The sequence below is a fragment of the Pongo abelii genome, chromosome 22 (assembly GCF_028885655.2).
Source record: "Pongo abelii isolate AG06213 chromosome 22, NHGRI_mPonAbe1-v2.0_pri, whole genome shotgun sequence".
NCBI classification, from domain to species: domain Eukaryota; kingdom Metazoa; phylum Chordata; class Mammalia; order Primates; family Hominidae; genus Pongo; species Pongo abelii.
In genome coordinates, this window is record NC_072007.2 from 38273979 (window position 1) to 38346067 (window position 72089).

The following is a 72089-nucleotide window of genomic DNA, read 5'->3' on the forward strand; positions in this document are numbered from 1 at the left end:
AGAATGTTTTTGGCATCGCGAATCAGACATTCTAGATTAGTTGGTAAAGATAAAATGACTTTTGGTCCTAAAAGCTTACTTACTTTATTCTACTTGTATACATTGTGCATAAAATTTTTAAGAAGTAAAATATGCAATGAAAATTATCCTACAGAATAAAAATGCTGGCAGTGAAATGTATTAACAAATATTTGAAGCATATTTTGTAAAATGTGTATTCCTTTGCTGAAAATATAAATTGACATTATGATGTTAAAATACTATTGATCTTGTGTTGGGTTAAGATTTTTAGGAGTAGTATTTCAAATATTTTTCTGCAAAGCCAACATTAAGTTATTTCTAAAAGTTTGATCTATTTAAAAGTGGTAAGATCTTGATTATTGGCTCTCTAAATCCTGCAGTTCAGGACATTTTGAACAAGCTGTAGAATTCTAAAAGAAAGAATATGTATTGAGAAGAATATAAAATAGCCAAAAGCCGATGGCTTATCTTTATGCCAGTCATAGTATAAAGTATTCAAAAACATTTGTTTAATTTATGTTCCAGCTAATGTTTGACAGTTATTACATAGAAACACATAATAATATGATTTATTTTATATGTGAAAAGATAATGTTACAACTTTATGAACAGCAGGTAAATTGAGGAAAGATGCTACTAGTAGTAAATATGCTCACAGTCAGACTGAAACCTGAGTCTCCTTTGAAAATTGATTATGGGCTGGGTTCAGTGGCTCACACCTGTAATCCCAGCACTTTGGGAGGATGAGGTGGGCAAATCACTTGAGCCCAGGAGTTTGAGACCAGCCTGGGCAACACAGGGAGACCCCCTTCTATAAAAAATAAAGAGAGAAGAAAAGAAAAAAGAAAATTAATTATGGAAAGATATCAAATTGGAAATTACCATTGATTAAATGAATTGTTACTGTTGTTGTCATTGTTTTCTCAATTAATTGCATTAATATGAGAGACTCCTGAGGGTACATCCTATGGTTTGGTGAAAAGAGCAAATATTAATAATTTGGGATCATAAGAACCAGTTGTATTTCTCAATAATAGTATAATTTCCAGCACACAGCATTGTTAAAACTAAAGTTATATCTGCAAAATACTAGCTATATTTCTATGCAATGTAGGTATGTTGGAAATAAAACTGCAAAAACTTTATAACTGCACTTGAAGAGCTTTCTGATCTTCTTATCAAGAAAGTCTTCTTAAAATGCTAATTAAAAGGAGCATTTAATCAAAGAATCCAATGTGCTGGGTGTATAAGGCATTCTTTTTCAGGGTTTTAAGACATTTTCACAAATGGCATCTACACACAAAACTGATAATGATGAAACATCTTTACTCTGCCATTCTTTAAGAAATTATGGTGTGAGTTCATACTTATTAAAAAATCATCTATGATGATTATGTTTATTTCTGCTTATGTAATCTTATGAAAATTGTATTAATAAGAGGGGATGTTTAACAAATCTATTTTAGAAGTGTTACATCAATTTCGCTGCCTTTTCCCAGAGAATTAAGAATGAATGTGACATATAACATCTAACCCCTAATTTGGAAATTAAATTTTCATATTTATTTAAGTTGATTTTAGTCCAAGTTTTGAAATGTGATTAGACTAAATTCATAATTTAAAATATTTTTGAAGGAATCCCTTAACTGATCTTGTAACCAGGATTTTTGCGTGACAAATGATAATAGTTATATTAGGTATCTCTACAAAAAATATTGAGGATTTTTCAGTGTCATACAAGCCACGCAGTACTGATCCATGCTTTTATGAACCCCCTCAAATAACCTTGCTGCAATGGGTCATATACTGGGCTTCACTTTGAAGACCACCCAAAATCTCCATCTGCTCCACATAGAATTGCCATCCTGCTAGTATGTATTCCATGGTCTACAGCTGATATTAAACACATTCGTTCACAAAGCAATTCAATATGATAATTTTCATTTAAGTCAAAAGTAAAATATTATTGTAGCAGTTACATTCATGATTATGCTTAAGTTTATCCCAATTTCCAGCAAATACTCCTGACAGCCAGCTTTGGTCTCATTGCCATAATATCAATCTCTCTATTATCATTTCTAGAGACAGATGGACATGCTATGGCCATGACCATAATTCTCCCCTTTAGAATGCACTGGCTGGCTTTCTGTGCAGCAAATTAGACACTCTATTAAGTCATAGAGATGATAAATGATAAAAAGATAGATAGATAGATAGGTAGATAGATAGATAGATAGATAGACAGACAGACAGACAGACAGACAGATAGACAGATAGATAGATAGATAGATAGATAGATAGATAGATAGATAGATGGTAGATGGGGGTGGGGGAGTGAAGGGAGCCAGGCTTTTGGTTATGAACCTAATCTAACATTAGATTACACAGTAATCTAATGTTACTGTGTGACATTAACGTAACTCTCTACTGAAGAGTTTCTGTACTTTTGACTAAATCCCTCAACTAGAGATATAATATTTCAAAATTTCCAGCTTTCTCACACACTAGTTGAATAAGAGACCAGGTCTAAGAGTAGAGATGAGCTGTAGCCCTATGAGGAAAATGATCAAAATTTGGAAAATTGAATGTACTTAGAATAGTTGATTACAGATAGCTATAGTCTTCCAAAATCTTCTTCAGTAAATAGACTTTTAGAATACAAATGTATTTTAAAACTTTCAATATATGTTTAGAATGATACAATAGAAATAAAAATCCTCATTCTTAACTTTAGAAATTAAATTCAGATTAGAGGGGTATAAATTAATTTTTGAAATTTTTGAGTCAGGAAAACTTTAGCAAAAAACTAGTATCATTTTATCACAGTACAGTTGAGGAACTTCAGCCTTAAAGATACTAAAATTTATGGCTAATGAATCAGGTCTAAAACCCAGATCTAATTACTTACCAGCTTATAACCAGAACCAAAATGTGTGTATTTGTTTATTATTTCTCCCCAATTCACACATTTTTAATATTCAATTTGTGGTTTATTTGTAACTTATAGATAATTTGTTTTAAGATTAATAGTCTAGATATGAATATGCCTCTTTTAATAAGTATTTTAAACCTCAAAATATTATGGCTATGTTTAAATGCATCGCAGTATTTAGGAGATTCTCTGAAGGGTTTCTAAAACAACTTTTATAAAAGTAGTGATATTTGTGTTTATATCCACCTCCAAAACTACACATTTGCTTATATTTCAGAATATTTTGAAAAGAAGAAATTTATAATAAAAGTAGCTGCTGTTCACAGAACATCACTGTGTATCTGACAGTGAGTTGAACTCTTGAGGAATGTGTGTTGTATTATTCTCACAACTTACTATGTTAAGCACTGTTCCTTGCATTTTACATAGGAGGAATCTGCATAGATTAGAGGAAAAAGTTAAAAGGAGTATGAATGAAAAAACTACGTGTACAAGATGTCCAAGATGAACAAAACTATACAATAAAGTTCATTTCAATATACAACATGTATTATATTCAACAGGCTCAAATTTTTTGTATTATATTCAACATGTATTATATTCAACATGTATTATATTCAACATGTATTATATTCAACAAGGCTCAAATTTTTTGATAAAAGGAAACAGAGACCTCTTTTTCTAGCAGGAAGATATTTTTCTTGGGAAGTTTTGTTTATGCTGGCTTGAATAACACTATGGTGAATGTCATAAGATTAATTCATTTTTAACATCTTTGTAAAAGCCAAGGATGCAGTGTGTCCATGGGGAATTTAAATCATACATTTTAATACACATATTAAAGTTATGGATTCTCAAGTAATGATAAATTAACAGAACACTTTAAGTATTTTTTAATTATAAGGCATTTTTTGTTTGTTGGTTTGTTTCTGTTTTTTGAGATGGGGCCTCGCTCTGTCATCCAGGCTGGAGTGCAGTGGCGCGATCTTGGCTCACTGCAAGCCCCGCCTCCCTGGTTCAAGAAATTCTCCTGCCTCAGCCTCCCAAGTAGCTGGGACTACAGGCACCCGCCACCATGCCCGGCTAATTTTTTTGTATTTTTAGTAGAGACGGGGTTTCACCGTCTTAGCCAGGATGGTCTCAATCTCCTGACCTCGTGATCTGCCCGCCTCGGCCTCCCAAAGTGCTGGGATTACAGGCATGAGCCACCGCGCCTGGCCAATTATAAGGCTTTTTAATTAAGAAAATTAATTTTTTTAATGTGACATTTTATTTAATTCTTTGCTAAATTAACTGTATATGGGCCTACAAGGAAAATATTCTGTTTCCATTCAAAGTAAAATTATTTGTAAAATATTAAGCCTACTAATAATATCATCACCATTATTATTTTAAACAAAATAGGAGACTTGTGCAAAGACTACTGTCATCTAAAAGCCATGACCCAATTACCGTATGATTTTCTTTAAAAAAGAAATAAGAATGCTTTTACACTGTTGGTGAGAGTGTAAATTAATTCAACCATTGTGGAAGACAGTGTGGTGATTCCTGAAGGATCTAGAACTAGAAATACCATTTGACCCAGCAATCCCATTACTGGGTATATACCCAAAGGACTATAAATCATTCTTCTATAAAGACACATGCACATGTATGTTTATCGCAGCACTATTTACAATAGCAAAGACTTGGAACCAACCCTAATGCCCATCAATGATAGACTGGATAAAGAAAATGTGGCACAAATACACCATAGAATACTATGCAGCCATAAAAAAGAATGAGTTCATGTCCTTTGCCGGGACATGGATGAAGCTAGAAACCACCACACTCAGCAAACTAACACAGGAACAGAAAACCAAACACTGAATGTTCTCACTTATAAGTGGGGGTTGAACAATGAGAACATGTGGACACAAGGAGGCGAACAACACACACCAGTGCCTGTCAGGGGGTGAGGGGCAAGGGGAGGGATAGCATTAGGATAAATACCTTATGCATGTGGGGTTTAAAACCTAGATGACTGGTTGATAGATGCAGCAAACCCCCATGGCACATGTATACCTACATAACAAACCTGCACATTCTGCACATGTATCCTGGAACTCAGAGTAAAAAAAAAAATTTTTTTAAAAAGGACTTTGCTCCGCTTAGAAATGGGAATAATTATGACAGAACAATATTAATGGAAAACACATGGTAGATATGAATGAACACTGTGAAATGTTAGGAAGCAGGGAATGAAAAATTGCCTTCTTGACAATAGTAAAATTTCAACATGATCCCTGAGAACCATCAGATTTTTAAATAGCATTTTCTCCCCGCTGCCCTGCATAGGGTTTGAGTTTCTAGCAGGCTCCCGGGCGACGCGAGTGCTGATGCATGAGGTCACACTTTCAATAGCAAGAGTACAGGCACCACTTAAAATAACAATTTACATAGATCTGTTTATTACTTAAAAGTTAATAAGAGTGTTCTATAGGAATACTAGGAAAGAAAGAAAGAAAATTCTAAAGGAAAAAATAATAATTCCTATAGTCTTCAAAGTCTGAAATAATCATTCCCATATGGAGGCATTTCCTTCCAATTATTTTTGTTTGTATATAGTTACCTAATAGTTACCTATTTTGACATCTAACTTTGTTACTTAAGAAACCATGGGCATTTTCCCCATGTAAATATTTTTTTCATAAAATACCTTAAGGCCAACAGAATATTTGGCCATTTAGTTATACCATAACTTATTAGCCCAGTTTCTCTCCTGTGAAATATTTCGATTATTTCCAGTGTCTTATTAGCATAAATAATATGTGGGTAAATAATTTTAAAATTTCTGATTATTTTCTTATAAAAGGTTTTCTAAGAGTTGTATTACTTTGTGAAAGGATATGAATGGTTTAACACTCTTGAATTATATTGCATATGCTGAGTCTATCTCAGCATTATTGCTTTAAAAATATGCTTGTCAGTTGAATAAATGTAAACTAGTATTTTCACTTAGTTTATTACTAACATGCTTTTATCCATTTCAATGGCTTCTGTCCTGAGAACCAATTTATGTCTAACAAATTGTTTCTTATTTTAACTCAATAATCATGTTAGAGTTCCTTTTATATTAAACATAAATTCCTTGCAAATATTTTCCATTTTTGTCTTTTAATTTTTTTATTTAATTTTATTTTTGTGTGTGTGACAGAGTTTCGTTCTTGTTGCTCAGGCTGGAGTGCAAAGGTCCAATCTCGGCTCACAGCAACCTCCACCTCCTGGGTTCAAGCAATTCTCCTGCTTGAGTAGCAGGAGTTACAGGCATGCGCCACCACACCCAGCTACTTTTGTATTTTCAGTAGAGACTGGGTTTCTCCATGTTGGTCAGGCTGGTCTCAAACTCCTGATCTCAGGTGATCCACCCGCTTTGGCCTCCCAAAGTGCTGGGATTACAGGCGTGAACCACTGCTCCGGGCCTTATTTATGTTTTTACCATGAAGAAAGTTTTGATTTTCACAGTGTTTTATATGTAGAAAGTCATTGCAAATTCAAAGCTGACTTTGTTTTTTTGTTATTTTATCTTAGATTATTGTGGTTTAAATTTTTTAAGTATGTAATCTAACTGTCATTGATCTTATTAATGTGTAGTTTGGACCCCATTTGATTTTGTTTCCAAGGTAAATTTTCAAACACATTTTGTTTAATAAGAAATATCTGCCTCATGAGTTTTGATGATTCTTAAACCATATATTAAAAATTTAGGAAAGCAGAAGTTGTCTCTGGACATTCTAATGTCTTTCACAATACATCTATAAATCATTACAATGACAGGACACATTTAATTATGTCTAAAATATCTGGGGGTACACTTCTTTAATTCCAACTTTTCTTCATCTACTTTATAACTTTAAAATAAAAAAGGATTATTCTTTCAGATGAATAACCACATTGTGTTAAAAGTTAAGAGTCTCCTCAAGACTATGATTGGCTTTAAGGTCATATTTAAATGTCATGTTAGTTTCCTATTGCTATGTAATTAATTACTACAATGTTAGCAGCTCATAGGTCCCAAGTCTAGCACAGTGTGGTTGGGCTCGCTGTTCAGGCTGAAGTCAACGTGACAGCAGGCTGTGTTCCTATCTGGTGTGAGGATTCTTTTCCAAGTTCATTTCTGTTCTTGGCAGAATCAGTTCCTTGCAGCTGTCACACTAAAATCCTGTCTTTTTTTTTTTTTGCTGGCTGCCTACCATAGGTGTAAATTAATCTAGGAGAAAATAGGACACTTTAATAACATTTAGACCTTCATTAAATAGCTTAAGCAAAATTCAAAATATTCCAAATTTTATATATATATACACACACACACACACACACACACACATATATATTCATAATTCTTATAATCATGTTTGTACAGGTCTTTTATGTGTGCTGTACAGATTTGCTTATATTTTGCATTTATTTGTGTACAGATATTTTAGTCTAACTCATCAGTTATACAGAAAACTTCAGCATTTTCTCTCTTTCTTCTTAGTCTCCTAACGCCTATCTGAAACCTTTTGGTAATTCATTTGTTTTTAGTTAGCTATCTTTAGTTTTCTAATATTAGTTAAAATGTCCTGAAGTAGTTACTTGTTTCCAATACTTAAACATAATTAAATTTCATAATAATGTAAAATATTATTATTAATATATTTAATTTAATTAACTATAATAATAGTTATATTTTATAACCATCACATAATTATATTTACCAATGGCTACTGATTTCAAATAGTTTTTCTTAGCCATATTTCAAAAACTAACTTTCTAGTCCTACTTAAACCATTTTTTTCTTATGTTCTGCTTTGCTTTTTAACAGAAATGAGTATTTTTTTTTTTTTGCTTTCAACATCCATTGAAATGATCTTACAGGTTTTCCTTTAGAATTACTGGTGTTATAGTAGCAATTAATTTTCTAAAATTTAAAGCAAAAATAATAAAATGAACACAGTTTAAGTGTATAGTTGGATGCATTATGACAAATGCATAGATTTTTATACCCACTACACATTAAGGCTTTGTATACAATCCCCACTCTGTCATCCCAGCATCAGCAAACCAGAGATCTACTCTTAAATATCCTATGAATGGAATCACACTATATGTACTGTCTTGTGAATGTTGTCTCTCTGTCCACATAATGCTAATGAGATTCATCCATGCAGTTGCATGCACGGGCAGTTCATTCTTTTTCAGTACGAAGCATTATTCCACAATCTGCTTATTAACTCTCCTGCTGATAAACATTAGGTTTATTTACTGTCTTTTACTACGTTGTGTAAAGCTTCTATGCAGCATCTTGTTCAAGTCCTTGTGTGGAATTACATGGCTGTAGAGCAGGCCTATGTTTAACCTTTCAAGAAATGGATTAATCTTTCAAAAGTAATTGTACCACTTTATACTCCCACAAGCAATGTATGAACGTTCCAGTTGCTCCACTTCCCAGCCAACACTTGGGATTGATAGTTGTTTTAATTTTAGGCATTCAAATGGGCATAGAATGGTAGTTCAGGTTGCTCTGTAAGTACATTAGGGAAGCATCCAATTTACACTTGATGAGGTCAATTAAGAATTTCTAAAGAAAAGAATACGTAAGAAGAATACTCAAACTGAAAGAAAACAATCTATTAATGTGTGATTCTTAGCCATAGTGAATAGCTCTTCAAACATTTTTATTAAACTTGTTTTGGCACTATTTTGATTAGAAGTTTACAGACTGGGTCTTTTGATTGTGTCAGTGTGTGCTTTTTAATGTGTCTATGTATGTTTACGTGGGTATTTAGACTTATGATAACTTCAAAAATGTATTTGATAACTTTCCATTTTTTTTGCGGAAATATTCTTTCATTAATATTACATGCTTATGGAACTTTACCTAACTTTACCTTTACCATTAAAAGTGAATATTAATATTATTATTTGTATAATAAAATATTATAAAATAATATGTATATTATAAATATTAATATAATAAATATTCATAAGTCAAATGGCATATTATTATTTAAATAATACATTATTTTAAATAATATATTTAAATAAACAACATATTTCAATATAATATTTAATATTATTTTAAAATGATAATTGAGGCTCATAAAATTAGGCAGAATGATAATTCTAGCAGTGGAAGGGCTTCAGTTTTTACTGACTTATGAGATAAAATCTTATATCCTTGTATATAAACTGTAGACGGAACACATCAAGAATTAAGTTCAAGTAAACTGTCAGTCACCAGTATAAAAAAAATGCTACTATGTATTGTGTTGTAGAATCTATAGCATACTTTATAATAGCTGCAAACCTGTATTATTTCAGGTTCTCATATTACAGCCCAAAGTGTCCTAAGGGAAATTTTTGTGACCCCATTACTTTCCACTCCCAAAGGATATTTGCTAAAATGATGATGATGATGATGATGATGATGATGATGACGATGATTTGAACTTAATAGCTTTAGATTGACTTAATCTAAAAGTATTTCATAGCATTATTTTACTGATTTGGCCAGGACAAACTTTCATTTTGCCTCCCAGTAGTCTTCAGCAATTCAGAATATAGGATAGACTGTTATCCAGATATGTTGTAGTCAAGGCTGATTTAAATCTTTATAACATCTGATTGTATGAAATTAAATAAAAGCTTCCCCCAGACCCTAAAAGATCATTTTAGTAAACAGTGTAACTTTGGTGTCAGCATATGTAGTTATGCAATAAAGAGAACAAATTATAATTCCATAATCTCTCTCCAGAGTCAGGTGAATAACCACATCTGTGGTATAGGGAATGGAAAGATTACTTTCAATCTATTCTAAAGAAACTCTGCTCTAAAATATATTAAGCAAAAGTAAAATAAATTAAGAGTTGATTATCATTCATTCAATAAAGCTGGTGTATAATCAGCAATCTACCTGAAATTTCCCCTAGGCATATTCTATGTGTTGCTGTTAGCATTATAAAAGTGTTACAATAAAGGATGCTGAAAAGAAATTTTCTTCCTTCTTTTAGGCATCTACCCCTGGAGAAAGAGCCCAATGAGAAGTAATCTCTGAAGCCCAGATTTCCTAAGGATGAAGCTTCAGGAGAGGCCTTATCAATCCTGATAACAAACTTTTCTCGTCAATTTAGTTTCATTTAACGGAAGTTTTAAATGTGGAAAGTTCAGAAGGCTATTTAAATTGGTTCCAGCTATCTAAGATACACACACAACCACACACGCACACACACGGTAGAGATAAATATGTTTGAAAATCCCGCTCAATGTTACTAGAAAATTTGATCAGAATCTGGTGAAATAAATAGTAAACTTACTAAAAATGCCAAATATCCCAGAAGTTGCTTAACATTTGATCAAAAACTCTGTCCAGTCAATTTTTGCTTCTTTCAAAAATACTCTGCTGAAAAGCCAAAGGAGAAATGGGGCTGGTACCTTCAATATAGAGAATTCCAAATAAGATTAGGTCCCAGAAGGCTTAGTGTGGCTTTCTAGGACTCTCACTATTAGGCAGTAACCTACCATTCACCTCTGTTTCCCAGATTCACCTTGTTATACCTTATGACTTAAAATATAAATTCCAACAATGTACTGTACTCAAAAAAATTATTTCTCAATTTGTTTGCTCATACTATTGATTTTTTTCTAGAATCTAAATAATTGTGAATTAACTATGATAGCAGTATGCACAAACAGTAAGTGAAATCAGACCTAATAATTCTGAGAGGAAGGAGGTGTCAGGATTTTCACAGAAGAAGAGCACTAAGGCCAGGCGCGGTGGCTCACGCCTGTAATCCCAGCATTTTGGGAGGCCGAGGCAGGCGGATCATGAGGTCAGGAGTTCTAGACCAGCCAGACCAACATGGAGAAACCCCATCTCTACTAAAAATACAAAAATTACACGCCTGTAATCCCAGCTACTCAGGAGGCTGAGGCAGGAGAATCACTTAAACCCGGGAGGTGGAGGTTGCGGTAAGCTGAGATCGCGCCACTGCACTCCAGCTTGGGCGACAGAGCAAGACTCCATCAAAAAAAAAAAAAAAAAAAAAAAAAAAAAAAAAAAAAAAGCAAAGCACTAAATCTCGTATGTGAAAGAAGGGTAGATTTTTCCTGCCAGGAGCAATAAAAATTAGAGCTAAAAATAATTTCATGAAGCAAAATATTCAAAGAAGATGAAGAATGAATAAAGACAATTGAACTGGTAATTCATAAGCCAAGCTTCAGTAAGTGGTAGGATAGAAGCTGATTTTTAAGTGTAAAATGAGCAAATTATGCTGAATAAAGAAAATTATTTAAAAATTGTCAAGAAATAACTAGAGCCAGGGAAGACAATTTTCATTTTAAGGCTTAATAATGTGTGCAGACTGAAGGAAAAGATGCAGTGGAGGATGAGAGACCTTAGCAGGGGATTAAAATAGTGGAGCATTTTTGTGGCAATGCCATTCAATAAGGAGACCGCATTGGAAAGAAGAGAGACATTTATTCCTCCTAGGTAGGAAGCAAAAAGTAGAAATTTGTAAAGAAAAAAAATATTGGGAGATAAAGAAGTATCACAGGTGTAATCTTTAACATCCTAAACCAAAATTATTGTTTATGTGTTTCTCCTTCCAGAAATGAAATTTGTAATAGATGATCTTTGGCTTAATATCCTTCTATCTCCAGCATCTGACGTATGGCAGGTCTCTCAATATGTAATTAAGATATGGATCTATGGAGGTACAATAATTCTTGTTATATGAATCACTATTCCTGAAGTTGGAGTATATTGGCTCATCTGGGAATAGGGAAATTGGCAGTTAGTTGAGAGACCATTGGAACACCTGCTGAAAGAAACGCGATAATGATTCAAGGGTAGGAAAAAAAAAAAAAAAAAACCAAGTGAGGGATGACCAGAATAACATTAACTTGAAGTGGATGCAGTCAGCATATTTTTGAAAATGTTTTAAATCAACAACTTCTATTTGGAGAGCAGATGTAATTACACCAGACAGCAGAGATAATAAATAAATATCAGTGCAGTCACAGTGGTGTGGCCGGAATATCAGTGCCTTGGTTGCTATGGGCAGCAAAAGACATAGATGCCTCTGGCATCCTAGCTGGCAATGAAGAAAAATGAACGCAGAATTAGGCTTCGAGGTAGAGAATAACAGAATAATAGAGGTTAGGATTTAGACAGAAAAAAACAGCCTTGCTGGAGTTATGGAAGTGGGAGAGATGAAACAAGTTAAAAAGAACTACTCTTCTTGTAATTCCTCATTTTCAAGGAGAGGAAATGTCAGCATTCAAAATTGCAGAGAATGAGAAAACAAATGTGATGATTTTGATCAGGGTTATATTTATGCTGGTGAGTAACAGATAAAATGAAGAGTCCTTGGCATCATAGGAGTTGAGGGACTCTGAACCAGAATGCTAAAAGGACCATCTACTTAAATGATGGCGTTCATAATAAGACTGGAGTGGAGAAAAATTAAGCAGCAAGTACTCAGAAAATGAGAATGTTAGGAGGTTACAGGGTGATGGCTTTAAGGATGGAGAGAATATACATTACGATAAACATAAAAAAGTGGGTGGTGGAAGAAAAGTTGCCTGAGATTGGCAGCTGTGAGTAATTAATCTTTAACACCTCTTCCTTCTTAAGTAGAAAAAGGGCCTCCGTCAAAATGGTAGTAAGAATTTCATCTATCAGAGACAACACACTTTCAGCTGCAGATGAGACATGGAAAACATTCTCACACAAAATGTGGTCAAGAAAAGGAGTAATAGTACTTATTTTTTCTAATTGAATACATAATAATATTAATATACATTATCTGTAAATATTCATATTGATCATGGGAGAGGTAATCAAAATATATAATATTGACAGCTGAATTGCAATTAATATTTTTTCTAAAAAAATCAGATTATAGGTAATGAGCCAATATTGGCTAGGTGAAAATTGTCTAGTTTTTACAACTAGAAATGCTTCCTCTCAAACACTTATCAAAATCACAGGTGTATTTTAGGCTGCTATATTTGCCAAATGAAAACAGGATACTGACATTCATACACACAAACATGCAAGCATATGTTGAAATTTTCATTCCAGATGTCTACAAAAGAGAACAGATAATACGAAGTTCATTACCTATTTCAAGTTACCTCTGAGATTCCTTATGCTGAAGACAAATATTCTATTAAAAAGCGTCCTTAAATAGGCCATAAGAAACTTAATCCTTTCATAAAGAGTGAAAGAGTATGGTTATTTTTGATCACTATTATTATCAAAATAAATTATTTTTACTTCTAAATTAGTACTGATTACATCTCAAGGTTTTTGTTTCTCTGATATAAGGATTTAAAATTATTTCAGAAAGCATGATTAGTTTTAGTGTCTGTAGATCTTTGCTGTCAGTGAATTAAAGTATTTTTGAAAAAGGAATATGTATTCCTGAAAAGTGATCTATACTTTATAGAAAATTACCTATTTGTGTAAATATAGGAAAACAGCTCTAACATTAAAATATGTGCATCAATTGGGTTCAGAGTGTTGCATGAGGTTTAAACATTAAAGTATTTATAACATTTGAAGAAACAAAATTAACAAGAAAAAGTAAAACCAAAATATTAAAAATTAAGGTAATATTCCTCATCAGAAAATAAGAAAAAAATACCAACAATTGTGGTAATACCAAAGTGATTTTAAAAATACATTTTTTTTTTGTTCATTGGTTGTCTTGTTCAATTCAGTCAAACATAAGCCAACAAGATAAGACTCCACATAGAGCTTTTTAAGTTACCAAGTGTTGTGTGTGCCGCTCTAACTGTCCATGGTTTCTGTTTTTTCTACTAAAATTCTAGCATACTAAATTCTGTATGGTATTTTTTCTAGCATTATCTCTGGAAAATTAGACCAGTGACTAATACAATTACTCTTTTAGTTTTCATAGATTTGACTATATGTCTGAGCCTGGAGTTGTTTGCGTTTATTCTATGTCGGAGTCACTCAGTTTCCTGAGTCTATAGATTAGTCTTTCACCAAATTCGGGAAGTTTTCAGTCATTATTTCCTCAAGTAATTGTTAAGCCCCACATCCTTTTTCCTCTCATTCTAGGACTGCAGTGACACAAACGTTAGCTTTGTCATTATTGCTCCAGAAGTCTTCGAGGCTCAGTTTTTTTTTCTTATCTGTTTTCTCTCGTTGTTTAGATTGGGTAATCTCTACAAATCTACCTTAAATCGTACTGATCCTTTCCTCTGTCATTTCCATTTTGTGATTTTGTCCATATGCTGAGATTGCTATTTGGAATATTTTTACAGTATCTTCTTTAACATTCTTGCTCAATAATTCTAACATTTGTAACATCTTAGTGTTATAGTCTATTGATTGTCGTTTCTTATTTGATTTGAGATTCTCCTAGTTCTTAGTATGTCAAGTGACTTTGGACTATAATTTGGACACTACATGTATTATGACACAAGACTGAAGTTATTACTTCGATCTTTTATTTAAGTGGGTATTCCACCTGTTTAGTTTCAAAATACATGTTCTAGCTCACTTTTGTGAGCTATTGTTCAAATTTCAATTTGGTTTCTAAATGCCCTGGAGTCCAGTATCCCCCAGTGACAGTTGTATGTGACTCAGGTGACAGGACTCTGCCCCACAATCTTCTCATCATGGACTGGGGAGAGAGAGGAAAATTACTTCACTGCCACAGAGGATGGTGGAATTCAGAGTTCTAGGCACATGTCCATAGGGAAATGGCACTTACACATTAATACTGGTCGGAAATGAATGGCAGAGTGACACCCACAGGCTTCAGTAGATAGCGGTGCCTGCTGATACTGGGATGGGGTGGAGAACAGGCTTCCGCCCATATCTCTGCAGGGATGGTGAGACTGCCTCAATACCATGCAACAGGGAGATGGAAGTCTGAGTTGTGCACATAAGCTCCACTGGGGAGAGGTACATCCCAGTTACTGCAGAAGAAGGGAGAAAGTCAAAGGGGTCATAGTCTCTATGGGGAAGGAAGGCCATCTCATTCCTGCAGAAGGTGGGTAGACGTGAGTTCCACCCACAACCTCCATGGTGGGGGGATGCTACCTCCTTACTCCAGGAAGAGGGTGGAAGACAGGGTTCTATCCCCAGTCCCACAGTTATAGCACTCATTGAGGTGGAGATAGAACACATTTTTTTAAATAGTGTTCCTCTTGAAGAAAGATAAGTACGGTTAAAATATTTCTGCTATGCTGGGTTACCCTTTTTCCTGGTACTTTCACTAGAGACAGATGATACAGAAGAGAAAGGGTGGTGGGGTGGGGGGAGAGATACAGACCACAAAGAAAAATAGAAAGGTGAATAATTCCTGATAATATTAGATGAGGTTATTTATTCAGATCTACTTTACACATTTACTACAACGTATAATTGACAAAAGGTAAAGATCATTTGCAATGAGAAACTTTCTGCCGCTTGTATAATACAGTGTCTGTACTTTCACCATTAGCTTCTCTATTTAACATTATGTGGTTCTAAATAATCTTTCAAAACACATACTAACCTGTTTCTCTGTAATATCATCTCACAGACAGATTTAAGGATAAGTTAAGTGTTTTAAAAATCTATTTATATTAAATTATATGAGAATGGAGGCAGGAAGACAGAGCTTGGAACATTATCTACAATTAGTGTCCTATATTGTCATGGTCAGAATGTTTATTTCCTCCCCCAAATGTATATGTTGAAACATAATTCCTAAATGTGATGGGGTTTAGGGAGGTGATTTGGTTATAAAGGTAGCAACTGTCATGAATGGAATTAGTGCCTTTATATGAGGCTGAAGATACCAGAGTTCTTCCCTTCTACTCTGTCAGGAGATAGCAACAAGCTGGCTGTCTGCAACCCAGAAGAAGGCCTTCACCAAAACCCAACCATGCTGGCATTCTAATCTAGAACTTCCAGCCTCCAGAGCTGTGACAAATAAATTTCTATCAAATATAGGTCATCTAGTCTATGGCATTTTGTCATAACAGTCCAAACTGACTAAAACAACCACGAAGGCAGAAAATGATAGTTTTCTACTAAATGGTCATAAAGAATTGAATAAGTGATTAAAAAAAAAAACATGAAAGACAGCTGTCTGTAAATTTCCGTACCCCCTTCCTCCATCGTAATAAAAATTTTTAGCTCTACATACAGATACAGGAAATAAAAAATACTTTCCAAATTTGCACCTGGGCATAGCCAAGCGACCAACACTTGCATTAGGATGTGGGTAATGGGTATGCATCTGCATTCCAGGAGATGCCCTTTGATAAGGTGTGCCATCCTTTTTTCCTCTTCCTCTTCTCACTTGTTCATATTGAACACTGAAGGGGCAGTACAGCATCTTGGGAAGTAGCAGAGTTACCATATAGACAAGTAGAGAAAACTTTTGACTTTGCAGAGTGGGGCTGTATTGACTGCTTGACATTTTATAAAAGAGAGAAAAAATGAACTTCTATCATGTTAATCCTACTCATATTTGGGATCGTCTCGTGCTTACACTCATAGCCTAACTAATACAGAAAGGAAGAGAGCAAGATGAAGTATAACATTTCTTACAGCTTCAGCCCAGTCTATCCATATGAGCAGTTGATAAGTCTACTGAATCATTTCACACCAAGTCACAGAAAAAAAAAGTGTTTTTCAATTGTAGTGTGGCAGTGGGGAGAGGTGGTAAGGGGGACATGTCACTTACACTTCATTTGTTTTACAAGTATTTAAGAAATATGTCCCCATATTTGATTTAATAGTGTACTTGAAGGAGAGTTAAATAATCAATATTTGAAATACATCATTTCTTCTTGAGCATCTTATGTAACTCTAATAGTTTGCAAAATTGCTAAATGTGAGTGAACTAATACAAAGGATTATCTTTTCTTAAACTAGATAAGTGATGATCCTAAGATGATCAATATATGTCAGCATGGTTATTTCAAGCAAATTGTTTATATTGATAAAAAGCTCAGACCTAAACCCAGCTTGAAGTCTTAAGTATTATTGAGATAATAAATGAAGAAATTCATCATTTAATGCATTTCATAACAAATAAAGGAAACTATTTTGCTTAATGGGTCTACTAAGTAAAATCCCACAGAAAGCTACATAGGACCTTGACATGTGATATCTGTTTATGGTAAAAAGAATATAATAAATTAAAATCTGATGTGACTATATTCATTTTTTATACATTTATGAAATAAACTATAGTAAAAAACTAAATTTAAAAACCATATTTCTAAAGTTAGATTTTTTAGTATTAAGTGTTGTCATGATATAATAAAGCTTCAATCAGTTTGATTTTTAAGTAGGTATGAAAATTTAATATTATAAATTTGTATCGGAATGAATTATTTATCCCCAGGGGGATCACACTCACATTGAAAAAAGAAGTTTTACTGTAATGTGGAATTACTTATTATTTTCTTCCAAATATGTTATAAGCGTATTTGGCATGTTTCAAAGTTATATTTAATAAAGAAAATGCACGTTTCTATATATGCTGCTATGAATACAAAGTGCCTCAAAACTTACTGGCTTAAGACATCTCTATTTCCTAATGTTCCAATGTGTCAGGAACATAAGAAGGAATCAGCTGGACAGCTGTGCCCTGTAGTGTTAGCACCATTCACTCTCTCTCTTTGCTGCACTGGAAGGTACAAAAAGTTCGCTCACATGTCCGGAGCCCATGTACTCCTTCATGTGTTCTCTTCCTTGCCATCTGGGAAAATTGGGCTTCCTCACAAAACGGTGGTCACCTGGATCTCTTACACGACATCTGGCTTCCAAAAGGGTGTGTACCAACATAGGTGACACAAGAAGCTGCAAGCATCTTTAGGCCCAACCTTGAGAGGTACACAACGTCACTTCTGACCATTATATTGGTCAAAGTCAGTCTTCCGGCCTGTCCACATTCAAGGGGAATAGAAAGCCCTTATTTCAATGAAAAGTGGCAATTAATTTGTGGCCGTCTTTAATCCACTATGCTATTTAGACCATATTTCTGATATGAAGTTAAACATATAAAGAAGCTACTACATACATTCATAAATTAGAAAATGGAGAAAAAAAGAACTTTCATTATAAAGTTCTCTTGCCAATTTCTAGGCTCCTTTAAAAATATTGTCTATGAATAATATGAAAGTTTCAGAAAGCTGCTATTAGAATTTGAAGAGAATGCTGTAAGTCTATGGTTTAAATAGTATCTTCCTACCAAAATGTCTTAAAAAGTGACAAGAGTAAGGAAGTTTATTGAACTAAGAGAAAAAGAAAAGCCTTAAAATAGATTGGCCAGTTTTTTCATTCATGCGATTATTTTTTCATTTATTCATTCATCCAACAAATATTTCTTGATATCCCACTTGTGAGCCCAGGGATTTTGTCAGGCAAGGAGGCTGTAACAACGAAGAGAAAAATATTGTTTTCTTTTCTTCACTGTGCTTACAACTTAATGGTACAAATTACTCTAATGCTTGAGATTATTCAGCTGAAGTTTTGATAATGTAAAACAACAAAATTCTTTGTATAATCTGTAAATGAATTGTACGTGAAAATCATTATATAAAACAATAAAATACAAATTCCTGGATGCATTTAGTTATTCAATCAAATAAGCATGTTAAGGTTTTGTTATATCCCTAGTGCATCCTAAATCTTTAGGCCAATGCGTAAACCATGTTTTCACAAAAACAGATGCCTCCCAGCACACAGGACAGCTACAGCTGCTCTGTAGCTCCACGTGGGACCGTCTTCTCTTTGCTTACCGGCCCATCCCCAGTTCCAAGAAAACATGAGCTTCTTAAAACAAAGTTGAAAATCTAGTGGCTTTCGAGTCAGCTGGCAGTGTTTCTGCATTTTTAAAGCAGGCTTGGATATCGGGGGCAGCTTAGTGTTCACTCTGTAACTGACCTCTCTCAGCCAAGTTCAGCGTGGTGTGAGTTATCAAACCTGACAGCCTTTTGGCAAGCCTTTGAAGGCTCTCAGGCCAGACTCCCTTCCAAGCTCAGCTGGGATCAATTAGGATAAATAATAGTTCTTGCAATTGTTAGTTTCTACCATGCTTTTTAAAAGTATTTAGTGTGCAATAATGCAATTTATGGCTTACCGGTACCATGCTATCCATTCAAAACAAAATAAGATCAAATCGAAAGGTTAAAATGTCCTGAGAGTTGCAGAACAATACGGTGAGGAAAAAGTACCACAGAGGCCAATATTTTGACCATTCTTTTCCTCCACATTTATCTAAAACATAAGTAAACATAAATACAAAACTATAATATTTCTTCAAAATCTGGATTCTCACCCCAACAGCAATATTTTGACAGTCTGGTTAAAACATAAACCATAAATACACACACACACACACACACGCACGTACACAATCAAGGACTTTTAACTGCCCTCAGCAACCAAAGAGATCTGCTAGTAAACAATGCAGATTTTTACTTCTAGGATAAAAATGAATTTAAGCTCAAGCTACTGGTGAATAGCAAATGGAAGGTACTCTATAGAAGCTAACAGAACAATAGCAAATGATAATTTTCTATAGCAAGAGTAATGTCATATTCAATAATGCTAATGTTCTGGCTTCATGTGAACCAAGTTTTGCTTTTACTGGGTGTTTCTCTTCATGTGGCCCAGGGCAAGCAAGGTATTGCAACTATTTCATCTGAACTTTAAAACTTAACTGTTTGCGGCCGGGAGCGGTGGCTCACGCCTGTAATCTCAACACTTTGGGAGGCCGAGGCGGGTGGAAGACGAGGTCAGGAGATTGAGACCATCCTAGCTAACACGGTGAAACCCCGTCTCTACTAAAAATAAAAAAAAAAATAGCCGGGGATGGTGGCGGGAGCCTCTAGTCCCAGCTACTCGGGAGGCCGAGGCAGGAGAATGACGTGAATCTGGGAGGCGGAGCTTGCATCTCGCCACTGCACTCCAGCCTGGGCGACAGACTCCATCTCAAAAAAAAAACAAAAACAAAAAAAAACGTAACTGTTTGCAAGAGGTTTCTTTTTTGACCTCAGTTCTTCAGTTCCCACTGGAGTCATGAAACTATCATGTCACTTCTTTAATGTAGGTTTGACTTGGGTCTGTCATAAAATGTAACTTTTTGTTTTAAACAATTGTAAGTTAAAATGTTACTCTACATTTGCCTCGCAAGTGTTTTCTGCTTCACTTGGAATCTTCTATTTTGGCCTCACATGCTTAAATTTTTTACAAGCAAGATTTATTGTTAATAGGAATGGCTAGGTTTTTGTTTCCTTTTTCATTCGGAGATAAAAAGTTATTTGAAGTCCTATTATAGAAAACTTTTACATAAGTCACAAGAATTAAGATTTTTTTTCCAGGTAGATTTTCCCATTAAATGAATATCTCTGTTAATTTAGAATGATAGTCAAAAATGGTATGAATACTGTGAATAAAATAATTTAATAATGTTTACATCCAAACAGCCCCTTGAATGCAATTGATCATTGGCTCCTAAAGTCAGCTAGAGTACTCTTTCAGTAATGTCCCTGGTAACTGCTAAGGATACAGTAATGCTTAGATATGCATCTTTGCTCTTCCAAAGCTAACTACTATGCCTAGATGACTTATGTGCTCTCTCCAGCTCAACCTCTAAATTTACACAGTTGCTGGAATTGCGACTGAATTCCAAAACACAGTCCATTTTGTAGAGCGTATTTTAAAATGAGCACAATATATCATTTGGTTAAGTAATGCATAGAGTATTTCATTGTTCTTCAATATAAAGACTCTGACTATGGGGTGTGTGTGTTTGTGTGCGCACACATGTGCTTGTGCATGTATACACTATTAAATGACTGAAGAACATGGTGTAACATATGTTCAAATTATCTTACATATCTTTTTTTATTGCTGACTTGTAATTGAAAGCTAATGAAAAATATACTATCAAATTTAGGGTAGCAAAAATATATAATTCTGCTTAATTTAACAAATTTTTATAGCCTTAATATATGTTTTCACAGTTTGAAATATGGGAGACACAAAAGATAGAAGGCTTAGTTTCTAGTCGTAAGGGAATTTAGAATTTTCATGAAAATTTTCTATAGAAAAATAATAAAGAAGTAGCATTAAAAGATGGCTAATAATCCAAAGTGAGTGCTCACAAATAGCAGTTACCATAACAGGAAGAAGGAAGGGCTGATTACGGACTGACATATTTACAGAAGATCTCAATCACAAATGGATAATTGCCTCTCAATAATATAGACATGACTTTAGTGACAACATATTGTAGCATATTTTACTCCTGCAAATGATATTCATCAATTGTGTTATCTTGTTTATCTATACAATTTTTCTTATACTTATTTCAATAGAAATCAGTTATGCCCTGAGGAAAAGAATCTTTGATGACTCACTATGTCTATTTTGCACAGATTTTCTAAAGGCAAACACCAATAGAAACCACTCTATTGTTCAAGGCTAGGTCCAGAGTTTTGGGTTAGAAGTGTTTGTTTGTATTTTTGTCAGTTTGTTTTGCTTTTTACATAAATAACATTATTTTTAAATTAGGCATATTTTTCTTTCTTATTCTTTTTTTCTGTTAATGTTAACTTCAGTATTTTTAATTCATTCTTCAGTTTTTCTTCTATTTTTTATTTGGGGCTTAGTGTATAACTTTCAAATTTACATTTTTATATAAATGCAATTAATTTAATATTCTTTAAAAATCTTTCTTCTAGTATTTTAGCATTATCATTTTACTATTTAATGCTAATATATAAAACAAAATTAATAAAATTGTAAATCTATGATGTTACATCTTCTGTAATTTACTTTAAAATAGTTCAAAGTAAGCAGTGGCATGTGTATAGGTAGAAAAGTTAATTGCAATCTACAACCTAGAGCTTTTAGATCACACTTCAAGGATGTTATCTGAAATCCACATTCTATAATTAGCTAACAAAAGCACATAAAATATTACTAACTTAATGTACACCAGCAGGTAGTCTGATAGTTTGTCTCCAAAGATGGCCCCAAAGGAGCCAGACTTCCAGATCCTGTGTAGTTTTTGCCCACGAAGAATGGTGAGATAATTCCGGACCTACACTTTAAGAAAGGCTGTTGATTTTTAATTTTGAGATCTTGGGAATGTTGAGCAGCCATGAAAGATGTCCAGTTACACCTGCTGGAGACACTGTGTGAGATACCCTAAGACCATGTATATTAGGGTTTTATAGAAGAACAGAACTAATAGATGTATACATGGATATATATATATATATATATATACACACACATGGATATATATATATACACACATGGATATATATATATATATACACACACACACAGGGGAGTTTATTGAGGAGTATTGACTCACATGATCACAAGGTGAGGTCTCACAATAGGCCATCTGCAAGCTGAGGAGCAAGGAAGCCAGTCCAAATCCCAAAGCTGAAGAACTTGCAGCCTGATGTTCCAGGGCAGGAAGCATCCAGCGCAGGAGAGAGATGTAGGCCAGAAGACTAAACCAGTCTAGTCTTTTCACATTCTTCTGCCTGCTTTTATTCTGGCCGTTACTGGCAGCTGATTAGATTGTGTCCACCCAGATTGAGGGTGGGTCTGTCTTTCCCAGTCCACTGACTCAAATGTTAATCTCCTTTGGCAACACCCTCCCACACACACCCGGGAACAATACTTTGCATCCTTCAATCCAATCAAGTTGACACTCAATATTAACCATCACACCATGTAACAAAGAGAAAGACACAGTTGTCTCCATGTTCCAGTTGAGCTTGTAATGACAGCCAATCCAGGCACTTTCTCAATGCAACTACATGAGAAATCCCAAGAGAAACAAGCAAAAAAAATGAAGCGCATTGAGAAGAACGGAAGACTTAGCAATAAAGAGACAAGTTAAAATAGGGGAAAAACAAACAAACGAAAACAAAGGAAACAAGCCATCGTTGGAGGCTGAATGCATTACTTTCTTAGCCTGATAAAACGTATCTGCAAAAAAAAAAACCTTATGATTAACATACTTAATGGTGAAAAAGCTCATTCTGCTTAAGATCAGAAACACGGCAATAATGTCCATTTTTAGCATTTTTATTCAGCACTGCACTAAAAGACTTGGCCAGTGGAAGAAGGTAAGAAAAAAATTAATCAAAACAATACATATTTGTTTGCAAATGGCATAATAATTTATATACACAATTTTAAATAATCTGCAAAATATATCTTACAACTCATAAGTAAATTTAATAAGATTACAGGTATGTGGTAAATATACAACAGTCATATATTTTAATATAATAATAATGAACAATTACAAAATGAGATATAAAGACACATCTCTTAAAACAGTACTGTACTGGGTTAAATTCTCCCCCAAATTCATGTCTTGTGAATGTGATCTTATTCAGAAATAGGGTTTTTTGCAGATGTAATCAAGTTAAAATATGGTCATGCTAGAGTAGGGCTCGACCTGATAAAAAGAAAGAAATCTGGATGGAGAGACACCAGCACAGGGAGGGAAAAATACCACGTGAATACGGAGGCTGAGATTGGAGGGATGAGTTGACAAGCCAAGGAAGACAAAGATTGCCAGGAAACAATAGAAGGCAGTAGAAATGTTATGTTGTTTAATTTTTAATTTTCTATTTTTATGGGTACGTAGTAGGCGTATGCATTTATCAGTACCTGAGATATTTTGATACAGACATACAATGTGTAATAATCACATCAGGGTAAATGGGGTACCCGTCACCTCAGGTACTTATCATTTTCCTTGTGTTACAAATATTTCAATTATACTGTTTTGGTTATTTTTAAATGTACAATAAATTATTGTTGGCCGTAGTTACCATGTTGTTGTGTCAACAGGTATTAACCCTATCAAACTGTATTTTTGTACCCATTAACCATCCATATTCCCCACTCCCACTATCCTTCCAAGCCTCTGGTAACCATCAATCTATTCTCCATCTCCATGAGTTCAATTGTTTTAATTTTTAGCTCTCGCAAAAAAGTGAGAATATATGAAGTTTGTCTTTCTGTGTATGGCTTATTTCACTTAACATAATGACCTCCAGTTCCATCCATGTTGTTGCAAATGACAGGATTTCATTCTTTCTATTGCTGAATAGTACTCCATTGTGTATTTGTACTGCATTTTATTTATCCATTCAACTCTTGATAACACTTAGGCTGCTTTCAAATTTTGGAAGCCAAAACAATTTTTGAGGAAATCAACCAGAGAACTGTCAAATTTATACGGAAATTCAAAGGACCTTCAATAGCCAAAATAATTTTTAAAAAGAAAAGATTTTGAGGGCTTACAGGATATGATTTTAAGATTATAAAGCTGTGTTATAAGACAATACAGCAAAGCATTAGAAAAAAGATGCAACAGGATATAACTGCATTAGTCCATTCCCTCACTACTGTAAAGAACTACCTGAAACTGGGTAATTTATAAAGAAAGGAGATTTCATTTGTTCACAGTTCCACAAGCTGTCTGGGAAGCATGTTTGGGGAGACCTCAGGAAACTTTCAATCATGACGGAAGGTGAAGGGCAAGCAGTCACGTCTTACATGGCCAGAGCAGGAGGAAGAGAGAGTGGGGAGGTGTTACACACTTTTGAACAACCAGATCTCATAACTCACTCACTGTCATAAAAACAACACCAAAGGGAAAATCTGTCCCCATGAACCAATCACTCCCCACCAGGCCCCACCTCCAACATTGGGGATTTCAATTTGACATGATTTGGGTGGGGACACAGACTCAAACTGTATCAACACCCAAATACATATAGTCAATTGCTTTTTTGAAAAAGTTCAAGGACATTTAATGGGGAAAAAATTATCTTCAATAAACTAGTGCTAGGACGACTGAATATCAGCCTAAAAGTTGTGTATCTATTCTTACCTCACCCCATCTACAAAATTAACTCAAAATGGATTATAGATTTAACACATGAGCTGAAATATAAACTTAACAAAAGAAAATGTAGGCATATATCTTTATCATCTTGTATAGCACTAGCCATGCGAGAAAAAAGAATAAATTGACCTTATATGGTACTTATATATTCAAATTTTACAAAAGAAAAATCTTAGCCGGGTGCGGTGGCTCATGCCTGTAATCCCAGCACTTTGGGAGGCCAAGGCGGGCAGATCACGAGGTCAGGAGATGGAGACCATGGTGAAACCCCATCTCTACTAAAAAAATACAAAATTTAGCCAGGCGTGGCGGCGGGCGCCTGTAGTTCCAGCTACTCGGGAGGCTGAGGCAAGAGAATGGCGTCAACCCAGGAGGCGGAGCTTGCAGTGAGCAGAGATCGCGCCACTGCACTCCAGCCTGGGAGACAGAGAGAGACTCCGTCTAAAAACAAAAATAATAAAAAATAAAAATAAAAAACATGTTAATAATGAGAAAGTAAACTGTGATTTAGAAACTGGACAAAAAATTTGGACAACAATTTCATAAAAGAAGGTATGAAATAAGTAAATAAATATAAACATACACAATATAATTGGCTGTCAGGTATACAGAAATTATAACTAAAGTGAAATATTACTACACAAACAGAAAATCCCATCAAAACAACTTTTGATGATTTGACATATAACTTTTTTTACTTTAAAATGGTGCAAAAGCAATACACATTCAGTAGAAAGCAGTAGAAAACCCTCTTGGGATGTTGGACAGTGGCAGGGAGCTAAAGCTTCCAGTCAGCCACAAGATCACCAGAGTAAACAAGAGATACTCTACAGTTTGCTGTGTTGCCAGATGATTTTGCTCAAGTGTAGAATAATGTAAGTGTTGTGAGCCTGTTTAAGGTAGGCTAGGCTAAGCTATGATGTTTGATAGTTAAAGTGTATTAAAAATGCATTTTCAACTTGTGATATTTTCAACTTAACAATGGGTTTATTGGGGCATAACCCCATCGTGAGTCAGGGAGCATCTAGTACTAAAATGGCTAAAAATAAGACCAACAATATCAGGTGTTAGAACGTAGAGCGACAGGAAAACACCACCAAATAACTATCTGAAACTGGGTAATTTATAAAGAAAAGTTACTTATAACTCATAAACTGCTGATACATATAAAATATATAAAATGAAACAACTAATTTGCAAAAGACATTGTGGTATAATCACACAACCCTAGTTGGAAATAAAAGATATGAATTACTGATACCCCAAATGACACAGATAAATCTCAAAAGCACCACGCTGAACAAAAGGAGTCAGACACAAGAGCACCCATTTATTTGAATCCATTTACATGACATCTAGGACAGGCAGAACACCAGTCGACAATGACTGAATTCATATCCATTGGTGCCTGTGTTGAGGACTGGGGAAGATTGTCTACAGAAGAGCATAAAGGAACACTTTGAGAAGATAAAAATGATCTAATTTTCAATTGTGGTAGTTACATTGATATGTACAGTTAGCAAAATTTATCAAACTGTACTCTTAATGTGGTCATTTAATTATATGTAAATAATACCTCAATAAAAGTCAATTTCTTTCAAAAATACCACAAAAAGATACCACCAACAGGGAATAGAATGACTAAAATTGGTTAAAGATTTACCATAAGTCCTTTCTGTTGGAGATTATGTGCAGTAACAAGAAACTTTTGTATATTTTGAATGAAGGTATAAATAGCACAGCTACTTTGGAAAACAATTGTTCTATTTAAAACAGTTTACATAATGTTAAAAATAAAAATATCACATGACTCAGTAATATCATTCTGATAAGAGAAATAAAAATGTATCTATCATAAGATCTGTACAAAAATGTTCATAACATTTCAAATATCCCCAAACTGAACACCCTAAATGTCCATTAACAGCTGAAGAGATAAAGAAATTATACTATATTCATATAATGGAATATTACTAAACTATAAGAAAAACTCCTGATATATGCAACTGATGCATAGATGAATCTTAAAACATTATGCTTAGGAAAAGGAGCCAAACACACAAGCATACAAATTAAATGATTCATATATATATAAAACTCTAAAACATAAAAACTAAACTTTAACAATAAAAATCATATCAAATCCATACAAAAACCTACATATGAATGTTTATACCAGTTTTGTTATATTTTATTTTGTTTTTGAGACAGGATCTCACTCTGTCACCCAGACCAAAGTGTGGTGGTGCGATCTCAGCTCACTGCAGCCTTAACCACCCGAGCTCATGCGATCCTCCCACCTCAGCCTCCCAAGTAGCTAGGACTACAGGTGTGCGCCACCACGCCCAGCTAATTTTCATATTTTTTTGTAGCCACGGGGTTTTGTCAGGCTGCTCTCAAACTCCTGAGCTCAAGTGATCTGCCCACCTCAGCCTCCCAACATGCTGGGATTACAGGTTGAGTCACCACACCCTGACACAGTTTTATTTTTAATTGTCAAAACTAGGAAACAACCAAGATTTCCTTCAGTGGAGGAACGGAAAAATAAACAATGGTATATCCAGACAATGAACTATTATTCAACTTAGGGGAAAGAAGAAGCTATCAAGCAAAAAATAAAAAATAAATGGAGGAAGCTTAATGCATATTACTAAGTGAAAAAATCCTATCTGAAAATACTATTAATACATGCTGTATCACTCCAAATATACAACACTCTGAAAAAAAAAAAGCAAAACTATGGTGCAGTAAAAAGATCTGTGCCAGGGATAAGGAGAGAAAAGAGATGAATAAAAAGAGATGAATAAGCAGAACACAGACTTTTGTGGCAGTTAAACTACTCTAAACGATACTTCAATGGTAGATACATCTCCCTATATATTTGTCAAAAGCCATATAATATATAAACCAAGAGTGAACCCTAATGTAAACCCTGAATTTGGATGATAATGATTTGTCAAGTTAGATGCATCAATTGTAATAAATGTACCACAGTGGTGGGTTATATTGATAATGGAAGAAGCTATGCTTATTTGGGGACAGGGGATATGAGAGAACTCCCTGTACTTACTGCTTAATATTGTTGTGAAACTAAAACTGTTAAAAAAAAAAAAAAAAAAAAAAGTCTATTTAAAAGGGGAAAAATCATCTTAAGGTTGCCTGACAGAAAGCATTAGTCTTTTTTACGGAGTCATGAATGACACTTTTGGGATTATGGGAATGTTCTAAATGATCAGGGTGGTGGTTACATGAGTGCATATATTTTTTAAAATTTAAGCAACCATACACTCAAAATGGATGAATTTTAATTACACTTCAATAAACTTGATTAGAAATAATTTCAAAGGCGTATTTTAGCAGAGGGGGGCATTAGGTAGACTTGGTAATTGTTGACTTAGAAAAAAAAGATATATTTGGAAACAGCAAGAATAGGAAGTTCACAAGCTGTTCGTGGTATTGGCAGCACTCTTATCCCCAATTAATGACCCTCCCTTACGCATGCACTTTGGGCTATATCTTTCTTTAAATTTTCATCTTTTGTGGGTACATAGTAGGTGTACATATTTATGAGAGACATGAAATATTTTGATATAGGCATACAATGCGTAATAATCCCATCAAGTTAAATGGGAGTATCTGACACCTCAAGGACCTATCCTTTCTTTGTGTTACAAACAGTCCCGTTATACTCTGTTAGTTATTTTAAAATGTATGACAAATTATTGTTGACTGTAGTTTGAATGAGATCTTTGGGCCATATCTTTGTAGTGCTCGTCCACTTCATTTGACCCATGTTAAGATAGTCAGTGTAATGTAAAGCTGAGGTTTGCATTACATTTCTGCTCTGGCATTCTTATTTGGCTGCACTTACTCACTCCAATGACTCTGCACTCAACAAAAAGAAGTTCATTAGGCTGGAATTCTGTATAGAAGGGAGACAGGCCTGAGAGAGCTACCTTTTCCTAGCCATCCTAGATAAGTCATTTGCAGATCATCCCCTAGCCATTTAACACATTCACATGTGAGGAAAATATTTCCCCAGCAGAGTCCAGCCTAAATGTTGATCCACAGTGAATTCAGTTTTAGGATGGTTTTTATGGTCTATGGAGCACTTCATATCAAAAATAATTTTTAACTAAAATGATTTTTATATAATTTATACTTTCTCCTAGTAAACATATTTTGACATTATAATTTAAAAGAGATGGACTCAAGTGTTTAATGGCCCAAGATTTTCCTATATAGGTTAGAAATTTAGGGTTAGAAAAGATTGTTTTAAGCCACAAAGTTAAATTTTTGAATAAATTAATACCAACTGTGACTCATATTGTTGGTGTATTTTGCTTTACACCAATAAGTTGGTAGTAGATGTATGTGGAGTTAAGTCATGGATGATTCTTAGGTTTAAATTATTTTCTTGTTTCTGTGGGATCCCATGACTTTCCAGACATCGCTCACCTCTATTATCTTTATTTATATATATTTTTGGCTTATTTCAAAGTAAAATGGTTATTTTATTTCTTACCCTAGTTGTTTCCCTCCCCCTCTTGATTTCTATTCCCTGGCCACGCTTTCACCTGATGAAACATGGTCCAGGGCTAGGCAAAATTCTGTGAAAAATAGTATTTGGTGTAATGATATTTCCCTTGAATTTTAAACTTCTAAGTAGAGAGCCTTGTTGTTAATATCTTCTACCAGTGGAATCCATTAGACTAAGAAGTAATTATATCTTATAAAATAAAAATACTATCAAGTTTAAACCAATTTTTTTTTATTTTTTGATAAGAGTAAAAAGGGGGGCAGGCATTATTTTTAACCTGCTTTTATAATTATGAAATACTCAAAGCATAATAGTTGATGTGCCAAATAAAGGCTTTGGCAGATGATTATTAAAAGCACATGGATCCAAAGGCTTGCAGGAGTGGAAAAATGACAAGTCAATATCAGGTACATCATCTTCTTATGTACTTTACTCATTTCTATTACACAGAATCATTAAGGATAGTATTCTTAAATGTCATGCTGCAAATTAAATTTTATCATAAACCTGATTTTAATCATTTAGTATTAGAAGGAAAAGCAAAAACTATTATTTTCTGACCACAATACTGAATACAAGTATTACCATTATTATTAATATATGTAGTGGTGATAGAGAAATTTTAAAATTAGTTTTTTGTAGTAAGCTACACTTTTGATTTCTCAAGTATTTTCTACTGCTTCATGATTGAAATATTTGCTCTTCTTTAAAACACTCACTTAAAAAAAGTTACCACTTCTAGAAATGTTTAACTTCAAGTTCGTCAGTTTTAATACTTGCCTATACCAATCAAACTTAGATCTCCTATCTGGCCTACTATTCCTCCAAAAACAGGGTATAATAAGAAGTGGTTGTTTCTTCTGACTGAAATTGAACATAGTATACAATACAATATCCATTGTTCACCAATGTAACCAAAGCAGAAGTAACCACAAGCTACCTGGGCCCTTCTTGTTGACCTGTCAGAATATATGTTACTACCATCCCACAAACCACCATATAAACTAACTTCAGCATAGTAATAAAGTCAACCAATTCTGGTCATCTGAAAGGCTTTGACCCTAATGCTGATCATGCCAGGGGAAGGGATGTTAAGGTAACAAGAGCAGAGATTTGTTTCTGTCATATCAAATGCCTATTAGAGAAAAAGGTAGGTTCTTCTGTAATCTTGAAGCTTAGAAGCTCCACAGCTTGAGGGCTGCACTCTTCTCCCAGAGCCTTTCATCCTGCCCTGCCAGACCTCCTACAGCACTGGAATGAGTGTGGAGCTTGTGAGTTTTACCCAGTGAATGCTGCACTAACAACCTGGGGTTGAAGAAAGGTGCTACTTAATCATTCATTGCTCTGATTTGTATGACTTATTGTTTATTACAGATGTTTCATTTTTTATTGATTTCATAGTGAAAGCTTACCTTAAAATTTATACTCCTCCCATCCATTTTTCCTCACTTTTCTTTTTTTTCTATTCTATATAACCACAATTGAAAATTGTGAAAAATATATAGAATATTCTATATATTTAACCACAAATTGAAAATTTAACAATTTTCAAATTGTGAGTATTTTAAACAAAGAGTTATGTATGAATGAGAGAAAATGTGAGAAAGAGCCATGAAACTACAGATACTATAAATTTCCATTAAAAATAAAATATTTTATTAGTTTTATTCTGGTGTTGTATTGTAGTTTTACTGTAATAAAACCATATTAATTTATCAGCAACATCCAATAGCATTAGAATAGCTTAAGACTGCAAAGATAGAAAATATAGAGCACAAATATTCCACGGTGTTTAATAAATTATTCCAACCATCCATGTTTAAGCCAATGTTATTTTAATAAGAAATTTTCAGATCAGCTATTTACAAAGCATAAACTATTCCCATCACTTTTATTCCATGAATTGACCTTCACAGTACAGAGCCATTTCCACATTTTTATTTCTCTTGGAAAATATATAGTGATTATCAAGGTAGTTACTGCAAGAGTAAAGATGAGAAAGTTACCTGAATATTACAAAAATAAAGTATCAATACATAGTATATGTAAGTTATTCTTATAACAAGCACACATAACTTTGACAAATGAATCTTAAAACTGTCAACGGAAATAAATTTACATCAGGTGTCATTTTTCAATAAATTGTTTCAGGAACGTGAACTATTGTATTAAAAAGTATATTAATTCATCCTTTTCTGTCATTGCTTTTCCATGTTTTTATTGCTCTACCTTTCTTTGAGAGGCTAATATAAAGAAATTGGAAGCTATTTTCCAAGGGGCAGCATAAATATCTTGGCTTATTTGCTGTTGGCACAGGGCTGGTCACATGTTCATGTTTTTCTTGGACTATTCAGCTGCCCCTCCAGCTTTTTGCAACATTGCATTCCATGAATGCTTTCCATACATTGTTCACGGCTCTTTCCATGAACAATAAGTCATACAAATCAGAGCAATGAATGGTTAAGTAGCACCTTTCTTCAACCCCAGGTTGTTAGCGCAGCATTCACTGGGTAAAACTCACAAGCTCCACACTCATTCCAGTGCTGTAGGAGGTCTGGCAGGGAAGGATGAAAGGCTCTGGGAGAAGAGTGCAGCCCTCAAGCTGTGGAGCTTCTAAGCTTCAAGATTACAGAAGAATTTAATCAAAACATTGCTTCAATTAAAATAATTTCACGGTTTAAACTATGATGTTGGAGAATTAACTTGTAACAATTTTAACATAAAATGATTTATTATAATCTCAGGACTGGGTATTGGTCGAGGTTTCTATGTCATCTCCAATTGATTGTAGAGATCAATCATAAAGAATGTAGGGGACAAGTAATAGTTTCCCTTCCTCGACTATGACCCTTCCTGTCACTAGAAAAGATGGTCAAGGGGAGAGATTTAACAGAATAAACAGCATAGAATAATGCTAGAGTATTTTGATTTGAATTTTTCATAGTAAAAATAAACGAATGTAGAAATATTTCTAGATTTGCACAAAAGAACAAACAAAATTTATATAAACACCTACAACAATAACATTATTTGCTTATATCTAGCCAGAAATTCATAATCGGTCTTAAGAATATTTCTTCCAAACACTGATATTCTAACTCTGGAAATCTTGATTTTGTTTAAAATTTCAAGGAACAGTTTGGATATTTTCGTACTTACACACATACTTGTGTGTGTGAAATAAAATAGTTTAAATTTTTATCTCACACATGCACATACACAAATGGATCATGTCAAGCTTTGTCTTAGGGAGAAGGAAAGGGAGCAGTGAAGAGAATATGAATAAAACTTGCTAGTTCTCTTTTGATTGGAGGAGTTGTTTTAATCAACGACTTCCTAGAATTCCACTTACCAATTTAATAAAGTCAATGCTTAATAAAGATAATTAAATATTGCATTAAAATATTAAAATAGTTTGGGTGCTAATATTTCCTACTTTTCAAATTTGGCTAGAGTATATTTTGCATTTCATTATAAAATAATGATTGATAAGCAACAAACATCACAAGTGTGCTATATGGAAACTGCCTACATCAAAGAAATAGAAGATTTATATGATGACTTTATGACTTAAAACAAATTCCTAGTTATAATTTGAAAGAGAAAAAATACGTTTATTTGAATTAATAATTAATTACTATTATGATTAATCCATCTGTAATTGAAGTCAAGGAGAATGGAAACTTGAATTACTAAAAGCCAAAATATTAGAATTGCCATAACAAAATATATTTTAACAATATGCCATACTGATTTTAATTATATCAATACATATTTTTCTATCAGAAGTCCTAAGAAATGTCTTCGCATCACTGAATTGCATTGTATTTCTAAGTACTAGAAGTTGTTTGCAAAATTTGTCCTATTCAGATTTTAAATTCCCCCTGTAGTCTTTCTTTCCCTAATGACTTAGGCATATATAAAATGTGCCATACATATACTGAAATGCCTTCATAATTCCAAATAGGCATTATGAATCTCAACTATTAAAGAGTGTTTAATGTACACATAAGTTCTCAAGGACTACTGAAATACGTGAAGTTATTTGATCCTCTAATAAGTATATGAAATCTCCATGTTTTGTAGTGTATCTGTTTTCTGCTTTATCGGTCATTTCTTAACTGTCCATTGGTCTGTGTTTTATAACCTGCCCTTTTTTGAAAAAGAAACAAAAAAGCCATGTTGGCTCAATGAATTCTAATTTTATAGACTATATTAAGACAGTAGAGACTGAGGGAGCCTTCTTTCTTTATAGACTAATGCAATGTAATCAAAGAATCTGGAAGATCACTAACTTGCTCTATGATCCAGACAAAGTTATTTAATCTACATGGCTTTGTTTTTTTATTGTAAAATAAATAGTTCTAACCAATAATGTCTCTAAAGTACCCTCTTTAAGGTAACATTTTATGATCAAACTTTATTTTTCATTTTTTTATTTGTATAGATTTAAGGGATACACGTGCATTTTTGTAACATGGATATATTGCATAGTCATGAAGTCTGGAAGTGAGATAAATGTTAATCAGAATTAAGACATATTTTTGTTCCTTTGAGGGAGTCAAAAAATGAATTAATTTACATATTTTAAAACAATGAGTGCAGAAACAAAACAATAATTTGTATAGTTTACTAATTAATGTAAGCTAAAAAAGGTAATATAAAAAAGCATTCCCACCTTAAGAGTTCATCTGATGATAGTCACTATTTCAAATAATTTTGCTATGTTTTTTAGTTTCTTCTTTTAAAAGAAAATTATTTTTATGAGTACATAGTAAGTGTATATATTAATGGGGGACATGAGATATTTTGCTACAGGCATGCAATGTATATTAATCACATCAAGGTAAATAGGGTTTCCATAACCTCAAGCATTCATCATTTCTTTGTGTTACAAACATTCCAACTGTAGTCCCTTAGTTATTCCAAAATGTACAACAAACTATTGCTAACTTTAGTCATCCTGTTGTGCTTTCAAATATTAGATCTTATTCATTGTATCTAACTGTATTTCTAACCATTAACTATCTCCATTTTCCACCCCAACTTCCCACTATTCTTCTCAGCCTCTGGTAACCATGATTTTGCTATTTAGATACACTATGCATCTTTGCCAGCTCACTCATGCTGGAGCTCTATTTATACTCCCAAACATAGTTTATCCAATAATAGCAAAATGTCATTTAGTTGTTGAACTACCCAATCCCCACATAAATTTTTGTCAAAGTTGCATTTTTAAAAGTGATTGACCATTGATTTTTTTTTTCAAATATTTTCTTCACTTGGATCACAAACAACAACCAGCCAGTGGAAAGTTTTGCAAAATTCTTGGCTTTCTGTACCAACCTAAGAGCAGATGGATATTTCCCCGCTACAGATGAAACAAATGTTTCTCTTTGGATAGGTTTTCCCATTAAACAAACTTTTGCCATTGAAATCTATGTTTAGATTTGGTCCATTGGGATACCACAAAGTTAAATAGATGCTTGCTGAAATATGTTTTATTTTTGCTGACTCAGAAACATGTTAATTGTTCTGTGAATTTAGTAACAATCAACAAGTATTATTTTAAAATAATTACTTTGTCAAAAGGTGATACTTCTGATGTTTGATGATTTTTGGCATATGAGGTAGGCTTCAATCTTACTAAAATTACTTAAGCTATCTGCACTTCTTTTCCCTGAATATGAATGAGTCTTTTCAACATTTTTGGTGATAAACAGGATCACACTCTGCTCAAATCTGTTCAAAGAGAAGTCCAAGACTAGCAAAACACGTAACTGTTACTTAATTTAAAAGGCAAAGAAAAACAAAACAAAACAAAATCTTTCAAAAGTTCACACCTATATTTATTTTGGGCAACTTGCCCTTTCTTGACCTCAGTTTCCTGTGTGTAAAATGATGAGTTTGCATTAAATGATTTCCAAAGTCTCTCCAGCCCTTAATTTCTAGGACCCTGTGACCCCATTTACAAGCCTCACTAAGCTAATCTACCACAGATGTATTCTTATTCACTTTCAGTGCCAATAAACATTAGCATTGGGAAAGAGCTAATAACAAGCTAAATGTTTCTGATGGTGCAAACAGAGATTGATACAAATGAAAGCACAGTTTGGTTCTCACTAGATAGAACTGAATTTGTTTAGTCACTCTTTTTGTTACCCATTACATATGAAGTTGGAATTCCCACCTAAGTTCATTGTATTATCCCTATTCTCTTTTCCATCTCCACTTTAGATTGTGTATCATATTCTGTAGATTCAAATGAGTTGAGAAAAGCACTGGTTTAAGGAAAGAATCATTTGTTCTTGTCCACACCTCATATCTTGTCTTTTCCCGTACCCAAATGCTCTGATGCCCCATGTATGGTTATAAGGCATATGCTTCTTAGAAGTCAATGTGGTTACAAGTTAAGAATAAAACGACCCATGGCTAACCCTGCTTTTGCATTTTGCCTTCAACATACCCATTCCCTCCTTCTCCTTTCTCAGTAAACCTCATCAGACAAAAATATTTCCAATCTCAGAAAATTAAATCAGTCAAGATAATGCTTTCTCTTTCCAGAAACTATGAAATTTGCCCGTCTCTCTTGCTCTGTGAATTAGTTATAGACAATAAGAGTAACAGGTAAGTCTGCTGGAGAACTGTGGGGCTAGCTTTACCTTCCCTAATGAAGGGAACCTTGATATACACCCCACTGACTTCTCCCTTCTTGTTTTGATACCTAGAGTTGTAGCTACCATCTTGTGATCATAACGAAAGGCCAAGAGAAAAATAGATGTAAAGAAGGCCTCACGCCATTGAATAGCTGAACCAAAGTTACAACAACCATTAATATCTAAACTTTTCTTCATATCAGAGAAAATCAAGACATTTGTTTGTAGAAGATGCAGTGCTAGACTTCCTAGATATCCCCATCAAGATTGAGGTAGTTATTCTCCCAGCTGCTATGAAGACTATGTGTTGATATCTCTCAGAGGTCAAGACCTCTTCCAGAATTCTATCAGCTGAGGAATGCTTCCCCATCTAAGGAGATGTCTCCTTCTTGGGGAAACCCACATCTAATGACTTTTTGGTGTGGAAATAGAACAATCTGAGTGACTCTCCTCAAAACAGGATAACTCTGAAGGGCCCTCTCTTCTGTGAGGCATCTCTCAAGCTTGGCTGAGTCCTTGTTATAGATAAAACTCACTCCAACTTTCCTTCTACCCCGAGTTCTGCTTCCTTAATTTCCCCTAAGGTGATGCTTCTGAGAACACTCCCTGCAAAAACTTCTAACACTAGTCTCTGTCTCACAGCTTCTGACAGAAAGCAAATTACAATATTATATAATGTACTTTTAGGTTTTCTGTTATTTGTGGCCAAAATTAATATTTTTTTGAGATGGAGTTTCACTCTTGTTGCCCAGGCTGAAGTGCAATGGCATGATCTCAGCTCACCGTAACCTCTGCCTCCCAGGTTCAAGCTATTCTACTGCCTCAGCCTCCCTAGTAGCTGGGATTATAGGCATCCACCTCCACACCTGGCTAATTTTGTATTTTTAGTAGAGATGAGTTTTCTCCATGTTGGTCAGGTTGGTCTGGAAGTCCCAACCTCAGGTGATCTGCCTGCCTCGGCCTCCCAAAGTGCTGGGATTCCAAAATTATTCCTAATTTGCATGTAAGTATACAAGCAAATTGGGAGACTGGTAAAACTAACTGGCAAACTCCCACAAAAGAGACTTTGTAATGTGATGAAAACACCTGATCTTTCCTGAAGGTTGGGTTCAAATCCAGGCCTAGTCACTTGCCAGCAAGGTAAAGTTAAGCAAAATATGTAAGCCTCTTTTAGTCTCATTTTCCTTAAGTGTTAAGAGAACTAATAATACTTTCCTTATTTATTTAATTTTATAATTTCTGGTGACTAATAAGGAGGTAATATGTAATGCATCCAACACATATAATCATTTGTTGAAAATTCTTTGTGAGGACTCAAAAAAGTAACACATAAACAGCATCTAACATGTATAGTTTCCACTCTATAAATAGTAGCTATTGCTAGTGTATTCTTTTTTTTTTTTTTTTTTTTTTGAGATGGAGTCTCGCTCTATTGCCCAGGCTGGAGTGCAGTGGTGCAATATCGTCTCATTGCAAGCTCCACCCCCCGGGTTCATGCCATTCTCCTGCCTCAGCCTCCTGAGTAGCTGGGACTACAGGTGCCTGCCACCACGCCCGGCTAATTTTTTTGTATTTTTAGTAGAGATGGGGTTTCACCGTGTTAGCCAGGATGGTCTCGATCTCCTGACCTCGTGATCCGTTCGCCTTGGCCTCCCAAAGTGCTGGGATTACAGGTGTGAGCCACTGTGCCTGGCCGCTAGTGTATTAATTTTAAAAATTGTATTTGTGAGTGACACAAGTCTAAAAATATATTTCCAGATTTGAGTACCTAATAGTCCATTATATAAATAGCTGGTTTGCATTTATTGTCTTTCATATTTCCATTTCATTTAAATAGTACATACATGTGACCCAGGGTAGCCACTGGGATTTATGGAAGAGGCAAAAGTGGGGAGATTTGAGAATTTAGGAATGTCAGGAGTGGGCATACACAGAGCTATCTCTGGGCACCCTCACCCACTTTGCACAGCCTTTTGCACAGTGGGTGAGGGTGCTCCTGGAGGAGATCCAGGGAGTACAAAGGCTGTGCATAGTGGCCTTGGGTCCAGGAGGTAATATGGCTTCAGATAATATAGTACGAGACCTGCTTCTGCCCAAGAGGATCAGAAACTGAGACCTATGTGGGAAGAACTCTGTATCAATTTTGACAGACACTTGCTTCATTCATGATGGCGTTTTTGGGAGATACTTTTGTCAGACACTTATTGTCCACAACTATATGCTAGCTTCTGCGTCTATAGCTTTGGGGAATTTAATAGGTGCTCAATAACTATTATTGACTGTATTAGGCCATTCTCGCATTGCTATAAAGAAATACATGAGACTGAGTAATTTATAAGAAAATAGGTTTAATTTGCTCATGGTTCTTCAGGATGCATAGAAAACAGTGGCATCTGCTTTAGGAGAGGCCTCCAGAAACTTCCAATTATACCAGAAGGTGAAGGGGGAACAGTCATGTCACATGGTGAAAAGCAGGAGTGAGAGCAATAGTGGGAAAGTGCCAAACATTTTTAAACAACCAGTTCTCTCAATAACTCATTCACTATCATAAGGACAGTACCAAGAGGATGGTACTAAACCACTCATGAGAAATTCACCACCATAATCTCATCACCTCCCACCAGGCCCCACCTCCAAGACTGGGGATTATATTTCAACATGAGATGTGTGAACACAGATTCAAACTATATCATTCTTCCCGTGGACCCTCCCAAATCTCATGTCTGTCTTACAGTTCAGAATACAAACATGCCTTCCCAATCATCTCCCAAAGTCTCAACTCAGTCCAGCATTAACTCAAAAGACCAAAGTTCTAAGTCTCATCTGAAACAAGGTAAGTCCCTTCCACCTATGAGCCAGTAAAATAAAAATAAAATTCTAAAAATTAAAAAAAAAAAAAACAAGTTAATCACTTCCAAGACACAATGATGGTACAAGCATTGGATGAACACTCTTATTCCAAAAGGGAGAAATCAGCTAAAAGAAAGGGGCTACAGGTCTTATGCAAATCTGAAACTCAGCACAGTAGTCATTAAATCTTAAAGCTTCAAACCAATATCCTCGGACTACATGTCTCACATCCAGGGCACACTGATACAAGGGGTGGGCTCCTAAGGTCTTGCCCAACTGCCACCCCTCTGGATTTGTAGGATTCTGCCCCAGAGATTGCTCTTACAGGTTGTTATGTGCCTGCAGCTTTTCCACAGCAAGGGTGCAAACCCAGTCTGGAGGATGGTGACCTTCCACAGCTCCACCAGTGAGAACTGTGTGTGGGATCTAACCCACATTTTCCCTCTGTACTACCCTAGTAGAAGTTTTCCATGAGGACTCTGCCCCTTCAGCAGGCTTCTGCCTGGACACCTAGGCTTTTCTATACATCCTAGGATGTTTGAGGTTCCCAAGCCTCAAACACTCTTGCACTCTATGCACCCACAAAGTAAACACCATGTAGAAGCCACCAACACTTATGGCTTGCACCCTCTGGTGCTGTGGTCTAAGCTGTTCCTGGACCACTTTGAGCCACTGCTGAAGCTGACAGGATACAGGGAGCCATGTCCTAAGGCTGTGCAGGGCAGCAGGGCCCTGGGCATGGCCCACAAAACCATTCTCTCCTCCTGGGCCTCAGGGCCTGTGATAGAAGAAGCTGCCCTTAGATCTCTAAAATATCTTCCAGGCAGGCCTTTTTTCCCATTGTCTTGGCTATCAGCACTTGCTCTCTTTTCACTAATGCAAATTTCTATAACAAGTGGTCACTCAGCAACCTACTTGAATTTTCTCCTGAAAATGAGGTTTTCTTTTCTACTATATGACCAGGCTTCAAAATATCCAAAGTTTTACACTTTGCTTCCATTTTAAATATAAGTTCTAGCTTTAAATCATTTATTTGCTCCTGCATATGAGTAAGGCTGTTAGAAGCAGCCACACCAAAACTTGAATGCTTTGCTGCTTAGAAATTTCTTCTGCCAGATACCCTAAATCATTATTCTTAAGTTCAAAGTTCCACAGATCCCTAGGGTGGGGGCATAATGCAACCAAGTTCTTCACTAAGGCATAACAAAAGTGACCTTTGCTCCAGTTCCCAGTAAGTTATTTGTTTCCATCTGAGACCTTGGTAGCCTGGACTTCACTGTTTATATCACTATCATTATTTCTGTCACAATCAGTTAACCAACGTCTAAGATGTTCTAAAGTTTTCTTCATCTTCCTGTCTTCTGAGCTCTCCAAACTCTTCCAACCTCTACCTGTTACTCAATTCCAAAGTTGCTTCCACATTTTCAGGTATCTTTATAGCAATGTCCCACTCCTTGGTACCAATTTTCTGTATTAGACCATTCTAACATTGCTATAAAGAAATACCTGAGACTGAGTGATTTATAAGAAAAGAGGTTCAATTGGCTCATGATTATATAGGCTTTACAGAATGCATTGTAGTATCTGCTTCTGGAAAGCCCTCAGGAAGCTTCCAATCACGGCAGAAGGTGAAAAGGGAGCAGGCACGTCTGTCACATGGTGAAAGCAGGAGCAAGAACAAGAGTGGGGAGGTGCCAAATACTTTTAAGCAAAATAATCTTCTGATAACGCATTCACTATCATGAGGACAGTAGAAAGAGGATGATGCTAAACCATTCATGAGAAATCCACCCCCATGATCCAATCACCTACCACCAGGCCCCAACTCCAACACTGGAATTACATTTCAACATGAGATTTGGGTGAGGACACATATTCAAACTATATCACTGACCTAGAAGCCACTTAATTCCTTTCTGCATGCCACCATGCTATGCGTGTAATAGTGAAGACTTAATTCTTCCTCTGAGTCATGAGAACTGCATGGCCAAAATATCAAAACTCATCTTTCACTTTTTACATTAAAACCAAAAAACATGTTTCAGGAGGGTCATGTCTTAGAGTCTAGGGAAAGAAATGCTGTAAATTTTACTGTGGATGCAATGCTGACCAGAAAAAAAAAATTGTTGAAAAAGTGAAGCTCATTCACTGTAGCTGATGTGCCCCCAGTTGCTGTGTAATTTGCTTGTAAAACAAATAAATTTTCTCTTCCCTCAAGAATTTATGGTCTGATGGAGAAGGGAATCATTAAAGTTCTAGGTAGTGAGATATCCTCAAGGGATGTATTAGGCTTACCACCACTGGAATCTGGATAGATGAAGACAGAGTGGCAGGGAAGTTGTATTAAGGTTCTGTTTCTGCTAGGAGCCACAGGTCCTCAGGAAGCAACAAGTACTGGGCAGACTGATAATGTAGCTGGGCTCTAGCTCTATACCTCTAGAATAAAGGTTACAAATTAGCAACTTGAAAGCTAAACCTGGCCCACAGATATGTTTTATTTGGCTCTTATGCTGTTTTAAAAAATATTGCCAACTTTTAAAACTGGGAAGTTTTACAAAAAAACCCAGATTTCTGGATTCTGTTGAAAAATAAAATTAGAAGATCTGGCAATACTGAGCTGACATTCCTATATAACAACAATTGGCTGGATCTATGTAGCTTCTCTCCAACAAGCAAAGAAAGTGTTCTTGTTTAACACAGTCCCCACTGTTCCCTAATATTCTCCAATCCTGGACCTGAGTGTCATTTGCTATGTATCGCCATATTTGCCATGAAGTTTTACACTATGAAGAAATATAATTTTTTTGTAGAAGTCTATGCTCTAATCAAGATCAGGATAATATAAAGTGAGATCTTAAAGTGGAAAAAAGATAAATGTCCAACAATGATAGACTGGATTAAGAAAATGTGGCACATATACACCATGGAATACTATGCAGCCACAAAAAATGATGAGTTCATGTCCTTTGTAGGGACATAGATGAAGCTGGAAACCATCATTCTCAGCAAACTATCACAAGGACAAAAAACCAAACACCACATGTTCTCACTCATAGGTGGGAATTGAACAATGAGAACACATGGACACAGGAAGGGGAACATCACACACCGGGGCCTGTTGTGGGGTGGGGGGAGAGGGGAGGGATAGCATTTGGAGATATACCTAATGTTAAATGACGAGTTACTGGGTGCAGGATACCAACATGGCACATGTATACATATGTAACTAACCTGCACGTTGTGCACATGTACCCTAAAACTTAAAGTATAATAATAAAAAAGATATTTCCTTAACTAGGTGAGAAACAATCATATACATTTAATGCTGTTTAATTTGCATTATCGATCTAGCCCTGAATCAGGGGAAATTCCTCACTCTTTCTTGAAGTTTCATAAAGAAATGTCAGTTTGGTAAAAAGACAACTTTTTTTTCTTTGAGATGGAGTCTCATCCTGTTGCCCAGGCTGGAGTGCAATGGTGCAATCTCGGCTCACTGCAACCTCCACCTCCCAGGTTCAAGCAATTCTCTTGCCTCAGCCTCCCGAGTAGCTGGGATTACAGGCAAGTGCCACCATGCCTGGCTATTTTTTTTTTTTTTTTGTATTTTTAGTAGAGACGGGGTTTCACCATGTTGGCCAGGCTGTTCTTGAACTCTTGACATCATGATCCACCCTCCTTGGCCTCCCAAAGTGCTGGGATTACAGGCATGAGCCTCCGTGCCCAGCCAGATGACCCTTCTTTAACCACATAATATTGACTATGGGATAGGCCTTGGCATATAATAAGTGAATGAATGAATGAATGAATGAATGAGTTAGAACAGAAAATAATCAAATGCCAACCCATTTCTCATACCGCATAAATCATGAAGGTTCTGAGGAAGGCTCTCTGATCTTTAGGTTGTAAAAGAAACGTATATATTTTAAATCTCTGCAGGGATATTGACACCTCTCCACCAGCTGAGAACACCACACAAAATATGATGGATCTTTGTTTCCAAAAGATGCCCATTAGATTCTTTTATAATATCAACCAATAGGGACTTTGAAGGACATGTCCCAGGAATTTATGATTGAACTTGTTCTCTTCATTTTTTTTTAAATCAAGAGCTAATAAAGACATGGACAATTTTCTTAACATATTTTTAGATGACAGTATTTGGGGAAAGAATGCCTCCAAGCTAGACCGCAGGTTCAGTTTCCAAGACTAGAATTTTAACCACACCACTGATTTACTTTGTAGGTTCAGTCCACATCATAAATGGAGATTTAAAAAAATAAAATACAGGCAACGAGAGACACAACTCAAGAAGAGAACCCTTAAAAAATATGTGGGGAAAAGCCCAACAGAAATGAATGGCATCATATGGCCTTCAAGAAAACCTAAATAATGTTAAGGTATTAATAGACATATAGAATTTAAGGCTGGGCATGGTGGCTTATGCCCATAATCCCAGCATTTTGGGAGGCCCAGGTGGAATGATCATTTGAGCCTAGTAGTTCAAGAACAGCCTGGGCAATATAGTGAGAACTTGTCTCTGCAACAAATTAAATAATTAACTGTGATGGTTAGTATTGAGTGTCAACTTGATTGTTGAGTGTCAACTTGATTGGATTGAAGGATGCAAAGTATTGTTTCTGGGTGTGTCTGTGCAGGTGTTGACAAAGGAGATTATTATTTGAGTCAGTGGACTGTGAGAAGCAGACCTACCCTCAATCTGGGTGGGTGCCATCTAGTCAGCTGCCAGTGTGGCTAGAATGAAGCAGGCAGAAGTTGGAAAGAGCAGACCTGCTGAGTCTTCCGGCCCTCATCTTTCTCCCATGCTGGATTCTTCCTGCCCTCAAACATCAGACTCCATGCTCTCCAGCTTTTGGACTCATGGACTTACACCAGTGGTGTGCCAGGGCCTCTTGAGCCTTTGGTCACAGACTGAAGGCTGCACTGTCGGCTTCTCTAATTTTGAGGTTTTGGGACTCAGACTGATCCACCACTGGCTTCCTTGCTCCTCAACTTGCAGATGGCTTCTCATGGGACTTGACTTTATGATCATGTGAGTCAATTTTCCTCAATAAACTCCCTTTCATATATACACATATTGTATTAGTTCTGTCCCTCTAGAAAACCCTGACTAATTAATACATTAGCCAAGCATGGTGGCATGTGACTGTAGTCCCAGTTGCTCCGGAGGGTGAAGTGGGAAGATTGCTTAAGCCTGGATGGCAGAGGCTGCAGTGAACTGAGACCAACCACTGCCCTCCAGCTTGGGTGACAGAGCTCAAAAAAAAAAAAAAAAAAGAAAGAAATATAAAATGCTAGCCCTTCCACACTGTGTACGTGTCAAACCTTTTCCAGTTGGTATTTTCATGTCTTAGTATTGCAAATGTTGGTGTACACGCACATGTGTTGTGTGTGTGCTGGTGGTAGTGGTGGTGGTGGTGTGTGTGTGTGTGTGAAAAAGGCAATACAGGAATGGCAGAAGCAGAAATACGGAGTCTAAATCATGTCATAGGAAAAACATTATGTAAATTGGGATTTATTACTTGCACAAATGATACGAAAGCCATGCATAAGTTTTATTCAAAAGGATGATTAGGTTTAGAGTAATTGGATCTATTTCCTCTGTAGCTCTGAGATGTAAAAGTAATATTAAAGAATAAAAGTTTAACATAAGAAATTTTTTTCAAAATGGAATCATCCCCTCACCTAAAATAAATAGATAAAATAGACTATCAAAGGGAAATTATTTGTTGTTACTGCCCTTTTCTTGCCCAATCGAGGCTTGGAGAAGTATCAGACTATATGATATTTAAGATCCCTCCCATCACTGGGAACTTGTCATATGATGAAAATAAAAAATGAAAGAAAAATGTTTGGTCCTCAACCTTTTAAATCCAGACACTTCATGGTTGTTACCACTTTACATCAGATCGACCTTACTTTCATGGAAAACTGTCATTTTTTGGCCACTCAGCATCCAAACGAACTTTCTCTTTCTGAGATATTTACTCTCGTTACCTCCTGACAGATTTGGCCAATAAGATGTTCCTGCCTAAGACTTTGAATCTGGAATGGGGAACACAGAGAACATGAGCAACTAAGAATTATTCACAGCACAGCACAGCAGTGCTGACAGCATTGACAGTCTTGTGGTGCCAGCAAGAATCCAAAAGAAGTGTCCTAGATAAATTCCCTTAATCATTGACCATTTAATGGGGCTGATTCAGCCTCATAAAAATTTTGTATGCTTCTTCATACAATTTTTAATTGTGCTGCAAAGGTTAACCAGTGACAATTTCTGTTGCTTGCACGCAGTAAGTCGACTAAGCAAAAAAATTCAGGAGAGATTATTTTATAGAAGTCAATGCAAATGCATTAATTTACAAGAAGTAAAACTGCAAGTTCACTTTGCTGCCTTATGGCCAGCATATTCTCTTTCTTACAAGAGAAGTCTATATGGCAATCTGTGTCATGATCAGAAGATTTGGGAAAGATGGAATCCGTGAGAGAGTTTTATGACACACGGTTACAATTGATTACAGGATCAAACAGTAAAACTCTAATATATATATTTATTCCTATTAGCAAAGCTTTTATGCTATGGAGGAAAAATAAAAAGAAATAAGAAATTCTGAGTTTCTCTAAACTTCTAGCATGTGGATGAGCTAAAAACTATGTCCTCTTGGATTCCCCATTTTAAATATTTCATAATAATGCATTATAATTGGTACATGTTAATACCAATTTTTTCCTTTGCTGTTTTTGAAGTGGTATGAAGCACCTGTAACAAGGTTTCCTTATCATCCATTTAATTATTATTGTCCTATAATATACTTTTCAATATAGCAACTACTTTTTATGTTTTGGGATTACTTTTACTATTGTTAGATAAAACCTATGGTTGATTGTGTGCCTCTAGAAGAACTTCAAAAGAACAAAATAAAGCTTGCTAACAATAACTCATTATGGTCAGTGTTTTTTCAGGGTAGTTATTTATCTCAGCTACTCATGATGTGAACTTCTTTTAAAATTTGAATAATTGCCCTCTCTGTCAAATACAATATTATTATATTTTCACTGATTACATTAATTAGGCAAGATGAAAAATATCTTTTTGTGCCATCCTTATTTCTTAAGAACTTAACTGTTGTTAAACAAATAGTATGTGTGTCAGTTATTAAATGTATTCTAAATTCATGAAGTAAGAATGTACATATAGCATAGTGGGAAAAACACAGGTTTTAGAATCATATACCATAGATTTATGTTTCCGTAGTGCTACTAATGTATTCTTTGACCTTACGTCAGTCAGCAAACACAACTGAAATCAAGTGGTAACTCTATGTTCCTCCTTTGTGTAATAAGTATTTTTACATGTTTGAGATCAAATGATATAGTGTGTTAAAATTATTTATAAGCTAAAATATTTTATAATACCTGTACTTATTAAAAATTAGAGATTAATAAATTTTTACATAAAACACATGTAAGCGATCCAATGTTAGGAAAATATATTTAGCTCTCAAAATCTTATTTCATAAAGCAAAGTTTCCTACATTAACTATCCGGCTATCTGTCATGTTTTTCATCATCAACACAAATGGATTCAGACTGGCTACCATATAAGAACACTCATAAATTCTAGGAATGCCAGAAGTTCCTGTCCTCAACTATCTAATTGTATTCTTTGGATAACTTCACATATTATGAAGATAAATAACAAACGATACAGCAGAACCCATGGTAAATAGCACTGAGTCATGCAGTTAATGAGCATAATGTGGACAGAAGAGAAAATCACTGTTGCTTCTGTCCCTTGGAGCAGGTGGACTTCAGCTGAAACTTGAGGGAATACTGTCCATTCTGTTTAGGAAGCATTGCTAGGAAGAGTGTATTGCCAGTTGGTTGTGTTTTTAAAGTCACTGCATGCATGTGTGGTAATTTGCTATGGCAACAATAGGAAACTCATACAAATTTTGATGTCTGAGAGTTATATACTGCTGTAACAAATATCTATAAAATGTCAAAGTGGCTTTGGAATTCGGCAGTGAGTGGCTAAGAGAATGTTGAAGGTCATCCGAGAAAAACCTACATTGTTTTGAACACATTGTTGGTAGAAATGTGGTTGTTAATGATTCTGCTAGAAAGGACTTAGAAGAAAGCGAAGAGAAGAGCATGGTAGAGAAGGCATAGACTGTGTTAGAGCATACATGAATCAGTATGAACAGACAGTAAAAATAGGGACATAAAAAGTGCTGTTGGTGAAGGCTTAGAAGGAAATAAAAAACACATATTAAAAACTTGAAGAAAGAATTTCCATATTACACAGCGGTAGAAACTTAGCAAAGCTGTCCCACATTCAGGTGAAAAATAGAACTTGTAAATGATGAAATTGAATAAGTAAGTAAGGATATTTCCAAGCAAAGGGTTGAAGAAGCAGCCTGGCTTCTTGTTTCTTCTCATAGCATATTGCAATGAGAAAGAGATAAATTGAGAAAAGAACCGTTTAAACAAAAAGAAACCAAGACATAATGATTCTGGAAATTCTCAGTTTATTCAGACTGCAAAATATATTAAAATTAAGAAACTCAGTAACAGGGATAGATAATCTAAAGAAAAAGCCTAGGACATGGCTGTAATAACCTTCTGTTTTTATACCTCAGCAATTTGCTAATGCCTCAAAAAGATCAAAAGTACTCAAATATAAAGGGCTCTTTGAAGAGATTAGATTTCCTCAATCAAACCAAAGAGCATCTAGGAAGCTTAGGGTTACTGTCCCTCACATATCTCAGCAGAAGGCAAAAATAGAAGACTGATTATCTAAGAAAGATCTCTGAAAGAGTCTCATATTATGGAGTGAACCCCTGTGGCATACATGGGAGACCCACTTGGTTCCTGAGAATTTTATATCAGGAGAAACACTGTCAGTTTGTATTGAAAGGAAGAGAGAAAATATGAAATGAAAGAAGACTATTAAACCTCCAAAATTCTGGCAGGAAAGAAGCTTACACAGCTACTTAGTTGCAAAGATCTGCCACTTTTCATACACATGAAAGGACTCAGAGAAGGAAGCCACAGGTTTAGAAGGAAAAGCTAAAAGCAACATCGTATTAGTCTTGGATCTAGGAATCTAATTTCTCTAGCAGAATCTAGAAATGGCTTGGGACAAGTGATTGTTTTTTTACCTACGATTTTCTCCCTCTTGAAAACGGGAATGTCTGTAACTATTATCCTATGCCTTTCCTACCATCATATTTCAGAAACAGATAACTTATGTTTTCACTTTCAAAGATCCACAATAAAGAGAAATTGTATCTCCGAATGGATTATACCCAGAGCTTTTCTCATGCATAAATTATATAATTTAGGTTATGTGATTTGAAGCTTTTGAGTGGGTGAGGTGACATTTTGGATGCTGAGTTGGTGCTGTAGTGAGTCCAGAATTCTGGGAAACTTGGTTTAGGTTAATGAATTTTGTAGGTGGGATAGTCTTAAATCTTTAGAGTCTAGAAAGTGGAATGTCCTACCCAGCATAATAATCCCCCAGTGAGGTACATGTCCTAGCTCCCAGAATCTATACATAGGTTAACATATATGGCAGGTGTGATTAAGATTAAATAATATGATATGAGTAGATTATTGTCAAGGTGGTCCCAATCTCATCGCAGCAGTCCTAATAAGCAGAAAACCTTTCCAGGCTTCCCTGTTCTCAGTGAACCAGAAAGACCACAGTGTGGGAAGAACTCTATTCACCGTTGGTTGCTTTAAAGATGGAAGGGGCCACAAGCCAGGAAATGTGGTTGGTTCCTAGCAGCTGGAAAAGGCAGGAAAGAGATTTTCCCCTAGATCTTCTGAAGAGAAATGCAATCCGACTAATACCTTGATTTTAGCTCAGTGAAACTTTTGTCAGACTTCTGACCTATAGAACAACAAGGTAATAAATTATTGTAGTTTTATATGACTAATATTTTGGTAACTTCACTGGCAGCAATAGAAAACAAATGCATGTAAAAATTATTGCCCATGAAAACTTTGTTTCAGTAATGTATATATACATATATCTTAGTCATATAGATAAATAGGTACATACATACATACACATACATATACGCTACAGAAAGTTCACCCTCCCCAAAATAGTATGCAAATGGACTGTACAAACTGAAACCATGAAAAGTGATTTTAATAATCAATGGGAAAAATTATAATTGTACCATAATCTTTAATGATGTTTGTCAAAACTTTACAATCTCTCCTATTGTTGGTTATAAATTTACAAAGAATTAAAAGGTAATAAAACTAGTCTTATTTAGTACTCTTTAATTTAAAACACTTGAAATATTGAGGTTGAAGTACTTTACTTCCTTGTAAAAAACTTAGTATAAATTTTTGATACACTCAACACATGGATGGAAATTGTTGGGTATTACTTTAAGGGAATTATACTAAATGAAAAAAAATGCAATCTCAACAGGTAACAAATTGTATATTTTCATTTATAAAATATTCACAAGATTACAAAATTGTAGACGAGGAGAATAGATTAATGGTCATAGGACTTAGTTGTTTCGGGGGAAAGAGGTGGGTATGGTTATAAAGGAATCATGAGTCCTATGCTGCTGGAACTGTTATGATTGGAGTCGTAGCTACGGAAGGCTACATATGTGCTAAAATTGCATAGAACTGCATGTGTACATGTTTATATATGTTTTTATGTTTATTTTCATACAAGATGTTATCATTAGCAGAGTCTAGGTGAAGGGTACATGGGGGCTCCTTGTATGTTTTTTGTAACTTTCTGTGAATCTATACTTATTTTAAAATATAAAGTAAATAAAATCTATCAACAGTTTTTGTCCTCTACTTCTTATTTATAACAAATGGTACAGAGTGAGCATTTTTTTCTATGCGTTGACAACTTCTCATATTCCTATCTAAGCTTGGACCAACTCTCAACATTTTATCCTTTGTGCTTTCAATATCTGGAAACAAATCCTGAGATTTCCTTTCATGTGAAGGTTTTTGCTGACATCACTTTTTCTCAGACACCTTCATAATTGCCTTCACAACCACTTTCATTTATTTATTTATTTATTTATTTATTTATTTATTTATTTATTATCTTTTTTTGAGATGGAGTCTCACACTGTCGCCCAGGCTAGAGTGCAGTAGTGTGATCTTGGCTCACTGCAACCTCCACCTCCCGGGTTCAAGCGATTCTCCTGCCTCAGTCTCCAGAGTAGCTGGGATTACAGTCGCCCGCCACCAAGCCTGGCTAATTTTTGTATTTTTAGTAGAGACGGGGTTTCACCATCTTGGCCAGGCTGGTCTTGAACTCCTGACCTCGTGATCCACCCCCCCTCGGCCTCCCAAGGTGCTGGGATTACAGGCGTGAACCACCGTGCCTGGCTCACAACCATTTTCTTAATTTACGTTAATAAGTTCATCTTCAATGAGTGTCTTTGACTACATACTAAAGTCTCTCAAACATCAGCTGTGTCAATATTTTCACCCTTAGCTATTTCTTCTATAACTTTGCTTACACTTAATTTAAATTTTACTTTCAGTGTTACCACTTTTTTTTTCCCCTGCACATTTACCTTTGTTGACCAACTCATTTTTTTTGCTTATCCTTTTGTTGTAAGCTGACACCAACTTCCATCACTGGGAAATAAGGAGGGAATACAACTACATGCCTTGGTATTTACGGGTAAACTGAGTAACAGATCTTCATTGACCAATCACTGACAGACTTTGAAAGAAATGACACAATGATTGGTCACTGATAAATGATGTACAGTGATTTGTGCACTGTAGGGCTAGCAGTAAGGTTTGTCCTTTAAGCAGTTTCTTCCAGGTAATATATCCTGGTAATTAAAATTTGAACCTTGTTGCCAGGGGACTGATGTTATTTAACTAAATAAGGCCTGATAATTGAAATCTGTGTCTATCGGAACTATAGGAAGCAAGGAGTTTCTGGCTATAGACAGAGTTATATGTATATAAGTCCTGGGTTACAAAGTCAGATGCATTTTTTACTAGAATTTTCAATTTTAAAAATTCGATAAACATTGGTAAGGATGGCATCCGAATAATGTTATTATCTACATTTCCAGTTACACATCTGTATTAGCTATTTTCACACTGCTGTGCAGAACTACATGAGACTGAGTAATTTATAAACAAAAGAGGTTTAACTGACTCACAGTTCCACATGACTCGGGAGGCCTCCAAAAACTTACAGTCATGGCTGAAGCAAAGAGGAAGCAAAGCACATCACACATGGTGGCAGGAGAGAGAGAGAGAGAGAGATGGGGGGTGGGGATCTGCCAAACACTTTTAAACCATCAGATCTCCTGAGAACTCACTCACTATCATGAGAACAGCAAGAGGAATTGCCCCCATGATCTAATCATGCCCCACAAAGTACCTCCTTTAACACTGAGGATTACAGTTTCAAGATGAGACTTGGATGGGAACACAAAGGCAAAGCATATAACATCTCAAATGCACCTTATACACCAATCATACTATAAACATTTTCTACTTCCCTGAACATACCTTGAGTTTCGTGAAATTGCTCAGGCTGCAATCTCCATCGGAACTTATATTGCTTATTTACTAGGTGAGCACTTTCTCATCTTTCAACATGTCCTTCAGGAATGTGCTCCCAATGACAGCCTTTAGGGGCCCTTTTCCCCATCCTTGCCATCTATCTAAAAAGGAACCAGCCTCATTCTACCCGTCTGCCTTTTTCTAGTCAGTAGAAACTATGGGGTGACTGTTCTTCAGCTTGTTCCCAGCAGTAGCATTGAGACTGTGATTAGGAATTTTTAAAAATACTAACCCTAATAAAAGTCATGGTCATATATGCATGGAAAACTCATGCTAGTCTGTCTACATATTTTTAAATGGGCAAAATGTGTGAGAAAAGAAGAATAAGTATGTATCTGTATTGTGTGCACACACAAGTGTTTTTTAAAGGAAAATCACAAGATTATGAAAAATATTTTGACATGATTAAGGGACCGGCTTAAGAAAAAGTAAACACAAGAGAAAATTTATTTTTGGATGAAAAAATATAAACAGTAGGATTCTCCAGCGATAAATTCTATGGCCAATTTTAATACCATCTTAATTAAATGTCCTTTGGTGTCATTCAGAAACAGAACACTTGGTTAGACAAGCCATTTCGTTGGCCAAATATGGCAATTTATTATGAAATCTTTCCAAAGGTTGGGCTGTAAACAGCCATAATGTGAAATATTAATAATTTTTTTAGCTATAACCAGAGGGATTAAGATATTTACCAGAAAATCTATTATTAAAGATACGTCTATATACAGAAGTGAAATTTAATAATTTAATCATACTGATATTGTACTTTTTAAATTAAGGTTATGAATTATAGCAGCTGAAATAGACTGCACCATCTTATCAATTCTACTTTTAATCATTCTTAATTATGCATCAATTATAGTGCTTGTATTTAAAAGATATTGCTTAAATCTGACTGATTACCACATATTTGAACATCTTGAATATATCCATACTACAATAATTAAATTTTTTTTTAATTTCTACTCCTTAGGAATTATATCAGTTTTCAGGATTTTTAAGAGAATGAAAGATTAGCAAAAAATTAAGTAAAGGAAAATGATTTGGCTGGAAGCTTGCTATGAAATAGACTTACTGGGGAGAAAAAAGATGACTTTTCTCTCAGTATCTCTTCCTTTCCTAAATGCTAAAATAAATACCTCAAGTCATTTTCTGTCTTGAATATTGTAATTGCCAAGATATATCTGCACATTGTAATTAATACTGTGGGGTACAATTTGCATACACTTTCCAATAATATCTTTTTAAAAGATTTCCCATAAAATAGGTACTGTAGAGGGAAAAAATTTTCAAATTAAATACATATTCTTTTAAACAATTTTAAAGTATTAATCCATTGAAATTATTTGTTTAAAATGATTTAATTAATGTATTAATTTAGTAATGTATTTATTTAGTAATACGGACTCAACAGATATTTACTAGAGTGATTTTCTTAGTCTATCAGAATATAAATAACAGAAATTTATTTCTCACATTTTGGGAAGTTGAAAAGTCCAAATCAAGGTGCCATCAAATTTGGTGCCTGGGGAAAACCTGTTTCCTGTCTTCTCACTATGTCTCCACATGGTGTAAGGGACAAGGGAACTCTCCATGGTCTCTTTTATAAGTAGTCCCATTCGTGAGAGCTCCACCCTTACCACCTAATCACCTCCCTAAGTCCCCACATCTAAATACCATCACACTGGGACTCAGGTTTTATTTTAATGCATGAATTTTGAGGACACACAAATATTTGATTTATTGCATTAAGGTTGTGTTATTTGACATTGGGTGTTTCATGTTTTATAAAGTATTAACAGAATTTCTTTAATGTATTAGATTTGTCTTTAAATTTGCTACAATTTGTTTAGTTTGTGAAGATATATAGACAAATTTTATATTTTTTCCAGGAATAATTTCATAGGTGAATACAAATTGTAAATCCAAAGACTAACAACACCTGCATAAGATGTATCAAATCATTTGTTAATAATCTATGTTGATTTTTCTATAAAAAATTAAGAATGACATTGACACTCAGATCAAGGCCATATTCTCTACCAGTAATTCATATGAACAGAATCATAGCAAAACTATGTTTTGTAATTTACTACAATATATAAATTTCTCCCCAATTCAAATTTTCTCAACATGCATTGGACTTAATTGAAGGTCTTCATTACTTTTTTCTATGTTTTATTCATTCTTCACTCTTCCATATTATTAATTGTGCTAGACTTCACAGTTGTGATTAAAAATCAAAGCATTTAAAGGTTGACAGAGTAAATGAAAGTCTATATAAGCATCACTAATAAGTTTTCTTACTGTTACTAGGATAATTTTCTTTTGTTTTATAATGCTTCATATGAAAGGATGGACATTTAGAAAACTATTATGAGTCAGGCCCCTTTCTGCCATTGTATATAATTCTTTTCATCACAATGTGAATAGTTATTTTAATCTCTATTTTACTAAGGGGAATTCTGTCCTGCAAAATGTTCACTGTTTGGCTCTAAAATGATATAGACCAGAAGACAGTGTGTCTGGAATCTGAGTCTCAGAGCTCTGTGAATTCTAGGCTCATGTGTTTTTAATATACCACCTTTAGTGAACTGATGATATGTTTTAGAAGCAGGCTTAGTCTCTTATCTCATTGTGTTCTTCCCACAGAGGGGGGTAATGGCTCCTTTATATTTCATACAATGTAATAAGCTTCTAGATTAAAATAATAATACTGACTCCAGAAAATGAAAGTTTAGATACATTGAAACTGCTAAAGCATAACGCAAGGCATTTTGAGGACAACGGGACTCATCATTAATCCCAGATTATGACAATTATGTTAATTATAGGACAACAACAGAATGTGCATAGCACAGACTTTAACAGTGGACTTGAAATCAAGAAGATTATAGTATCTCAGAGGGAAAAAATGGAGCGTGGGATCACCCATTCCAACTTGTCTTAGTCTATTGGTAGATAGTGCTAGAACCTGGATGCCTGGATGTTTGCTTTTCCAATCTTTGACATGGTCGTTTTCCTGGCTGTTTTCTGTACAGAGGGATGACATGAACATCTGGAAATAAGACGAACATCATCACATGCTGGGAGAGTACATCTTCTGGCACCTAATAATTCATATCAGCTCCAGAGGAAATTTTGTCTGAAACAGTTTTACTTGGAAAGGCAGTTTCCAATAATAAATTGTTTAAGTCCGTGGGCATACAACTATTAACATTTGAAGCAAGCCACTCCACACACATTGTGTTTAAATTGTATATTAGATGTATCCGAAAATGGCCAAGTTTCAATTCAACATGCATTGTTTGAGTTCCTTATTCAAAAACAAAATGAAACAAACAGCAACTACAAGAAAAATACCCAGAAGTTTCTTCAGAATAAGATGTGATTTATCTTAATGGAAAATAAGTTCTAAACTCTGTGCATGTGTGTGTATTTTTCAATTGTCTCTTAATTACCTTCTTTTTCCTTTAGGAAAAATAAAGATGAGAATGCTGTTTCATTTTACAAGATGAATGACTTGTCATTTCTTTCATTCATTCATGAAAATATTTCCTGGGGAGCTGTTAAGGGCAAAGTAAAGTTCAATGCCTTGCCTCTGATAAAGAAGGTCTGGACTTTATAGTTAAGGAATTAGTAGAAAAGAATAACACATACTAACAAATATAATGCAGTATTCAATATGCTTTGTACGATTTCTTGAAAAAAAATTCTTCAATTTTATTGATGTAATTGCATGCTTCATTTGAGGTGCTAATTCTTCTCTAATTTAGAAACTGTAGAACAAATGTTTAGATGGATATGGGGAAGAAATACATACTGCTATTTTCTTCATAAATAATTGATTTTATTAGAATGAATGCTGTAAGATTACTTTGTTATACAAATACTTATAAAGAACTATTGCTTTTGAATAGTTTTCTTTTCAAAGTCTGAAGAAGAACATTTAAAATAAACAGAGGCAAAAATTGTAGAGGATATATACATAGAACACTATCAAATAAAAGATTTTCTTAGGACTAGAAACCATAAATGCATATAAAAATGGGTCAGGTGCAGTGGCTCATGCCTGTAATCCCAGCACTTTGTGGGGCTGAGGCAGGCAGATCACTTGAGGTCAGAAGTTTGAGACCAGCATGGCCAACATGGTGAAACACCGTCTCTACTAAAAATACAAAAATTAGCCAGGTGTGGTGGTGGGCACCTGCTGTCCCAGCTTCTCTGGAGCCTGAGACAGGAGAACCACTTGAACTCAGAAGGCAGTGGTTGCAGTGAGCCAAGATTGTGCCACTGCACTCCAGCCTGGTAGACAGAATGAGACTCCGTCTCAAAAAATATGTGTGTATATATATATATATATACACAAAAATAAAAGAAGTTTATATACACACAAACACATACGTTATGTATATATTATACATATGTGTGAATACATACATATACATATATGCATAAATATGTATGGTCCTCTACTTATGATGGAATTACTTTCAATAAACTGATGATATATTGAAAATGCATTTAATGGCAATAAAACTCCTCATAAAGTCAAGATAGTGTAAATTGAACCATCCTAAGTTGGGAACCATCTACATTTTATAAGTTTAAAAATGAGGATAGTCTGTGTATATATTTAGGAGAGAGAAAGAGAATGAATGATTACCACTTCCTTAGTTGCTTCCATTTGCACATTTTCCACTCTGTAAATTTGTGTATAATGGAGTATGATAGTTGAGACTTGTTCTCATATGGTCAATGCTGACTCCCCTTTTTAAGTTATCGTGTGTTGTAGGTTGAAATGTATACCCCTAAAAAGATATGCTGGAGTCCTAACTCCCAGTACCTCCGAACATGATCTTATGTAGAGGTAGGATCTCTATAGAGGTAATCAAGTTAAAATGAGATTACGAGGGTGGGCTTTTATTGAATATGACTTATAAAAAGGGGAATTTTGTGTCTTATAAAAAGGGGAATTTTGGACAAAGAGACAGGCACTCACAAAGGTAAGATAATATGAAGCAACACAGGGAGAAAATAGTTATCTATAAGCCAAAAAGAGAGGCCTAGAACAGCTCACTCCTTCGCACACCTCAGAAGGAACCAAGCCTGCTGACACCTTCATTTTGGACTTCCAGCCTCCAGAACTCTAAGACCACATATTTCTAACATTTTTGTTGAAGCCACTCAGTTTATGGTACTCTGTCATGGTAACCGTTGCAAACTGATACACTTTCCCTAGCACACTCCTCCTCTACTCTAGAGTATTTGGAGTATTTCCAGCACCACGTTGGCACATGTGCCCTGCCTGGCCAAACAGAGCCTGCAGGCTGATAACTCCTCCCTAGGATTTCTTTTGTGACTGCTACCTCTTCCCCTGGGGATTTTATGCTGCAAAAAGGACACCCACAAGAAAGAAATCCTTGGAGGACAACTGAGAAGATTAGAGATAAGAAAGGGTGAACAGAAGTCAGGAAGAACAGAAGAAACTCAATAGTGTCTGTCCTGCTGCTGCTTCTATCCAGGTTGAAGAGCCACACTTGGATTACTCAGCAATAATGTATTGTTGGCCCTTAGATTAAGCAAGTTTGAGCTGGGATTCAGTCCTTTAATTAAAAAGTGCTTGAGGATTCTAACTAATACTGTATGTGATTGGTTAAGTGTCTTCCTTCTCTTACACTTAGGTATACACTCATATGCATACACACACATGCACACTAGCGATGCTATTTTGGGAAGAAAGAATCAGTTTGGGTTGGTTTGAATTTCTATAGCTAGTCTTCATGGTCACGTTTCAGAAGATATTATGAGAGCTGAAAGCTGCTCTCATTTTTTTGGTTGGGTTTTTAAAAATCCATTGTTTCTCACCTACTTATCTATGTAAGATGAACTCACTTTAAAGTTAATCAATACCAGTGCTACGTATGCTGCACTACTCAGTGAGCAGATGCTGATTAAGTGAGGTGCTGCTCCCAGCCAAGGTGCGTGCTCTGGAGAGTGGTAATAATTGGAGGCCAGCATGTAAAGCTAAGTGAGGGGGTGGGAGTGGGGGCGTAGGGGTGGGGGCTTGCTAAGCCATACCTGCACCAATGTGATTGGTCTAGGGCTCAGCCTAAATACTGGTAAATGATATATATCATTTTGGTGGCCCAATACCCTGAACATCATGCTGTATATATAGCATGATATTAAAATACCTTGCTGAGATACCAAGAAGCAATATCCCATCGCAAAGAAGTTCCCAGATTCTATGTAGAGCTTACAAAGTAGTTGGCCAAACCTGGTAACGATTTTTGTCCTCGCTTTTAAAAGACAGAGTTGAACTTTGAGAAATTTTCTTCAGAGAATTCTGTCCAATGCAGGAGATGTGGAGGGTGGCCATTTTTGCCTCAAGCCTAGTGAGGGAATCTTCAATGGGACAACTCGGAGAGCTTGACAAGTGTTTCCTATAATTGCTAGATGAGGTCAATTGATGTTGGGCTCTGCCTATCATATCTAACAGGTGAGGAAAAGGCAAGACAGCTGTTGATGGATGAACCAAAGAAAGTGAGATTGATCAAGGGAGGTCCACACTCCCAGCTTCAGTACTGAAGGGGCACGCGTGTGTGTGTGTGTGTGTGTTCAGGAGGGATGCCCAAAGGGCAAACAGACTTGAGTAGAAAAACTATAAATGCTGTCAGATGTGCAGGGCCTGAGAAAGAAGCAAGGGAGAGGCCAGAAAAGGGAGCATCTTTGACTCTAAGGGTAAGGAATGAAGACAAGAAAGGATTCACAGGAGAAACGTGGTCAGCTTCACACTGTTTTCAGGCCCAGAGGAGTAGGACACAAGCCCCTCCCCTCGCTCCCTGGATGCCGGCCTTTATGGGGGAAGAAACCTCATTGCTATGGAGGAAAGTAGTAGAATTACAAAGTAGAGAAAGAGTAGTATCAGCTGCACACTTGACTCGGATTGCCAGCTTCTCCCTCTGCAGCAGGTCTGAACAAGGAGAATGGATAAACCCTATCTTCAAAGTAGCTAATGTTTTAACTATTACATGGAAGTGGGCATTTTTATAACTAACCAAAGATCTTTTGATTACCTAAGTGTTGTAATATCAGAAAAGGACTGTAAGCATAAAATATATACTGCATAAATATAAAGGAATAGTGGGAAACAAAGAAGAAAAAGAAAAAAAACATTAAGCATAATCGTTCCGTCTACTCAGAAGGAATTACATTTCTATTTATTCGGTTGGTGCGAAAGTAATTTGTGCAAAAGTAATTGTAGTTTTTGCCATTGAAAGTAATGGCAAAAACGGCAATTACTTTTGCACCAACCTAATGCAATAATACACCATGGCTTCAAATATGGGCTTTATCCAAAAATAAGCATGAATAAAAATTATGTCTAACAAATGTCTGTTGAATGATTATAGGTTCCTAATTAAATGAGATTATTTTAATTCTAAGCTTGACAAACCACTTAATGTGTGTATCTGTGGAAATACTTAACATAGTCATGAACTATATAATAATATTTTGGTCAACAATGTACTGCATATACAATGGTCCTATAAGATTATAATAGAGCTGAAAATTTTCTATCACTTAGTGACACAGTAGCCATGGTAACGTCCTACACAGTTCAATGCATTCGTCACATGTTTGTGGTGATGCTGGTATAAACAAACCTACTGGGCTGCCAGGCATGTGAAAGTGGTACACACTATTATGTACAATACATAATACTTGATAATAAATGACCACGTTACTGGTTTATGTATTTACTATACTTTTTAATGTTAGAGTGTACTTCTACTAATTAAAAAGAAAAACATTAACAGTACAACAGCCCCAGGCAGGAACTTCAGGAGGTTTCCAGAAGAAGGCATTGTTATCAGAGGAGATGACAGCTCTATGCCTGTTATTGGCTCTGAAGACTTTCCAGTGGGACAAGATATGGAGGTGGAAGACAGCAGTATTGATGATCCTGACCCTGTGTAGTCTCAGGCTAATGTGTGTTTTTGTTTTCTAGTTTTTAGCAAAAACAGTTTTAAAGGTAAAATTAAAAATTACAAATGGAAAAAAGCTTATAAGGACATAAAGAACGAAAATAGTTTTGTACAGCTATCACCGTGTTCATGTATTAAGCTGTTATTACAAGAGTTAAAAGTTAAAAAAGTTTATTATAAACAAAAAATGTTATAGTAGCTAATTTATTAAAGAAAAATATGAATAAATTTAGTGTAGCCTAAATCTACAGTGTTTATAAAGTCTACAGTATTGTACAGTAATACCCTACGCCTTCATATTCACTCGCTAGTCACTCACTGACTTACCCAGAGTATCTTCAAGTTCAGCAAAGTCTGTTCATGGTAGGTGCCCTATTAGAGGTATAACATTTTTTCTCTTTTATACTTTATACTTAATGTACCTTTTCTATGTTTACATATGTTTAGGTATACAAATACCACTGTGATGTAATTGCCTATAGCATTTAGTACAGTAACATGCTGTACAGGTTTGTAGTCTGGGAGCAATGGACTTATATACACCATGTAGCCTCGATGTGTAGTAGGCTGTACCATCTAGGTTTGCATAAGTAACACTATGTTGTTTGTACAATGATGAAACTGCTTAACAAGGCATTTCTCAGAATGTATCCTCATCACTAAGTGACACATGGCAGTACTTGTTTTTTTTTTTCTTATTTTTCTTAATTTTAGGAAGTTCTATTATTCTTAGAAAGCAAATTTAGTATATTTTGTGTCATATAATTGATATATATTACTTACAAAAATTGTTATAAAAATAACACTTTAATTTTAAGCATCCTTCTAATGCATGCTCAAAACAAATTTAGAAAATAATAAAGTATGGCAAATAAAATGGTGGGATTTTACATAGTTGCATGACTTTTGGCCAGTGCTTAAAATTTTTTTGCTCAGTTTCTTCATCATAAAATCCAGATAATAATCATAACTACTTCATTAAGTTGCCTTGAGGATTAAATAGGTTCACACATATAGAACATTTAGAATAGTGTCTATCATACAAAAAAGTGTTAGAGAAATGCTAGCTAGTATTAGTATAGCAATTATTTGCGTTATTATGTGTCTACATACTATACTAAAAAAATACATGTCATACTAATGAAGAGTGCTTAAATGTTGATATATTTATAGTAACAAGATTTTCATGAAGTGTAGGTGATATGGTTTGGCTCTTTGTCCCCACCCAAATCTCATCTCAAATTGTAGTGGAAAGGTGATTGGATGATGAGGGCAGATTTCCCCATGCCATTCTCCTGATAGCAAGAAAGTTATCAAGAGAGCTGATGGTTTTAAAGTGTGACACTTCCTCAGTCTCTCACTCTTTGTCTCTCCTGCCACCTCGTGAAGAAGGTACTCACTTCCCCTTTGCCTTCCACCATGATTATAAGTTTCCTGAGGCCTCCCCAGGTATGCAGAACTGTGAGTCAATTAAACCTCTTTCCTTTATAAATTACCCAGTCTCAGGTATACTTTATAGCAGTGTGAAAATGGGCTAATACAGTAGGTGACAATGATTGATGATTTAAGGACTACAACAATTGTTATTCTTATACCTATTTCGGCATAGTAAATATTTTGACTCACTCATAAACTAAAACAGGAATTACAGAAATATTGCTTAACTCCATGAGAACAGTTTAAATTAAAACACAAACAGGATGTGTAGATTAATTACCACTAACAAAAACATTGTTTGCCTAGTTTGTTGAAAATGGAATGTAAAATAAGCAAAGAGGATTAAAATACTTAATATTATACAAATAGAATTCTTTCAAAATATGACAAAAATGTCAGAAAATATCTTTTAAATTTTATTTTTTAAGAAATCACCACTAATTTCCTTTTCTGCATAAAATGTTCCCTTTTAAATTGTTCAAGAAGCCACAAAGCAAATTGAATACTTAATATACACCCTGATTTATTTATACTTTTAAAAAATCTCTTTATGTTTAAGGATAATCCTCCTTTTATAACCTGTGGTCTCTTATTTTTAATACATAATTTTGATCACTTGTTTTTAAAAAATACCAAACTTTTAAAACATATAATCTCTTAACCTGATTATAATTTAAAAAATAGTTTTGATAGGTTGGTCTGGTTATTGGAAATTTAAACTGTGCTTTTGTTTTTTTCATGCCATTTCCCTGTGACCTAATTTTTGAGGTGTATGCAAATACTCAAGACCTATAAAACACATACGTCTTGAGAGTCCGTAGCTGCCTACTCCAAGTGGGAAAAGAATTTAGGAATACCTGTTTCAATAATCACATTCATGGAGTACAGTGACACAGAAACCAAGTCTCACTACCTTTTCATGTGTTCTAGTTCTTTCCAAAGGGATATTTTGTAAAACTACATAAAGGGCAACTAATACGACTAATATTTCCATCATCGAAGCGGATATGATAATCTCAAATATGAGGTCAGAATCCTCCACCAGTCTTCTTCTGATCACAGAAGTGGTAAAAGGAGATAAACACACAGTACAGACTTCATCAGTAGCCAGGTGCTATTGTCTCAATATCTGTGCCCCTCCAAAATTCCTATGTTGAAATCCTACTTCTCCAAAGTGTTAGTATTAGGAAGTGAGGCCTTTGGGGGGTCATAATGTTATGAAGGTTCCACCCTCGTAACAAAGAGACCCCAGGGAGCTCCTTGGACACAGCTGGAAGGCTTCTATGAGAGAAATGAGCCCTCACCAGACACTGAATTTGCCGGTACCTTGATCTTGGACTTCTCAGCCACCAAAACTGACAGAAATAAATTTCTCTTGTTTATAAGCCACCCAGTTTATAGTATTTTGTTTTAGCAGGTCTAATGGACTAAGACATCAGGGCTGTGCAATCTGTTTTTGTAATCTTAATAGCACAAGATTCCACAATGCCTTTCACATATTCTGGAGGTTGAATACCTTATTCCCTAAGCTGCTTTTCCCTGGACTTTCTCCTATTTTGTTGACTTTGGCTTTTAATCTTACCACTCTGATGATGTGAGTAGTACAGGAAAACAAATAAACCACCAAATATCCAAGAAGAAATTTCTTCTTAAGCCCAAGCAGTAGCCTCAGTCACTCTATCCATATCTCCCTTCTCTGAGAGTCCTGCCTATCTATCTCAACCTCGAGCCTTTCGAGGCAGAAGCCCTACTCACCTGAATGAATACTCGGGGCCAGGCTTCCTGTACCAGCCTCATTGATGAATTGAAGGGAAGAGAAGAGGGAAGAGAACCACAAAGGAAATCTCAAAGGAAAAGAAATAGGAACTAAGAAAAAAGTTCCACCCATGAAGGGTAAACTTTTTCTAGCTCTTTTCAATTCAAAGACATCAGGATGTTTTGAAAGAAAATACAATTAACCAGACAGGGAAATGAAATCTTTCCTTTTTGTCACAGTTTAGAAAAGTAACACTGCATCAAAATAATAGATAGTACAAATAATTTTATAGACTTTGTAAATAGACAGTAAGTACAGAGTATTAGAACAATATTAAATAATCACTGAGATTATTACCTGTCCAGTATCCTTTCTTATTTCTTTTGGAAATACTAGTCCTAATTATTGAGAAATTAATGACCCTCACCCCCAGGACATCTGGTTGGCTGGCACCGCCCCTGCTCCCTGTGTGTCCATGCTCTACTGATGACTGAGGCAAATAGAACAGATGAACACATCATACTGCATGGCCACGCTCATGTTAGGCTCTTTGCTAGAACTGTACAGAAGGAGGTGTTTGTTTTTCCCTGTTGTTATTATTTTGGGAACATAGGAGCCAGGAGCTTCTCATGCTGTTTTGTGAAATACTGTCTTAAGTAAGAGCCAATAAATGAGGAAAAATTAGTCAGAAAGTGAGACTCTGGATGCTGCCATAACAAAACTCAGCCCAGGACCAGGAGTTCTTAATTGTGTGATACCATATATTCTTTTTATTTTTAAAAATGTATTGAACATTTGTGTCTAAGATTGGTGAAGGAAGATTTCTATCCCTTAACGAGGGTCCTGACTGATATGGTCACCACTAGTTCCAATGGAATTTTGTTTAATATTACAAGAGGCAAAGTCAAATTGGTTAACAATTATTTGAAGCCAATGATACAGTATATTTTTTCTTATATTAAGTTTAATAAATGCTATTAGCAATATGAAATGTATTTTTAAATAAGTTGGAAGATTCTGTTCTTTCATATTTGAAAGTAAGCAGCATAATTTCGTAACTTTGGTTCATAATAGTTTCCTGTTTTCCAACCTGCCCTTGGTTTTCAAAACAGGCTGTTCATTTCCTTCAGGTAATTACATTTGAAACAATCCAAGTAGTTATCAGGATGACAGCATTACTTGCTTGATAATTATTCCTGTAGAAATCACGTCATGACTTTTTTCAGCATTTTTTCTTGAATTTTCACAAAAATAAATATCCTATGACTTTTTACGTTCAGAAAAAACACTCAAATTATTTTCAAATATTTTGAAATTGGAAAAATACAAAAAGACATTTGCCAAATAAAGTGTGATTAAATTTTTAAATGTGTGTGTTTTTGATGGAAACTTAATTCATATGTTTCTCATCCCTTTACAATTAGCTGATGACAATGTTTTGTAAGCGTTTGATATCAGTTATTTTCAAAAGTATCATTAAATAATTTATTTTTAACTATAGAAAGTTGAAAAAACATTTTTATTTGCTATTCTTTTTGTAGATGTAAGTGACATATTGTTAGAAGACTAATCAATGTTTACAGTTTTCTTATATTCTTTATAAAACTGCTAAATAGTTAAAGTAATAGGAATAACAGTAGAGAAAGAAGCAATCAAAGGAAGACAGAACAATCTAAACCAGAGAGGGGAAAAAATGAGAAAAATGTACAATAAAAGGAAACAGCCAAATGATCCAGCCCCAAAGGCAATTCTCCTAAACAATGCATGTTGTACAACCTTGCATATAAATTGGTTTTATATTTTCAGATGTGGAATATGAAGAATTTCTATTCATACAATAGAGAGCAAGTGCAGTTGACTCTCATATTACAGGGATTTGAACTGTGCGGGTTCACTTATACGCAGACTTTCTTTCCTTCTGCCAATCCCAAGACAGTAAAGCCAACCCCCTTCCTTCCTCCTCCTCCTCAGCCTACTCTACCTGAAGACAATGAGAATTAAGACCTTTATTCACTTAATGAATAGTAAATATATTTTCTCCTCTTTATGATTTAATTAACTTTTTGTCTGGCTTAACTTGTTGTAAGAATGCAGTATATTACATATACAGCATAAAAATCAGTGTTCATCGACTGTTTATGTTATCAATAAGGCTTCCGGTCAACAGTAAGCTATTAGTAATTCAGTTTTTCAGGAGTTAAAAGTTATATGCAGTGTTTTTTACTATGTCGGCAGTTGGCGTCCATAACTAACACATTGTTCAAGGATGAACTGTACCAGAGTTCTGAATAATTGTTCAAACAAACCACAGCAGGTCTGCAATCTGCATCTTTACTCCTCTCCTTTTTCTCCATCCTTTAACACATCTGCACCCCACAGCTGGATCCAACTGAGTCGGACCCCCAGGTAGTACAAATATAAGATGAAATCTCACTTTGTGTTCAAAACTGTTGAACACATGTCCTGTAAGCTCTATGCAACTTATTTTCTAACATTTAGATGTGAAAATTTAAGAAACACAATTGTCAAATGATGCATTCTATGAGGGCCAGAAATAAATAGTAATTGAACCTAATATCTCATTTGATGAGACAGTGTTTGCACCATTTGAAAAATAATATATTCTTCATAATTTATCTCAATTCTGAAAACACAAGAGCATTACCACTAATACTTAGCAATTATGAACACTGCACATACCAGGCTTTCTGCTTGGTGTTTTGCATGTATGATTGCTAATCCTCCAAATATCAGGAAAATCATGTCTTTTTAAACCACATTTTACAGAGAAGAAACTCAACAGGCTCACCCTTCCCAAAAGTTCCCAGTGATTACTGTTTTAGTAATATGGTCTTCAGAAATATTTCCTACTCTCTCAACATCCCCACAGTATTGGCTATAAGGAACATGTAAAATTAATAGGGAAGTGTTCCTATTACAAATGTGAGTATATGTATGTATAAGGATATACATGTGTCCATGTGTCTCTATGTAACAAACATTATGCACAATACCTACCAAAGTTCTAGTGATCTTGTAGCTCTGCCACCTAGAACACAGGAGGTTCAAGTCCATTGTCAAATTGGAGGGTCATGTGAGATATTTTCAAATCTAGGCCTGAAATTCACTTACAGCACCTCCCTCCACCTCCTATTGGCCAGACCCAGGTATATGCTATGCTGAATCAAAGACATTGTCTCTTCAACAGTCCACTATTCTGGTTGCCAAACTGTTTCATTCTTCCCATGTTTTGAACATACTTTCCACCTCCACAAAGGAATCGGTTCTGTTCTGTCCTATCTCATCATTGCATATGGCTGAAGACCAGGGTCATCAAGAATGTATAGTAGTTTCTCACGCATCTGGATATGGCCCCTGTTGGTCCAATGACCTATCAACTAAAATGGCAAGTTGTCTGCCACCACATACCTGACATGGGGGAAGAATACCCGCAATAAACATGCCCAATCCGAAGGAGAAAGTCAGAAGGCATACAGCAGTCACTGGTTGGTGATATTCTGAAATCTCACTGAGTAGCTATTTAGAAAACACTTTACTTTAGGGTTCTGAGAGATTCTTGATTGGACCTTTGTCTCTTTTTCTGGGGAAAAAACTCCCTTACACATGTCCATGTAGACCCTAGGTTCTGATAAGGTACTCCTTGTCCGTGAATCTGCCTGTCCACATCTGAAATGGGAATTCCTTAGAAGGTGACCATCTCATGATAATGGAAACCCAAGTCTTGCTTTAGATGTGAAGCAGCCAGATATCCTTGACAATTGTTTAGAAACAACTCTCAAACTTTGTTTTTCATCTCCTCTCACCCACAGCAAACATCAGAAAAGAAGGCTTCTGTGACCAAATGTGAGGGGTGGGACCTTTTCCCCCACCAAGCAACTCCTCAGTGGATACCAACTGGGTATCCTCCAATTAACTCCAACACTATCTACCTGTCAGATCTCACAGGTTGAGGACTCAGTCCCCTAAACTTCTCCTGATTTCAGACACCAGTCACAAGTCTAAGCCTCCAGAAATTCCCACCAACCAGCTTCAAGTTGGGCCTTCCAAAATCCCCTCTTTGGGCTCAATTAATTTGCTAGAGTGGCTTACAGAACTTAGGAAAATACTTCTCTTTACTAGTTTATTATAGAGGAAATTACAAAGGATACAGATGAAGAGATGCATAGGGTGAGGTAAGGGGGAAGGGGTATGGAGCTTCCATGCCCTCCCTGGGCTTGCCACCCTCTAGGAACCTCCACATGTTCACCTATCTGGAGGCTCCCTGAACCCCGTCCTTTTGGGGTTTTATGGAGGCTTCATTACATAGTCACAATTGACAACCGCGTAGAAATGTGACTGGACAAGTAACACATAATCTAAACCCAATGAGGCTTGTCTCTTCAGACTTTTCTTGGCCTCTTTGTGTAGCATTCTTTCTTCTAGGGTAGGAGCAGGGACCTTCTTTGGAATGATATATATATTTTTTTTTTTTTGAGACAGAGTCTTTGTTGCCAGGCTGGAGTACAGTGGCACGATCTCGGCTCACTGCAACCTCTGCCTCCTGGGTTCAAGTGATTCTCTTGCCTCAGCCTCCCAAGTAGCCGAGACTACAGGCACGCACCACCACACCCAGGTAATTTTTGTATTTTTTAGTAGAGATGGGGTTTTACCATGTTGGCCAGGATGGTCTCGATCTCTTGACCTCAAGTGATCCGCCCACCTTGGCCTCCCAAAATGCTGGGATTACAGGTGTGAGCCACCATGCCCTGATGGAATGAGAATATTTTGAACTACAATCAGATTAGAGTCTTGCCTGTGGAAGAAGGACAGGAGAATTTCGGAGAGAGAAAGAGAGTTTCTGTTCCATGAGGTCTGCTCCTGAGGCCTAAAGTGCCCCAGCATTATAACAGAAGGGTATAAAAGGGGCTATGGGAGTTAGCAACCAGGAATCATCAACAAAATCACAATATACTTCTGTCAAAAATGTAGTAGCCTTCTTATCTATGTACTTCCTGTCAGTTCCTTGTGCCAGAAACCATACCCATTGTTCTTTCCTTGATTTAAATCTCAAGATTAATTAGTTCCTTGTTCCCATCATCATGTGTCTTTCTCAAAAGAATGTTGTTTACCTTAAGATGATCTGGTAAAACATGTAGAAAAGCAACATTCCTAAAATATCTTTTCCCCAGTTCCTTTATTCAGCTGACAGTTTCATTAAACACCAAAGCTTCAGTCTGTTTTTCCCCCGTGTGAGTTGATCAAACGATGAGCATTACATGAGTTTTTCATTCACAGTCTTTATAATCCCATCTCTTATTGTTTGAAATACAATGCTGCAAGGGAGGAAAAACTCTGTGTTCTCTCTGTTCACTTTCTTGTAACAATTTGTCAAGTGTGATCAACAATAACTACACACACACTCGTGCTTTCCTTTTATCCTCCTCCATTCCTAGATTGATAGACTTCCTCCCAAGTAACTGCAGATCCTAGTATTCCTCATTGTTTTCTTTCTGTAAATAATAGTGACATCTTTCTGGTGTCCAGTGCCTGAGTCTTCACCACTTTCCCTGATCTCTTAAATATTCACACGTATTTTAGTTTTTGTTTCATATTTTCTGAATTCATCAGGATAGGACAGACTATGCTGTAATAACAAACACACTTCAACATCTCACTGGTTTAACGCGACAAAAGTGTATTTCTTATTTACATCCTAGTCCAATATGTGTGCATGTATCTCTGAGCTTTCCTCAGCACCTCTTCTCTAAGCAATGATTTAGGCACCAGACTCTTTTTACCTTCTAGCCAGGTTATCAAGGGTAAGTGGTATCCAGGGTCACTGTGGGGTGGATAAAAGCGAATTTAATCATCACATGAGTTACTTTTAAGGGCTGTGACTTAAAGAAGCAGTCCCCAACCTTTTTGGCACCATGGACCAGTTTCATGGAAGACATTTTTCCGCAGACCAGGGATGAAGAGATACAGGATGATTTCGGGATGACTCAAGTGCATTATATTTATTGTGAACTTTATTTCTATTATTATATTGTAATATATAATGAAATAATTATACAAGTCAGCATAATATAGAATCAGTGGGAGCCCTGAGATTGTTTTCCTGCAACTATCTGGTCTCATCTGGGGATGATGGGAGACAGTGACAAATCATCAGGCACCAGATTCTCATGTGGAGTATGCAACCTAGATCCCTTGCATACACAGTTCACAACAGAGTTTTCAGTCCTGTGAGAATCTAATGCCACCACTGATCTGGCAGGAGGCAGAGCTCAGGCAGTAATGCAAGTGATGGGGAGCAGCTTTAAACACAGATGAAGCTTTGCTTGCCTGCCTGCTGCTCACCTCCTGCTGTGCTGCCTGGTTTTTAACAGGCTACTGACCAGTACCAGGCAAATGGCAAAGGGGCTGGGGACCCCTATCTTAAAGTACCCTCAACATTGTCCACACACCATTGAACATAACTTGGTCACATGACCTCAGCATTTAGTCAAGAGAGCCTGGGAATTGTAGTCTTTCTGCGCCCAGGAAGAGGAACTGAAATGATGAACGCACAGTACTATCTATGCCACATAACTGAGAATATTTTGTACAAAAAAAATCTGTTCCTTCATTTATCTTATTTGATATTTAAAGGTTAAAACATGAAATTCTGCTCCACCTGAATTCTGCTCCTATGCTGTTCTATTACATTTAATTTCACTTTAAAACCAGTAAAATCATAAAGTTATTTGTTTCCCTCTTTCTTCAACTTTTATTTAAGTTCCAGGGTACATGTGCAGGATGTGTAGGTTTGTTACATAGGTAAACATGTGCCATAGTGGGTTGCTGCACAGATCAACCCATCTCCTATGTATTAAGCTCATTCTCCATTAGCTATTCTTCCTGATGCTCTCCCTCCCCAACTCTCCCCCAAACAGGCCCTAGTGTGTGTTGTTCCCCTCCGTGTGTCCATGCATTCTCATCATTCAGCTCCCACTTCTAAGAGAGAACATGCAGTGTTTGGTTTTCTGTGCCTGCATTAGTTTGCTGAGGATAATGACATACAGCTCCATCCATGTCCCTGCAAAGAACATGATCTTGCTCCTTTTCATGGCTGTGTAGTATTCCACGGTGTATATATACCACATTTTCTTTATCCAGTCTATCATTGATGGGCATTTGGGTCGATTCCATGTCTTTACTATTGTGAACAGTGCTGCAATGAACATATGCCTGCATGTATCTTTATAACAGAATGATTTATATTCCTTTGGGTATATACCCAGTAATGGGATTGCTGGGTCAAATGGTATTTTTGCTTCTAGAACTTTGAGTAATAGTTGCACTGTCTTCCACAATGGCTAAACTAACTTACACTCCCACCAGCAGTGTAACAGCATTTCTTTTTCTCTGGAACCTTGACAGCATCTGTTGTTTCTTGACTTTTTAGTAATCACCATTCTGACTGGTATGAGATGGTATCTCATTGTGATTTTGATTTGCATTTCTCTAATGATCAGTGGTGTTGAGTTTTTTCATGTTTGTTGGCCACATGAGTGTCTTCTTTTAAGAAGTGTCTGTTCACGTGCTTTGCCCACTTTTTAATGTGGTTTTTTTTTCTTGTAAATTTGTTGAAGTTTCTTGTAGATTCTGGATATTAGACTTCTGTCAGATGAATAGATTGCAAAAATTTTCTCCCATTGTGTAAGTTGTCTGTTCACTCTGATGATAGTTGTTTTTGTTGTTTGTTTTTGCTGTGCAGAAACTCTTTAGTTTAATTAGATCCCATTTAGCAATTTTTGTTTTTGTTGCTGTTGCTTTTGCCACTTTTGTCATGAAGCCTTTCCTGTGCTTATGTCCTAAATGGTATTGTCTAGATTTTCTTCTAGGGTTTTTATAGTTTTGGGTTTTACATTTTAGTCTTTAATCTATTGTGAGTTAATTTTTGTATAAGATGTAAGGAAGGGATCCAGTTTCAATTTTCTGCATATAGGTATCCAGTTCTCCCAGCACCATTTATTAAACAGGGGATTCTTTCCCCATTGGCTTTGCCAGGTTTGTTGAAGATCAGAAGGTTGTAGATGTGCATCTTATTTCTGAGTTCTCTATTCTGTACCATTGATCTATGTGTCTGTTTTTTACCAGTGCTATGCTATTTTGGTTACTGTAGCCTTGTTGTATATTTTGAAGTCAGGTAGCATGATGTTTCAGCTTTGTTCTTTTTGCTTAGGATTGTCTTGGCTGTCAGGGCTCATTTTGGTTTCACATGAATTTTTAAATACTTTTTTTTTCTAATTCTGTGAATAATGTTAATGGTAGTTTAATGGGAATAGCATCGAATCCATAAATTACTTTGGGCAGTATGGCCATTGTCATAATATTGATTCTTGCTATCTGTGAGCATGGAATGTTTTTTTCATTTGTGTACCCACCCCCCTCCCCCCTGATTTTCTTGAGCAGTGGTTTGTAGTTCTCCTTGAAGAGTTCTTTTATTTCCCTTGTTGTCTGTATTCCTAGGTATTTTATTCTCTTTGTAGTAGTTGTGAAGGGAGTTTATTCATGATTTACTTGACTGTTGTTGGTGTATAGAAATGCTAGCAATTTTTTATATTGATTTTGTATCCTGAGATTTTACTGAAGTTGCTTATCAACTTAAGAAGCTTTTGGGCTGAGATGATAGGGTTTTCCAGATATAGGATCATGTCATTTTCAAACAAACATAATGTGACTTCCTCTCTTCCCATTTGAATACTCTTTATTTCTTTCTCTTGCCTGTTTGCCATGGCCAGGACTTTCAATACTATTTTGAATAGGAGTGGTGAGAGAGGGCATCCCTGTCTTGTGCCAGTTTTCAAGGGAAATGCTTCCAGTTTTTGTCCTTTCAGTATGATGTAGGCTGTGGGTTTGTCATATATGGCTTTTATTGTTTTGAGGTATGTTCCTTCAAAACCCAGTTTACTGAGTTTTTTTTTAACATGAAGGGATGTTTAATTTTATCAAAGGTTTTTCCTGAGTCTACTGAGATAATCATGTGGTTTTTGTCATTAGTTACATTAATGTGATGAATGACATTTATTGATTTGTGTATGTTGAGCCAAACTTGCATCCCCGAGATGAAGCCAACTTGATAGTGGTGGAACAGCTTTTTGATGTGCTTCTGGATTTGGTTTTCCAGTATTTTGTTGAGGAGTTTCATATCAATGTTAATCAAGGATGTTGACCTAAAGGTTTTTGTTGTTGTTATATCTCTGCCAGGTTTTGGTATCAGGATGATGCAGGCCTCATAAAATGAGTTAGGAAGGAGCTCCTTTTTTTCAATTGTTTGGAATTGT

General features: G+C 35.6%; 1 long non-coding RNA gene across 1 annotated transcript; it reads left to right on the forward strand.

Moving 5' to 3' along the window:
* The first annotated feature begins 9988 nt into the window (after positions 1 to 9988).
* LOC112130504 (uncharacterized) lies at positions 9989 to 45913 on the forward strand. Its single transcript, XR_002912760.3, has 4 exons — positions 9989 to 10207; positions 38851 to 38944; positions 43617 to 44011; positions 44987 to 45913. It is a non-coding gene; the product is annotated as an uncharacterized LOC112130504 (long non-coding RNA).
* The last annotated feature ends 26176 nt before the right edge of the window (positions 45914 to 72089 follow it).